This window comes from Piliocolobus tephrosceles, chromosome 7 (assembly GCF_002776525.5).
Source record: "Piliocolobus tephrosceles isolate RC106 chromosome 7, ASM277652v3, whole genome shotgun sequence".
In the NCBI taxonomy this organism is placed as follows: domain Eukaryota; kingdom Metazoa; phylum Chordata; class Mammalia; order Primates; family Cercopithecidae; genus Piliocolobus; species Piliocolobus tephrosceles.
The window spans coordinates 70,012,271-70,084,359 of NC_045440.1; the positions used below are offsets into that span (position 1 = coordinate 70,012,271).

At 35.8% G+C, this 72,089-nt stretch overlaps 1 pseudogene across 1 annotated transcript; it reads right to left on the reverse strand.

The window, feature by feature from the left end:
• Window positions 1-25,561: 25,561 nt before the first annotated feature.
• Window positions 25,562-26,915, reverse strand: LOC113224987 (annotated as a pseudogene). The gene has a single exon (XR_003309601.1). The product of XR_003309601.1 is annotated as a heterogeneous nuclear ribonucleoprotein C pseudogene (transcript).
• Between the last annotated feature and the right edge of the window lie 45,174 nt (window positions 26,916-72,089).

A 72,089-nucleotide genomic window follows, 5' to 3' on the forward strand; every position in this document is an offset into this window, starting at 1 on the left:
AAACCTCTGATTTCTGTGTGTAGTATCTCTAAACATAGGTTTAATACCTTGACGGTAGGGTTTTACTTAATTTCTTCATTGTCCCCATAGTGTTTAATACTTCAGTTCGGTTCCATAGACATTTACCAATCTTAAGTGTCTGCTATGAGCTCAACACAAAGTATTAGCTGAATAGTGTGTGCTGAAAAATGAAAGAATCCGATTCTTCTGATCAAGTAATAACTTTAACTTTTAGAGTCTACATGATGTAGTTGATTTAGCTAGGTTTCGGCTTGTGTGTGCATTCATTTTGTTTGCATAACAAAAATGTTACAAGTTTAAATACTCCCAGGGATAGAATGAATCATATCATAAATAACTTATTAATTGTTATTTTATTAGAATATAGTTGATTTGGTTATTGTAGCAAATAATCTTAGCCAAAAAGCTTTATACAAAGCTATTTCTACACATATTTAACCTATTTTTCAGCAAAATCAGTATCGTTGCTTAAAATAACATAATGTCATACATAATGACCAATGCAAACTCAGTACACCTGTGCTTGGGGCCTATATAATGGGCAAACTTAACTAACACTTAAGCATGTGTTAAACTTTGACTATATTTTTTCAGAATTAATGAAAATGCAAACTTCACACAGAGCCAAATCTCTGGGTGTGCCTTTGCCAAGAAAAATAGGTCTTTGAAGAGTAAAAGCAGGTGGGAAACAAATGTCTTTCTAAAAGTCATTCAATCATAACCTACTCATTGAAAGTAGTAGTGAAATTCACTTGCTCCAACTCAGCAATCACCTTTTTATACTAAGCATATGGCCTATTCTAACAAGTGAAATTTTATCTCTGATATTCCCATAATATTCCACCTAACTTTATTGACTTGCATTTCAGTCATCTAGCAAATGTTTATATGATAAATGCTTTGTTGTAAGTGTTAAGTCAGCGGTAGCTTCAAAGAAGGGTTGATTTTTCACTTGGGTCTTGCAGGTTATGTAAAAGTTTGCTGATCAAGGCATCATAAGAAGGTCATTCTAGCCAGAGAATAGGGTCTATATTGACGGACTCTCTCCATAGAGTCAGATTTTTTGTGATCTGACTTTACTTTCTTATCTATCTTGAGCTGCCTCTTCCTTTTCTCAATTTGTATCATATCATCTGATCATACTCATCCATTAGTTCTTTATCTCCATGATTTGCACATACAACTTACTCTGCTGTTTGCTTGAAAACCACACTCAACTTTTAAAAATGAATTCAAGCAGCATTGCTTCGTTGATTCTTTTCTTGTTTCTTTCTCTCAACTCCAGCGTAAGACCTTTCTCTTCTTTGTGTCTTTAAATACTGTATGGCATCTACATGTGTACATGTGAGTCCTCCCTTCCAGACTCTCTTACACAGGGCTTCTCTCTTCAATTGTCATGGATCCGTGAAGCATAAAATAGTGACTAGCACAGCAGAAAATCAATAAATATGTATCTAATGAATGGAATTATTTATTTATGGAAAAACTATGGAAAGTGCTGCAAGGATCCTAATCCTTCCCTACATTTGAAAAACTTTAAAATAATTAAATATTAAATAACTTCTTTCAAGCTGGACTAGGAGAAAGAGATTTTAGTGGCCAATGATATGGTTCCAGGGCCTCTTCTTTGCATAATCAACTTAAATAAATGTTTAAGTCTATCCTTTCAGATTCAAAAAAGAATGGAACTCTGATTTTAAGTGACACTGGGGAGCCCACTGTCTATTCTTTGTCCCAAACTAAAACTAAAGGCAGTATCTATTAAAGTAAGTGAAGATGATGTGATTTTGTCTTTTACTGTCTTGGGAATGTTTGAAAGACTTTGGACAGTAAGACAGTTATATAATGCCAGATACTTCCATCATATCATATCATCTCACATCATATTATATTTGGTGGTCAGGAATAATTCGACTTTATCTCCAAGTCTGTATCTAAAGTTATGTAATTCCACTTTGAAAGATTCTTAAAGAATTACTGCTTTTTTAAAGAAGATTTTATTAAATTAAGAATTACGTTTTCTGTAAAATCAAACTCGAGTAATATCCAGAAAAGTACAAAGAAGAAAGTGACAATTTTTCAAAATACCTCCTGATACATTTTAGAAATAATCTATCAGTGTGTCAGGGGACATCCTCTCTGATCTCTCTATTCATTCTCTCATTTTCTTTATCTGTGTATATATATATATACACGTGCATATAAAAGTACACACACATGGTTTAACAATATAGTAGAAAATAAGGTAATATTTAAAATGGTAATTATAAAGGCATATCTTTTGGGTTACTATTTTAAACACCATCTTCTTCCTGTCTACATTGTTTACCACTGCCAATGTAATCAGTGTGGGTTTCTACTTTTATCCCTTTCTTTAGCAGGAATGCAGCTAATGTTTGCACATAGTATAAATGCTAGCTTGGGGACTGAGGTGTAAATACTATAATATTAAAAGTGGGGTATCCTAGAATGCTTTCTCAGTACCTGTAGATTTGATGTGTAGTTTTTCCTCATAGAACTATTAATATGATGAATCAAAGCGATAGATTTATTAATATGGAAACTTACTTGCAATTTTATTTATTTATTTATTTTTTACTTATTTATTTACTTTTTTAATACAGAGTGTTATTATGTTACTCAGGCTGGAGTGCAGTGGCAAGGTCATAGCTCACTGCAGCCTTGAACTCCTGGGCTCAATTGATCCCACTGCCTGAGTCTCCCAAGTAGCTGCAACTACAGGCATGTACCATCATGCCTGACTAATTGTTTTGTTTAGGCTTTTTTTTTTTTTTTTTGAAGAGACAGGGTTTCCCTAATTTGCCCAGACTGGTCTCAAACTCCTGGCCTCAAGAGATCTTCCCGCCTCCATCTCCCAAAGTGCTGGAATTATAAGATTGAATCACCACACCCCACCCAGCCCATACTTGCAGTCTTGAAATAAACACAACTTGTCATGATGTGCTCCTTTCCAGTGTGCTATTGGATTCCATTTGCTACTTTTTTTTACCTTAGAATTTTTGCATTGCTATTCAGAAGTAAGGCTATTATGTAGTAATTCGTTGTGTGTACTTCTAAACCAATTTTAGTGCCAATAAATAAAAAATTAGTGGTTTAAATGGAAAATTGCCTGATTTATTGAAATAAATCAGAATGGCCAAGAATAATAATATTCAATACTTGCAGAGATGACTGAATGAAATTGAGAGTACTTCTCTGAGGTTTCTTCAAAAATAAGATATTCAACTGTCAAAAGTAGCATATATAGTCTGTTTCACAAAGATTGAACTCTCATTGAGAATTCTTTTCATGGGTTTCTTTATTTTATGTAAATTTCAACCTTTTGCATATGACATGTTTTATTTCCATCATCTTTTAAGTTGTGTCCTTGATTACTTAACGTAAGAAAATAAAGCTAAATGCAGTAAAGGTATAAGCGCATTCAGAGGCCACAGAATTAGTAACACAACCAAACAATTAAACACCTTATGATTCCGTTTGTTACTCATAAAGCTCAACATAAAAGTTGAGTTCTCATTTTACTTGGCTCTAATATTAACACTACCATTGTATTGAATTCCATTGTGTGTTGCAAAGCTGAACCTCAAGATGTAGGATTATATGGCCATAAATTAGAATTATTTGACGTGTGTCAATAAAATAACATTGCCAAGTCCTAAAACACTTTGGCTGCGTGTCAAGTCTGAGGTCGGGATTTGTAAGAATGACATAGTCCTTTTTCTTGCCTGCTTATTGCTGTGGCCCTGAGGCCCGTAGCAACCAGATGTCTGGCACTCCACATTTAAAGGTCTCACAGTTTCAGCAGATAAAACCCCAATTTTTCCTTCTTTAACTCAAAGTTATACTGTTTCTAGTAAATTATTTACTCCTTTTTATTAATATGATTTTTTTTCTTTTTCCATCATCTACAATCACCAAGTGAAAAAATTTAAAATTGTAGCTTATTGTTCATTTGAATTACTCTTCTTGAAGGGTCAAAAGAATAAATATATTTAATTTTCCTTCAGTTGCCTAGATTGTGTTGTGTAAATCTTGGATACTATTTGACACTTAATTTCCCCATGTAGCATAAGCAGTTTGAGGGTAAGTTCCTTATCTTATTCATCTCAGAATCTCCAGTGTCCTACACATACAAGAAGTATGCAGTAATTATGCTAAAATAATAAATAAATGAAAGACTCTAGAACTAACATCATTTGAAACCAAGGTTTTCTTAAAACTACCTAGATACTGTGATTAAAAACAAACAAACAAAATTGGCCTGTTCTAGTGTGTTGAAAGATTGTTGGCTGACTCCATGTGAGGGAGTTTACAGTTGGACCTATTGTCATAGCTTAAAAAAAGCTGAAATTCCTAGGTTTTCAGCTGTACCTTTAGTGGTGTGTATGGAGAAATGAGGATCTAATCTATTGCCACAGGGAGCATAGCAACTTTATCATTCAGTTCTCTTTATTATATTTTAGAATTAAATTTTACTGTGGTTCTTATGACCAACTATCTGGGTTTTATCTGATCAACTCAAAGATAACAAGTGCTCTGCCTACATCTATAGTAATGTTATTTCAAGAGAAAAAAATACCCTTCATGAAATACGGGAGAGGTTGAAAACACTCTCTAATGGGCAGTTGAGTCCCAGCACAGTCCTGTAAAAATACAGTCAAAAGACAGGCGTCATAAAGGGACAAGGGTTTCTTAGAGATGTGGCCGATTCCAAGCCCAGCACAACAGATACCCAGGATGAACCTGGGGCATTTTGGGGGCCAGAAATCAAGAAATCTATTAAAGATTACTTGTGGGTCTATCAAAAAGATTCAGGAATCAAGTTAAAGAGGCATTTTATGGATGCTCAGATTGTCCCATCTTTGGGGCAAAAAAAAATTGTCCCATCTTTGGGAGAATCTGAGCATCCATAAGATGTTCAGTGTGTTGAAACAACTAATATGATTAAATTTATGAGCTCATCTCAGACATACTCCCTCACTGCCTTCACTGGTCACCTTTTAAGAAATTAGGTTATCTCAGTATATGAAAACTAGTAAAAAAGAGAAATAAATATTATCTTGACTTTCATATACTAACTGTACCTCAAAGTCATACACTAGTTGACGAAAAGAAGTTGCTCATTGTGGAATCGTTCCCAGTTAATGGATAAAGAAGAAATGATAAAATTAGACTTTCATTATTTTCCATCACATATAAATGAATAAATCTAAGAAACAATAACCAAATGGCAGCTAACACCACAAAAAGTGAGATCAACAGACATCCATGCCTACTGGTGGAAGTATACATCACCTAGAAAGTCATCTTGCCAAAAAATTAATTCTGAATCTGATCAAGGCATTGGATGGCCTACCAGTATAGAGGAAATATAGTACAAAAGGACTGTGATAAATAACATTCTGGGGCCACGGTAAGCAACACCCAGACAGTGCTTTTCAAAGTAGGGTCCCTGGAGCAGAAGGTTTGGAAACCACTATTGACCAGTTCATGATGAGCTTGTGTCAGAAGGTAGGTCAACTACATCACTAAGCATACGCTTTAGTTCAGCTGTGTATAAATGTTCTTCTGGGGCAGCCTCCTTCTCTCACACAGACTAGCATATTCACAGCTAGCACAGTAACATCTATATGAGAGAAAATGAAACCTACAGTCAAAAGAGATCTTAGAACTATTAACTAATTATGTTATATTAACTAATTTTTATGAAGATTTCAACCAATGAACTGTGATAAAAATGTATAAGAAAATCAGGGAAATTTGAACACTAGATATTTAATAATATTAATGGATTGTTAGATTTGTAGGTGGAATAAGGGGGTTGTGGCTATATTTAATACTACAGCTCAATAATAGTAAGTATTTAGAGGTACATTTTGAAATATTATGAGTAAAATGATATAATGCCTAGGACTTGCTTCAAAATAACAGGAAGGGGTGGAGGAAATGGGTAAAAGCTATAAAAGTAGCAAGATGAGACGTGTTGTTCTTACTCAAATTGAGTGATAAATACATGCACCTTTGTTATCTTACTTTCTATACTTTTGTGTATATTCAAATCTTTCAAAATAAAAATGTAAAGATAAAAATAAAAGAAGAAAAAACACAATAAATGAATGTCGCCTCTGTAAAAAAAGAAAAAAACATGAAGAAGGCGTTCATCAGAAGTGGAAATTAGAATTAGAACTGAAATACCACTGGATACTTTTCAAACAGGCAGAAATAGTTTGTAGGCACATAACATATATGTTGCATGCATCTGTACTTAGTTTACTTTGCCAGAAAATAAGTTTCTCTAACAATGAAATTTAACTGTTGTGTAAGGACATATACAAAATGTTCCTGTAACCTACTGTTACTAGTTGAATTGTGTCTCCCACAAAACATACGCTACAGCCCTAATCTGGTACCTGTGAATATGACCTAATTTGAAAATAGTCTTCACAAATTTATTCAAATTAAGATGAGGTCAGCCAGGCGCAGTGGCTCACACCTGTAATCCCAGCACTCTGGAAGGTTAAGGCAGGCAGATCACCAGAGGTCAGGAGTTTGAGACCAGCCTGGCCAGCATGGAAAAACCCTGTCTCTATTAATACAAAATTAGCTGGGAGTGGTGGTGGATGCCTGTAATTCTAGCTACTCGGGAGGCTGAGGCAGGAGAATCTCTTGAACCCGGGAGGCAGAGGTTGCAGTGAGCCGAGATTGTGCCATTGCACTCCAGCCTGGGTGAAAAAAAAAAAAAGTCATTAGGGTGGGCTGTAATTTAATCTGGCTGGAGTCCTTATAAGAAGAGGGGAATTTGTATACAGAAACACACGGGGAGCATCCCTGGAGACTGGAGTGCTGCCAAGGAGCACCAAGTATGCTGGCAGTAACCATAAAGTAGGAAAGAGTCATGGAACAGACTCTCAGAGCCTCTGAAGGAACCAACCCTACTGCCACCTTGATTTCAGACTTCTCGCCCCCGACACTGTGAGACACTACATTTCTGTTGTTTTTTGTTTCTTGTTTTTCAGACGGAGTTGTTTCACTCTTGTTGCCCAGGCTGCTGGAGTGCAATGGTGTGATCTTGGCCCACCACAACCTCTGCTTCCTGGGCTCAAGCGATTCTCCTGCCTCAGCCTCCCGAGTAGCTGGGATTATGGGCAGGCACCACCATGCATGGCTAATTTTGTATTTTTAGTAGAGACGGGATTTCTCCACATTGGTCAGGCTGGTCTCAAACTCCCGACCTCAGGTAATCGACCTGCCTCGGCTTCCCATAGTGCTGGGATTACAGGCGTGAGCCATGGCTCCAGGCCATTTCTGTTGTGTTAAGCCATCCAGTTTGTGGTTCTTTGTTACAGCAGCCCCAGGAAGCTAACATACTCACTGAGCTTAGTACAATGGGTGCCTCTGTGTCTGCATGCTGGGGGCAGCCAGGCAGAAAGAGGGTGAGCCATTGTGTTTTTTTACATAGTGCTTTTGAGCAAAAACAGTGTCTTCATTTAAGACTTGCCTGACTGAGTTGTTGATTTTTTTTCCATTTTCAGACTTGCAACTTATGTTTCCTTTTAATCACAAAGCTGAAGAATAGACAACTACACTACCTATCAGGAAGCAGGAAGAAAAAAAGCATCCAACATTTTGATCTTTTTTTTTTTTTCTGCAGAATAAACTAAGGCTATCCAAAAACACAAAAACAACTGATCATTTGTATGAAAATCTAATTATTTGGTGAATTTTTAGAAAGGTGGTCAGCTAATTATGTGGTATCATCTGGACCAATGTTTTCTAGTTCTATCTTCTTCTAGGCACGTCTAGATGGTCAACTTTTGAGAGAGTTTATAATAAAATTTGATTTGTTTATGCATACAAATTCATTCAGTGAACAGGAGGCGTTTTTAAAAAAAGTTATATTCCTTATTACAAATGTGAAAAGAAAAAAGAAGAAGAGGAAAAAGTGAAAAAGGGGAACCCAAAACAGGACAAATTAAAAGACAACGATTTAAAATGGCTAACCCTTTTCTTCTGCTTGGCCACATATACGGTTAATAGTATTTTTTCTTTTTGGTGAATAGATTTGACATATTACATCTTTTGTGCTTCTCTGGAATGAGTTAATTCTATGATCCAGCTAGGACCTATGTAAAACAGATACTGTTTCTTTACAAAATGATAGAATGAAAAGAGGAGAATGAGGTATCATTGGTCCTAAGGAAATTAGACTCAAGTTTTCCAAGAAGAGGATTCCAGGAAATTAAACTCAACTCAAAATAAGTTTATCTTCTGTTCACAGTCACAAGTTTTGTTGGCAGTTCTTAACTCTTGGCACCATTCACAGTTTTGTCAATGGTGAGACAACTCATGGTTAACCTCTCAGTGCCTTCTCCAAGTGCAACGTATGGTAGTGTCCTGTTGCCTTCTAGCAGCTGCTGCCATGCTCCCAGGAAGTCTTCCAAGTTCCTCAGAGTTACACTAGGGAAATAAACCTAGGATTAGAAAAACACTGTGACCCTCCAGATGCCTCTGAGCTCTTTAATGCCGGAGTCCTGATATTTAATCCAATAGTATTCTGAAATATTCTAGGGATATAGGGAGTGAGAATGGGGAGTAAGAGGTGTGTATATTTAAGAAAGCATGTGAAAAAACATCTTAATTTAGAAAATGGAGTGTCTTGAAGAAATGTAAAACATTTCAGCTCTGATTCCCAAAATAAGATCAGATACGATATAATTTGACTCAAAAATATGATAGATGTGTATAATTTCAGTTTCATATTTCCAAGTTAGGGTCAGAAAATAGATTTGTTTTGCTTTTTTTCATAGTAATCAATATAATATTTTAATGCCATTTTTGAAAAAATAAAAATTTACATACCCTCAAAACACGATTAATAAAATATCAAAATTTGAGATAAAGACAGACTATCAGTTAAGCTATGTTAAAGCCAGAGAATAGATTTGATGGCATAGAAAGGAAAAAAAAATGAATTGAGTGACCAAGAAAGACAAAGTGGAATAGAGAGAAAGAAGGAGGGGATATATTAAAAGAGAGAAATGGAGAACAAAGGAGAAAAGTATCAGCTCAGTATGTTTTGAGGTGAATATTTGTTGACTTATTTGGGTTGCATTGAGTTATCTGATCTTGCCTATGTTAATTAGTTGATTAGTCGTTGCCCACAACTTTTACTTCTTAAACTTAAACCTATGGCTCTCAGCCCTGAGTACACATTGCAACCACATGCAAGTATAAAAACTACCAATGTTTGAATCTCACCCCAGAGATTCTCTTTTATTTGATCTGGGTATAGTCTGCAATTGTGGTTTTTAAAAGCTTCTCAGATGAATCTAATGTGTAGCCAAGGCTGAAGTCCCTGCTGTGAGGCTCCCATGATTAACAAAACCAGGACACTTTCTTCCACTATAAGGAAGGGATATCACCCCTGGAACTATGATACCCACATGTATATTAGACCTGTGGTTCTCAAAACAAGGTGTGCATTGGTATCACCTATGGACCTTCTCAAAAATACCAATTTCGGATCCCCGTATCAGTGATTCTGATTCAGTAGATTTTAAGGTTTTGCCTGAGTATTTGTGTTTTGAAAACTCTTCATAAATGACTCTGTTGTAAAACAAAGGTATAAAATGATCGCGTTAGATGTTTAATCTTCAATTCACTCATGAATTGGGAGTCAGGAAACTATCAGAAAAAAAAAAAGACTCAGAAAAGCATCCAAATATATATATATTAGCTTGCTAAGGCAGCCATAACAAAATAAGGATACCACAGCATACATGACCAAGATGTATTGTCAAACAGCTCTGGAGGATAAAAGTTCAAGAGCAAGGTGTTAGCATGATTGGATTTTTTGAGGATGATGAGGGACCATCTGTTCCATTCCTATCCCTAGTTTCCGGTGGTTTTCTAGAAATCTTTCACATTCTTTGGTTTGTAGATCTCTGCCTTCATCTTCTCATGGTGGTCTCCCTATGTGCATGTGTGTGTCCAAATTCCCCTTTTTATAAGAAAAACCTAACTGGGTTAGAACTTCAGCATACATTTTGGGAAGACACAATTCAATAAAGCGTCAGATGTCTTCTTTTTTTTCCAAAAATATATTGGTATTGGTAGTACCTGCACTGTAAATTTCCAAGAAATTAGAATTCAATATAATGTAAGTAATGCATTGACCTGAGTTGTCCTGAATCTAATATAATTCTTATTTGAAGTCTTAAATAGTTTGACAGCAGAAATTGGGTTGTATAGTTCATCTATTGACCATTCTGATCAGATAAAATGACATTTATGACACTTTGCAATTGCTTCTCTATTTGCAAAACATCAATGAGAATTTCATAACACTGGCTTTGAGATACTTTAAAATGAAGATGGATGATGATAGAACAGTGTTATGCTAAAAAAAATCAACTTTTTCCTAATAAAAAGTTTCTACTCTCCTTGAGTTCTTTTCCAGACTTGTGATAAATTTTGCAGAAAAATCCCTAACTCTGAGAGTAACAGGTATTCTTTGTGATTTCTTCATTTATCAAGCTCATTTTGGCTCATATTTTCTTTATTGACCCAATTATTTTTAACAGCTAAGAGTAGGTCTCAGGTCATACACAGTTATCTGAGATAGTGAGATTTGGCCTTAATAGTCTGCAAATCACCTAGCTAATTAAAATAAAATATGGAACTTTCTTTTTTCTACCTTACAATTTCTGACTACAAATGTATTTTTTTTTTTTCTTTTGCAAAAGTTGAGAGCCCATCAACTTGTCTAGCTAGCATAAAGTATGAAAAAAGTCATTCAAAACAATTTCAGGGTATCAACATTTCACGACTTTTCTGATGTAAAATAGGAAAATAATATCACCTATTCAGCACAGAAGAGAATCTAATTCTAGCATGTAAAATGTAAACAAATCAATTAAATTTGAAACAAATGAGGAAGCACTGAAAGTGCTTCTGGTTTCTTTTGGGTCTGGGAGACAGGGAAAGGTAAGGGAGAAATCATAGATGAAACTGAACTATTTTCATGATGGTTTCACTAAAAGCTGTCATCTTTTGCTCACATGAACAAGGATATTATAGTAAGAGGTCTTAGAAATTGAAGAAATAAAGAGGCTTGAGCCAAAACACTAAACAGTGGGATTTGAATTTGTTCTGTTTTTACACAATTTCTCTTTGGGGACCTTGCTTTAATGTGCAATTCTATCTTAAATTCTAAGCATTCTAGCTCCCTGAAGTGATTCCACATTTTGTAAGATAGGGAACAAGGGCTATGTGTGTATGAGAGGATGGGTGTATGTATGTCCAGAATTTTTGGATTGTGCGAACATTGCCTTTCCTCTCTCTGATATACAAAAGCAGCATAGTTTATATTCAATTTTTTTCCATCTAGAGAGAAATAAACCCAAAATTGAGGGGACGTTTTGGCTGAGAGCCTCAGCTGGGATGTGGAAAGCAAACAGAATAAGGTTAGTTGAAGGTTAAGCTGTGTTGTATTGATGTAGTAATGTTGTCTTTAGAACAAATTAGCTCACTGGGACTTGGTGACACAGTGCAGTATTAAACCCTTCGTTACAAAAAGAACATGTGCAGATTTTTTTTTTTTTTTCTAGCTTGAAAAATGCCAGTGAAAAATTACACAAAGATCAAGCTTTAAAAATGTTTACTTTGCAGAAAATCATTTAAAAATGGAATCTCAATTTCGTTGGCAGCTCAGTTTTTCAAAAGGGCTATTTATTCTAGACTCCTGCAGCATATGGTTTATTGCAGTTTATAGGGTGTATTGGAACTGCATGAACTTGGGCACCTTAGGGAATGTTTGTTTTTATTTTTTTTAAAGGTGGTTGGACTGAAATCCAGTATGAATCATATAAGAGAGATTTAGAAACACGTGAAGAAAAATGTTTCCCATGTGACACAGAGCAGCACATCTGGAAGGTGATCCTATATAAATAAATAACCTGAAAAGACCATAGTTTTCAAAGATATCAATAAAGAATAGCATTGTGGGTTTCTTTCTTAATTTGGGAGGGAAATGCAGTTCTTTATTAAAAAGGATAGTATCTTTTCTCTTGCAAATTTCTGCAAGCTCCTTGGTTGTAGAAATGGGCACTGCTATTCTGCTAGGTGCTTTAGGTTTAAAAAATGATTAAGACGCACTTCTTGCCCTAAATATTTCTTAGGTTAATCCTTGATAAGTTTATTTTTTAAGCATATGATTTTCATACATGTCAACTGATGACTTCAACATAATTATATCTATTAAGATAGTACTGATAGAAAGATTTCTTCTGAATCTCTACCCAGTCTTGTAAAGCGTTTATCTTTTTAATCTTTTTGTATAGCTTAAAAAATTTTACATTCCCTTTTCCTCTCTTTTACCAAGAACATTTCTGTATCACTTAGTAATCTTTAAAATATAGTTTTAACTTTTACTAAAAATAGTATTAAATGAATACAATAGTTCAGCTAAGGTTTGAAAAAAATAAAACAACTCTCTGTTCCCTTCTTAATTTTTACAGAATATGCATACATAGCATTGTCCTTTTAGTTCAGACAGACACCCAGTGTTGTTGTTATTGTTGTTGTCATTGCCGTTTTATTTTAAACATCAACTAAATTTGGGGCTTTCAGTCCAGTGAAAAATTACTTCTGTATTTTTAAAAAGATGAAATTTAATGATTCCCAATGCACAGTTTTCCCAATCTGGCAAAGAATTTTTGAAGCACGTAGCACCTTCAGAATATGTGCAAACAGGGAACTGACATTGAAGAAACTGGATAGTAGCCTTCTTTCCCTGGAGCAAAATGATATTGGATATATTTGCTCTATTGCCAGATAATCGAGCTACAGTTATATTTGCAATCTTTGAATACTAATAGTCTATCTCTCTGTACCTCCTTGACCCCTTATTTCACAATACCTAATACATAGCAGTACGTGTTAGATAATACTTTTTGAATAGATGAATGAATAGATAATGGATGAATAAATGATTAACAGATATGCATGGGTTTTGCAATTGTCAATTCTAAAATATTTATTACTGACATACTTTATGAAAATGAAAACTTACTCTTTTTAAAGTGTTTAACAGAATACATTTATTGATCCAGGGCTTACAAAAGATAAATATTTATTGAAAATGTGTAAAAATAATGAATTAGAAGAGTTTCCATGGAAGCTTCATTTTTTTTTTTTTATAGCACATTGGCTAGCAATTTCATTCTCTCATTTATCTGAAACTCTATCAAAGTTATTTAAGAAGCTTCCAGAATTCAAAGCAGTGATCTGTCTCCTCCCCATGGGCTCTTTTCTATTTCCTTACTTTTTCATTAAATAATTGCAGGAAAAGAAAAGGAAAAAAACCTCTTTAACCATCCTTCAAGAATATCAATATAATTAATTAATACAAAATATTTCTTTTAAATAAGCAAAATCTACCTGAAAGCCTATTATAGGTTCTTTGCCAATGGTCCTATGTTTGAGAATATTGTAGTATAAAAACTTTCATGGTAGATTATTGTTTTTTATTGCTTTGTTTTGAAATGTTAAAGTTAGTAGATTTGGGTCGACTATTCTAGACACCTGATAAATGAGCTTGTTAAGGGGAAGTTTCTTCTCTTATAAGCAGTATAATTCCTTAAATCATAGTGCCTCATAGTTCTAAGAAATTTCTTGTGGCAAATAACTCAAATTTTACAACCATATTAGTTAGCAGAATCTAGGATGACCCCTAAAGAGTATATTTTGCTGATTTCAAAATGGACTTTCTACTAAAAAAATCTCTCCCAGGAGTTTGAATATAATCTAATCAATTAACATACAGAATTTAACTTTATACATTTCTATTTTGTTTATTTGCATTTGTTGGCATGATACTTTGTAATTTTACCAAAAGTTTGTTAATGAAATGATCTTTTTTTTTTTTTTAACTATAATTGTATCAGAAAAGCTGATTTGTTTTTAATAACTTTTAGGTCTAAAGACTGAATTTAGTTGAATACTTTCCACAAAGTACTTGTTTAGTTAATTGGGGCAATTTATACTTTTCTAGTAAGCTATAGCCATTCTTGATTTGTCTGTGAAGGTCTTTGATTTAATGACTATTGCACCTATTATTACTTATCTTACATATTCCAGTTTCTTCATCAATAAGGAGACAATATAATTATCTTTTTTTTTTTTTTTTGGACAGAGTCTTGCTCTGTCACCCAAGCTCAAGTCCCATGGCACAATCTCAGCTCACTGCAACCTCTGTCTCCTGGGTTCAAACAATTTTAGTGCCTCAGCCTCCAGAGTAGCTGGGAATATGGGTGTTTGCCACCACACCTGGCTAATTTTTGTATTTTTTCAGTAGAGAGGGAGTTTTGCCATGTTGGCCGGGCTGGTCTCGAACTCCTGGCTTCAAGTGATCTGCCTGCCTCAGCCTCCCAAAGTGCTGGGATTACAGGCGTGAGTCACTGAGTCCAGCCCAATTATCATGTCAGAGTGTGAGTGCAACAAACACAATTCATTCATGCTTGGCGCAGTGTCTGGGTACATTGTTTACATAAAGTAAATAATGCTATTTAATATTTAAAACAAAAGTTGCACAATATGCTTCAACTTGAGAGGCATTTGCATTAAGACACATAAAGGTAAAAGGGAGTTTTAAAAATATAGTATTTAGGCCAGACATGGTGGCTCATGCCTGTAATGCCAATACTTTTGGAAGCCAAAGCAGGAAGATCATCTGAGGTCAGGAGTTCAAGACCAGCCTGGCCAACACCGAGAAACCCCATCTCTACCAAAAATAGAAAAAAATTATCCAGGTATGGTGGTGGTTGCCTGTAATCCCAGCTACTTGGGAGGCTGAGGTGGGAGAATTGCTTGAACCCGGAAGGTGGAGGTTGCAATGAGCCAAGATCCCACCACTGCACTCCAGCCTGGGCAACAAGAGTGAAACTCCATCTCTAAATAAATAAATATAAAACTATAGTACTGATAGTATATGAGCCTCTAGGCTGGTGCATTAAATATTACCTTTATTTAATCTTAACCTCAACCCTTTGAGGTAGTTGTATTAGCCAGGATAGGCTAGAAGAAGTATCTAGCTCATCCTGGTGTCTCAGTGATTCAACATAATGCGTGTTTCCTTCTCATTAACCTCACAGTCCGATGCAGATCAACAGGGAGATCATTTCACTTAGGGGACCAGGCTCTTGCTGTACAGTGACTCTGTCATCTTCTAGGGCTTCATAGTCCTCAAATGCCACGCCATACACAGTGGTGTATTATTTTCTATTTTGTGCTTTTCTAATGATGCAAGCAAGAAAAAGCTAGACTTCACTGAAATTGATGCCTTTAAAACAAATCATTTCTGCTCAAATTTCTCTTTTGCTACCTAGAAAAGATTTAAATGATAAGATTTCCGATGCTTAATGGTAGTTATTAAATCCAAAAATGTTTTTTCTTAAAATGAGTAGACCTACTAGAGTATTGGATAGAAAGTACAGAAGAGAAATTGATTGGACTAGAGTTGTACATTTGGGATTGTAAATTTGCAGATTATTTATAAAACCAAGAAACCAGGTTCTCTCAGCCTACAAGAATGTTTCAAAGAAGAAAAGTGATCAGAACTCCAGAGAAAGTCAAAATTTATGGTGCAGATAAATAGCTTCTGAATTAACCCTACCTTAAGTGAACATCAATGTTTTATGAATATTTAGATTCCCCAGTTATCTTCTCCATAGAGCCTAATGCCTTTAATTTTCTATTGCAAAATGTTTACTTATATCCTAATTCTTTGCCTTTTATTGTTGTTGTTGTTGTTTTATGAGACAGGGTCTTGCTGTGTTGCCTAGGCTGGTCTTGAACTCCCGGGCTCAAGCAATTGTCCTGCTTTGGCCTCCCAGAGTGCTGGGATTACAAGTGTGAGCCACCACTCTTGGCCTGTTTGACATTTGTTAATTATCAAAGTAAAGTTGTGTGATTACCAAAGTTTCACTCTTACCTTTCATTTATGTCATTTGTTAGAAAACAGCAAGTAATTTTGTTATCCCATTAGTAATAATGTTATTTTTGAACTATTGATAGTTTATTAATTTTTAATTGTAGGTCCAACTCTGCATTTGAGAGTGCATCCCCACACAGAATGTGTTTCACTCATTCAAATAACAAAGCAGAAGATTATAAAAGTAATAGATGAGAGAGTTTAATTATTAAATTTAACATAAAAACTCGAAAATCACTGAGATGAAGCAGAGAACACCATATAAGATAGCAAGTTTTGTATAAACAGTCTCTTTTGTATAGACATTTGGTTTTTGGTTACAGTTGGTCATATACATTTCAAGTTATATACTCAAATAGATGCATTTATTGGACATTTATTTTTTATTTTTATTTATTTATTTTTTTTGAGATAGAGTCTCACTCTGTCTCGCCTATACAGGGGTGCCATGGCACGATCTTGGCTCACTGCAGCCTCCACCTCCCAGATTCAAGTGATTCTCCTGTCTCAGTCTCTGAGTAGCTGGGACTAAGGGCATGTGCCACCACATCCAGCTAATTTTGTATTTTTGTAAATTTCGTAGATTGTATTTTCACCATGTTGGCCAGGCTGGTCTCAAACTCCTGGCCTCTGGTAATCCACCTGCCTTGGTCTCCCAAAGTGCTGGGATTACAGGTGTGGGTCACCATGACTGGCCTGGACATTTAATATCTCTATTTTTATATAATTTTTGCAAAACATAAAGGACATTCACAAAGGACTAGGCAGAATATTTGGGATGGAAGAAGAGCAGATAAATAGCCTATGAGCAGATGCTACTGTTGCTGCTATTTTACAGAGGGTGAAATGAAAGATAAGAAAAGCTTCACAGTCTTCTCTTGTTCATACAGCTCTTACTTGTTGTGCTGGGGATTCTTTTCAAGTCTTGTGACTCAAGGTGACCATTCTTTAACCTATCTCTAATGACCATCGTCTTTCAAGTGACTCTGTCTTTTCATACAGAGACATGGTCCATTTGGGAGTAAAATTTATTCTTGGACAAAAAATAGAAGTTAAAGAACAGTTATGACTGTTTATAGGCCATAGTTTGTATGTGTTTCAGATGTGATTTTGTCTTCATAGGAAATTAGAAAATGTCCGAGTAACGTTGAAAATAATTAAAGCATAAAGTTTACCTTGCATCCAATAAACAGAAGGTTTAAACTGCAAATAGGGGTTGCATGGATTCTAATAAACAATTTTTTTTAGGAATAATATGTCCCAGGTTTTAATGACCTTTCAGATTAAATTTAGACCTTCTTATAATCTTATTTCAACTAATGATTTATGAGATCACTTCCTGTTACAGCAGCCATTTCCATAAATGGCAATATTTATGTTTCCAGTATTAAAATCACAACTCTCTTAGTCTAAAGGTACTCAAATTTAACACCAGTTTGCCAGATGAATCCCTGAAATAGCACCTGGCCACCTACCTTCATTTGTAGACCAATAAAATATAGAGCCTTAAAAATGCCATCACCTTGTGTGACTGCACTGAACTGTGGAACCTGGAAGAATATAGAAACCAGAACAGGATGCTAAAATGAAGTCATCTTGCTAAAGGGACAATTTGTAATAGAGCATTGTACTGAAAGGTCTGCAAGCCTATAGTCTAAAGTCAGTGAGTGTATTTGGGCCCAAAGTGGATCCTGTGTGTGACAAAAACAGCATTATTCCCAACAGTTCAGGGAACCTGATGGATGTTGCTTCTCCCAACTCTGGAAAATTAAAATTGAGGCCCTATGGAAAGGTCTATTCATGCAGCATGTTCTGTTTTTTTAAGGAATATTATGTATATAGAAAGAATGACCAACACGTGCTTGCTGAGCATGAAGAGCTATCTCTGACTTTATTTTCCAAATTAAAAAAAAAAAAAAGTAGTTTAACAGTTTATGTTTCCCTGATCATTGAAAAAACTTTATCTAAGTTTAAACTCTGAAACGTATTTGACAATATGTTGCTTTTGGTGCAAAGATTACAATTAGATTAAATAGTATTACCCAGAAAATCTGAGTGGAATTGTTTATCTAGAACTGGATGCTATGTTGACAGATATAATAGTACATCAAGCATTTTCAGGAGGTATAAAGGTTTCTTCTCTTTGAATGTGTACTTTATGTTCTTATATGTAATCTATATGATCAAAGTACAGTGGATTTTCACATTTGATTTTTTTAAATTGTCATGCAGAAAGATGCATGTGCAAAAAAAAATCTCATTATCAAACATTTGTCTATTCTAGATTTCCAGATGCCTAAAAGTCAGACATGTGTTACGTTTATTTTTAGATTAAATAATTCTTCCTTTTTGGTAACAAAGAATTCATTTTCCTGAATGGGAAGTATTTGCTCTGATAGTCTTCAGCCGCCATCTTAGATAAACTAAGAATAGGAAAATGAGAACTGTGGTCCCAGCTCTTCCAAATTGGGTTATTCCTCTGGATCGGCCTCTCCGTCTGCAGGAGGAAGGGCTTGAACTGTGTAGTAGTAGTTAATACTTACTGAGTACTCGCTAGGTGTCAGGCAGCACAGCTCCACAAAGGTACTCCTTAGAGTCTCATTTTGTTTTATTTTTTCCACAAAATGGATATCCCATTCCAAAAATCTCATTTTATTGATAAGGAAACTTGAGATGCAAAAAGATTAAATAACTTGTCTAAAACTCTCACAGATAATGAGGAGTGAAGCCTGAACTGGAACCAAGGCAACTAGTCCCACAGCCTGTGCAAACCCACAACTTATTCTGCCTGCCCCAAATGCTTTCTAGTTATGAAAAAAATATGATTTTACATTTTGCCTTTACCATAGTTTATTGTTTAAATCTTTGTGCTTGAATTAAGATTATGTCTTCCCACATCCTCCTGTAGTAAAGTATCTAATTAAAAATGAACTTGTAAAGTAAGATCACATTAAACCATTAAGCTCTTGTGGTGTTAAGTTAAAGGCATTTTCTTTTTCTTTTCTTTAGCTCTTCTGGAAACAAGAACTGACTTGCTTCCTAAACTTACAATTAAGCAAAGAGAAAGGATCTAATGGTTTTAAGAAAAAAAATACATAGTTTCTGGAAAAAATTTATAGGAATAAAATGGTCTATTTCAGCATCTAAACAGCAGGCTAATCAGTGAATTAATTCCTTTCTTGCAAGTTGCCTAGTCCAGCATGAGGAGCTACAGAAGTCAAACATTCTGATCATTTTCAAAGCTATATCTCATAGTGAAAATTCTAGCCAAATATATGCATGTTTGTTTGTGCAATTAATTTTATAGAATAAATTCATGTGAGGTAGATTAATAGTAATTTAGATGGCTCTAAGAGGTTGAAGTACCCCAAATCACATACTCAATTAAAAACATGAGTTCCGTTGAAATTGAGATACTGGCTGGACCTGGTTTTACTCTAAAAAAAAAAAAAAAGAAATGATTATCCCGAACTCTGGTCCTAAAAGGCAACATCATCAGCTATTATCTGCTGTAAAGAAAAGTTTCAAATTTCACCAAACTAACATATGTATCATATTTTTCTGCCACTTGCCACCTCTTAAGGGAGAACTCAGCCCATTTCATAGGATGTTTAATGTGTGCTCACAAATAGATTACATCAGTTCTCGTACGGCATCCAGGTGTGTCTTCCCATTCTGCTTTACATCCTCTGATCATAGTACTTTGCAAACATGCTTATGACTTCCACTTGTCACTGCTGCCTCTGCCAGGAAACTCCCTATGCTATACAGGGTACAAAGCATACTGCCTTCAGTGCTAGTGTGAGGAGCAATGCCTACCTACCATTGTTTTATGATAGCATGTTGACTCCAGGTATTCTCATTTGAGGGTACAAATCTCTTTTTCTTCATTTTCAGATGCAAGCCATGAAATGTTAAACCAGTATCCTTGAATAGCATAGTCCCTATTCCTTTCCAAAATAGCTTCTCTTCTGATTTTCAGTCTATGCTTCCTTGACTGTCTTTTTTTTTCCAGTCTATTGACCTTTTCCCAAGAATTCTCCTCAGTTCTTTAGCTAAATAGATGACTTCTGGGTACATTAGCACACCAGAAATACACAGGCAAAGACAAATGTTAGCGGTTGACACTTAATGCTTTACATATATTTGCAAAAGTGAAATTAAATCAGCAGAGAAGGTTCTGGTTTAGTTTGTTAAAACTGCCCTTGGCTCATGCCTGTAATTCCAGTACTTTGGGAGGCCAAGGAGTGTGGGTCACGAGGTCAAGAGATCAAGACCATCCTGGCCAACACGCTAAAACTCTGTCTCTACTAAAAATACAAAAATTAGCTGGGTGTGGTGGCACATGTGCCTGTCATCCCAGCTACTCGGGAGGCTGAGGCAGGAGAATCACTTTAACCCAGAAGGCAGAGGTTGCAGTGATCCAAGATCACGCCACTGCACTCCAGCCTGGGGACAGAGCGAGACTCTGTCAAAAAACAAAACAAAACAAAACTGCCCTTAATTCTGCAACATTTCTGATTAGACCAAGTAGCATGGAGTTTAAGAATGAGAGATCTGGAGTTGGTATCTGGCAGACCTTGGATTTGCATGCGAGTCCTCGCATGTACAAGTTATATAACTCTACATTGGAGAGTTCACCTCTCGGTGCCCTAGTTTGCTTTTCTGCGAAATGGTATTTAAAATAGTGCCTAGTTCATGCACAGAGATGCTATAAAAATATTGAAAAAAAATCACAATCTTTCTGGCATATAGTAATTACTCAACAAATGATATGGATTTAAAACATTATTGCATATTCCAAATTTTAATTTTTCAGAAAATACATCAAAAGGCAACTCGATAATTATTAATCATTCAGTATGTGGCAAAGTTACATGATTGATATATTCACCTAAATGGTCATTTTTTAAATTAATTCTTCATAACAAAACTATGAAGTAAGCATTATTATTCCAATATATCCCTTTGGACATGCAACTTCCACATGGCAAATACCAGTTAGCTTCAATATCAGAATTGTTTTATTCCAAAGACAATTAGTTTTCGGTGAAATAATTGAAAGTTTATTGTTACTGTATTTAACATCAAATTTAGTTCAAAGACAAGTAAAATGAAATAAGATTTCAGAATTTATATCTTGATGAATTGGAAAGGACTCTTCTTAACTCCCTTCTATTTCAGAACTCATATTCCTTCTACTATTTTATCTTCTGTATTCTCCACCATGGGTACAATATACATCTCCAGAACAATGGTCAATGCCATTTTTAATGCCATTCTTAAAGGAAAAAAAAATAAATAATTATCTTTCCTTTTTTATCCCCAGGAGGTCAGCTGCCCCATGGAGGAAGCAAGATTTGTGTGCATTAGAAATAAATGAACTGTTGGAGATAGAATCTTCTTTGTTGACAAAACAAGTCTTGAAGATAAGACATCAAGGCTTCTAGTTAAATGGAGCAGTGACCTTATCAGAAATCCCAAAGCAGAAAAGTCTGTCAGCAAAATAGCATCAGATCATGGAAACCAAGTACATGGAGCTAATTTTTGACTCTAAAGAAAGGCAAGATTATTTAATAATAATAATAATGGCACAGTTTGTGAACTATGTGAAGAAAATAAAATATTAAGATATAGCTTTATCTCCATTATACAATCAAATATATTCTACATGGATTAAGGAATTAAATGTAAAAGTTAAGTCAAAGCAATAAGTCAAAAAAGAAAAAAATAGAGAAAATATCCATAAAATTTATTAATTTACAAAATGGTCATAAAATATATTAGTTCAAAACAATGGGAGAATTCATAAAGGATAACTATTATAGAGATTTTCCCATAGAGAGTTCTAAAATTTATGTGACTCAAAAAATACCATAAATAATAGTCAAATAAAAATTTTCAGAAAATATTTGCTCACATAGGGCAAAAGAGCTAACAACCTTAATGTATAAAAGTTCCTTCAAGCTAAGTATCGTCTCAGAAGAAAAAAAAATACCAAAGCGGTAATCAAATAATAAAAATTGTAATACCAGGTCTCAATGACTTCTGCATCAGGGAAGATAAAGAAGAACTTTCCCTCTTCCAACAGCTAAGTTCAACTAAAATTCTGGACACCTCCCCCACCTAAAATAAAAGAAAAAGAAATGGAAGACTTTGAAGTATGGAGAAAAGATGGAAAAGCCAGGGACCTTGGTCTCAAAGAACAACATGGCGGTGGGTTTCCTGGGTTTTCTTTCCCATCATATATCTCAGACTTGGAAATGAAAAACCAGAAACAACATTGGATGGAGAAAAAGCTCCATTGAAAGACTGCCATCTCTAGCAAAGGAGCAGAAAAAGGGCAGACTATCAAGGCAGAAAACTTTCAGACTGTAACTGCTCTACTCCAACCATATCCAGAAAAAAAAACTAAACACACACAAAAAAACTTTGTGGCCACACTTGACCAATAGGAGAAAAGCAATTAAAATGAGAGCAGATTTCTCATCAGAAACTACAGAGAAGAGATGGAAGTGGCACGATATTTTTCAGTTGTCAAAAGAAAAGAGCCCTCAACCTAGGTTGACAATCTTGTACCCAGAATGAAATCCTAGTTTCACAATCACATTAGTCCATTCTCACATTGCTATACAGACCTACCTGAGACTGGGTAATTTATGAAGAGAAGAGCTTTAATTGACTCGTAGTTCTGCAGGCTGTACATGAGGTGTGGCTAGGGAGGCCTCAGTAAACTTAGGATCATGGCGGAAGGCGACGGGGAAGCAGACACATCTTCACATGGCAGAACAGGAGAGAAAGAGAATGAATGGTAAGGTGCCACATGCTTTTAAACAACCAGATCTTGTTAGAACTCTATCACAAGACAGCACTAGGGGGATGGTGCAAAACCATTAGAAACCACTCCCATGATTCAATCACCTCCCATCAGGGGCCTCCTCCAACGCTGGGTATTACAATTCAACGTAAGATTTGGGTGGGGAGACAGAACCAAACCATATCAACAATCCTATACTCAGAATATTCAATCCTATATCCACAGTGAAAGGGAAATCATAATATTCTAAAGCTGAAGAAAAATTAAGATAATTTGTTATCCTATCCAAAAAGTATAGCTAAAGAAAATTCTGTAAACAGAAGGAAAACAAAAGAAAGACACCAGGAAAGGAAGAAAACAGAAAAAAATAAATAAAATGGGATTTCCTTCTCCTTTGGGGTTTTCTAAATTATGTTTGATTGTTAAATCAAAATTATAACACTGATTTTATTCTACATTTATGTAGAGATAATATTTAGCTCTGTTATATAAACACAGGACAGTAAAGGGACATAAAAAAGAGGTAAGGACTGTATATTTCACTTAAACTGAAAAAAAAAAATGACTTCAGCACCTTGTAATAAGTTTAAGTATAAACAATTGTATATTCAGGCATATCCATTTTACCTCACTTCACTTTAGGGTGCTTTGCAGATACAGTGTTTTTTACAAATTGGAGGTTTGTGGCAACTCTGCCTTAAGCACATCTACGGGTGCTGTTTTCTTAACAGTGTGTGCCCACTTAGTGTCTTTGTATCAGCATTTTGTAGCAATAAAGTGTTTTTTAACTGAGGTATGTACATGTTTTTACATATAGACATTTGCTATTGCACACTTCATAGACTACAGTGTGGTATAAATATAACTTTTACATGTGCTAGGAAACCAGAAATTTGTGTAACTCACTTTATTGCCATATTTGCTTTATTGTGGTGGTCTGGAACTCAACCTGCAATATCTCTGAGGTATGTCTGTACAATGTCATACCTACAGTGAAACAAGTTATATGAAAGATACATTCAAAATGTCATAGGTAAATCAAAGTGAAGTTATAGTGACCAGCTTGGGCAGCATAGTGAAACCCTGTCTCTACTAAAAATACAAAAATTAGCTGGGCATGGTGGCACATGCCTGTAAGCCCAGCTACTCGGGAGACAGGCAGAATTGCTTGAATCCGGGAGGCAGAGGTTGCAATGAGCTGCAATTGCACCACTGCACTCTAACTTGGGCAACAGAGCAAGAGTCTATCCCCCTCCCCTCTCCAAAAAAAAAAAAATATATATATATATATATATAAAATGTTCAATTAACCCACAGCAGAATAGGAAAAAAGAAGATATTGAAAGGAAAAGCAGGGAGAAGAAATAAAACCTAAAATAAAATGGCAGACTTAAATACTAGCACATCAATAACTAATTAAATGCAGATATTCTAAAATCACTAATTAAAAGAGTGGCAAATGGATTTTAAAAACATGACAATTATAGAATATTAACAACCGTCTTCAAATATAATGATACAGGCAGGCTGAAATTAGAAGAATAGTAGAAAAATATAAAATTCAGTGATGACAAAATAGAAATGACTAAATTAATTCCAGTAAAGTAGATTTTGTAGCAAAGAAATTACCAGAGAGAGAGAGGAATAGGGTACAATGACAAAAGTGTCAGTCTACCACAAAGACAGCAATGGTAGATGGAGCATGCACCAAGTAATGTAATTGAAAATATGTGAAGCAAAAACCGAGACAAAGAAAAGGAGACACAGACATATCCACAATGATGGATAAAGACTTCATACTTCTCTCAACAACTGATAGAAAAACTAGACATAAAATCAACATGGAGATGAGAACCCAACAATACCATCAACCAACAGAATCGAATTAACATTTATAAAACATTCCACCCAACATCATCAGAATAAACATTATTTTCAAATGACAATGGAACATGTACCAAAATTAGCCATATTCTGGGCCATAAGACAGACCTCAACAAATAGAAAAGATTTGATGTCATACATAGAATGTTTTCCAAACATAATGGTATCAAACTCGAAACCACTAACGAAATAAAACAAAAATACATCTTCACACTTGGCAACCAGACAACCTATTACTAAATAATCCATGAGTCAAAAAGGAATTATCAAGAGAAAGAAAACAATACATCAAATTGAATGAAAGTTAAAACATGTCAAAATGTGTGGAACACAGTGAAAGCAGTGCTGAGAGGAAAAATTATAGCACTAACTGCATACATTAGAAAGGAGTTTGAAAAGGCTGAAAACAATAATGTGAGCTTTTACCTCAAAAACCTAGTCAGTGAATAAAAAATAAACCCAAAACATTATAAGTCATTAGGGAATTGCAAATTAAAACAACAATGAAATACCATTATGCAAGCATTAGAATGAATAAAAATCCAAAAACTGACAATACTAAATGCTGTTAAGGATGTGGAACAATAGGAACTCTCATTCATTGCTAGCAATAATGCAAAAATTGTACAGCTAGTTTAGGAGATCATTTGGTGGTTTCATATGAAACTAAACATAGTCTTACCACACAATCCAGCAATTGCCTACTTAGGTATTTATCCTGATGAGTTGAAAATTTATGTTCACACAAAAACTTGCATATGAATGTTTACATCAGTTTTATTTTTAATCACCAGAACCTGAAAGCTAACCAAAATATTTTTTTTAAAAAAAACCATACATCCTTTTTATTGTTAAGTCATAAAGAGGTATCAAAATTAAAAGCAAAAATTACAGGGTAAGACTTAACAAAACTACTAGGAGCGTCAAAGGAAGTGAAAATGGGACTAGGCGCGGGGCAATATGAATTAATGAACATGGGAAGGACAAGGATGGGGAGAACAGTGAGCATGTGCTGAAGATACTAGGGGAGAGGATCTGGTGAAAAATTTGATCTTAGACAAGCTCCTAGGTAAACAAATAATGGGATAAGATTTCTAAACCCCACTATGTGCTTAAGAGTCATCCTCGCCATTGGCGCTGTCTCTGTCATCCTCTCCTTCCTCAGCCTCTTTTTCATCATCCTTGATCAACTCCAGCTGGTCATCCCCCCGATCTTCATTATCATCATCATCCAGTAGGTCCCCCTCCTCAGCAGAGTCATCTGTACCCCCCTCAGACTCCATCTTCACATTAGTCTCATCTTTCTTCACGGAGCTGCTGCTCTGCTCCTCTTCTGACTTATCGTTCTTCATCTCTACTGCTTGTTTGCTCTGTTCCTTTTCAATTTTTTCCAGGTTTTCCAGGAGAGAATCCACTTTTTGTTTTATCTGGGTCAACTCCTTCTTAATGGCCTGAAGGTCATCTCCTTTCAACTTTCCAGACTTGGAAGATCCCCGCTGTCCACTCTTAGAATTGAAGCCACTTTTGCCCCTTCGTGAGGTGTTTCCTGACACACGCTGACGTTTCGAGGGCACTACAGCCCGAGCAATAGGAGGAGGAGGAGGTACACGTGCTGGGTAACTGTACATCCTATCATAATAGTCCCGTTGAAAGTCATAGTCCAAGTCAAAAGAGGAGCCGTACATCTCCGCTGCAGATCGTTTCACACCTGCTTTTCCTCGGTTCACTTTTGGCTCTGCAGCCAGGTTAATATCTAAAACCTGGCCAGCAATCATTCTGCCATCCTCTCCTGCTACAGCAGCCCGGGCATTTCTCTCATTAACATATTGAACGAAGGCAAAGCCCTTATGAACAGAGCAGCCCACAATTTTGCCGTACTTCGAAAAGATTGCCTCCACATCAGATTTCTTGACCACAAGAGTGTTGAGATTCCCAATGAACACACGGGAGTTCATGGAGCGAGGATCTGTCTTGTTGGTAACGTTGCTGGCCATTGTGTTTGATGATAAGGTTTCTCACAAAGCTGAAAATGTAGCTGAAGATCAAAAAAATCTCACAGGAGCCGGGAGGGAGAAGAGATTCGATTCTGAGTCTCCTACTCCCGGATTCTGCGTGGAGAAACCGACTGCTGGACGAGGTCGGCAACGCGGACACAACCGCTCAGTCTTCGTCTCTTCACAAAATCTAACCAAAATATTTTTTAGTAGATGAATAAACTTTGGTATATCCATACAACAGAATATAACTGTAGATAATATTAATGAACGATATAATAAAAATTATATAAGAACTAATGAATTATAAAGCCATGAAAAGACATGAAGGAACATTACGTACATATTGCTAAGTTTAAAAAGCCAGTATGAAATGAAAAGGCTACATATTATATAATTCCAACTGCATGACAATCTTAAAAAAAGCAAAACTATGGAGACCTTAAAAAGATCTGCAGTTTCCAGAAGTTGAGGTGGGGTGGCAGGGAAGACAGGAGGGATAAATAGATGGAACATACGAGATTTATAGGATGATGAAACTGTGCTGTGTGGTGGGTATAAGGCATGCATTAGTCAAAACCTATGAAAGTGTCCCACACAAAAAGGAAACCTTAATGTAAACTACTGACTTCACTTAACAATAATGTAATAATATTGGCTCATTAATTGTAACCAATGCATCATTCTATACTATGCAAATTGTTAATAGAGGAAATAATGTGGGAGTGGGGGAGTATTATCTGCACAATATTTATGCTCTAAAATTTTGAGGTAGATTTGTACCTAATTTGTTGAGAGGTTTTATCATAAAGGGATGTCACATTTTGCGAAATGCTTTTTCTGGCTTTTTGAGATGGTCATATGATTTTTACTCTTTATTCTATTAATATGTTACATTTATGATTTGCATATATTAAACCATTCTTGCATCCTTGGGATTGATCTTACTTGATCATGGTGAATAATCTTTTTAATGTGCTATTGACTTTTGTTTGTTAGTATTTTGTTGCGTATTTTTGCATCTATGTTCATTAGCAATATTAGCCTGTTTTTTCTTTTTTATTGAAAGCTTCCCCTCTAAGATTTGGAACAAGACAAGGATGCCCATTTTCACGACTCCTTGACATAGTAGTGAAAGTCCTTTCTAGAGCAATTAGGCAAAAGAAAGAGATAAAAGTCATCCAAATAGGAAAGGAGGAAGTCAAATTGTCCCTGTTTGCAGATGACATAATCTTACACATAGAAAACTCTAAAGACTCCACCAAACAATGGTGGAGATTAATATAAAAAAAGCGATGTTTTTATTCACCAATAGTGAACTATCTGAGAAAGAAATGAAGAAAGTAATTCCATTTACAGTTGCTACAAATAAATAAATACCTATGAATAAATCTAACCAGGGAGGTAAAATACCTCCACAATGAAAACTATAAAACAGATTAAATCAGTTGAAGGGGATAAAAATTAATGGAAAGATATTTCATGCTCATTTGGAAGGATTAATATTATTAAATGTTCATACTACTTAAGACAATCTACAGATTCAATACAATCCTTATCAAAAATTCCCATGTCATTCTTCACAGAAATAAAAAAAGAATGATCCTAAAATTTGCATGAAATAACAAAAGACCCCAAATAGCCAAATCAATCTTGAGCAAAAAGAACAAAGCTGTAGATATCACCCAATTTCAAAATCAAATCTGTAGTAACCAAAACAGCATGGTATTGACATAAAAATACATATACAGATCAATGGTACAAAATAGAAAGCTCAGAAAAAATTCAAGTATTTACAACGAATTGATTTTCAATAGAGTTGTCAAGAACACACAATGGGACAATAAACGGTGCTGGGAAAACTGGATATCCACCTGTAAAAGAATGAAACTTAACCCTATCTCTCATCATATACAAAAATCTACTCAAAATAAAGACTTAAATATAAGACTCAAACTATAAAATTAATAGAAAAAAGGGAGGTGAATACTACAGAGTATCAGTCTGGACATGGATTTTTTTAGACAAGACCTCAAAAGCAGGAACAACAAAAACAAAAATAAGCAAACAAGACAATGTCAAACTAAAAATGTTCTGCACAGCAAAGGAAAACATCAACAGCATGAAGAAGCAACCATAGAACGAGAGAAAACATTTCCATGTTATATACCTTACAAAGGGTTAATACCCAGAATTTATACTCAACTCAATGGCAAAAACAACTAATTCAATTTAAAAGTAGACATAAGACCTGTTTAGACATTTCTTCAAAGAAGACATACAAATGGCCAACAAATTTATGAAAAAATGCTCAACATCAGTAACCATGAAGAAAATGCAAATCAAAACCACCATGTGATATCACCTCACCCCAGTTAAAATGGCTATTACGAAAAAAAAAAAAAAATAGCAGTGCTGTTGAGGATGTGGAAAAACGGGGAACGCTTATAGATTGTTAGTGGGAATGTAAATTAATACAGCCCTTATGGAAAACAGTAGGACATTCCTCAAAAAATTAAAAACAGATCTACCGTTATCACCCAGCAATCCCATTACTGGGTAAATATCCAAAATAAATATAATCAGTATGTCAAAAAGAGATCTCATGTTTATTGCAGGACCATTCACAATATCCAAGATGCAGAATCAAGCTAAACACCTACCAGTTAATAAATGGATAAGGAAAATGTGGTATATATACACAATGGAACATTATCCAGCCATACAAAAGAATAAAATTGTGTCATTTTGCAACATGGATAAGCCTGAAGGACATTATGTTAAGTAAATTAAGTCAGGCACAGAAAGACAAATACCCCATGATCCCACTCATATGTAATACCTAAAAAAATTGATCTCAAAAATGTTCAGAGTAGAATAATTGTTACTAGGGAGTTGGGAGAACACAAGGAAAGGGGAGATGGGGAAAGGCTGGTCATTGGGTACAATGTTACAGCTGGATAAGAAGAATAAGTTCCATTACTTTATAGCACAATAGGGTGACTATAGTTAACAATAACCCATTGCATATTTCAACTAGCGAGAAGAGAGGTTTTTGAATGTTCTTATAATGAAATGGGCCAGGTGCAGTATGAGAGACTTGACGGTTGCTTAAGGCAGAGTTCAAGATCAGTCTGCGCAACATAGCAAGCCACCATCTTGGGTCTGTTGGTATGCACCTGTAGTCCCAGCCACTCAGGAAGCTGAGGTGGGAGGATCCCTTAAGCCAGGAAGGTTGAGGCTGCAGTGAGCTATGATCATGCTGCTGGACCCTAGCCTGGGCAACAGAGCTAGACCCTATCTCACAAACAAACAAAGATACAATACATGTTTAAAGTGATGGATATGGTAATTATCATCATCTGATCATTACACTATGTATATATATGGCAACATTACATTATACTACATGTAAATATGTGCAATTATTTTTTGTCAGGAAAGAATAAAGATGTGTTGTCACAACGTGTGAAAATAAATAAAAATATAATCTACTAAGTAAAAAGACTGAAATTAATTAAAATTCAACAGACATTCATAATTAAAAGCTCAAATAATGAAATAGAGGATAATTTTCTCACCTTGACACAAAGCATCAACTGAAAAGCTACAACTAACATTATACTGAGTGGGGAGAACTGATACTTTCTCCCAAAGATCACCTACAGAAAGAGGACGTTAACTCTCACCACTCTTAGTCAACTTAGTGCTGGAAGTTCTGGTAAGTACAATAAGGCAAGATAAAGAAAGTTAAAAGACTATAGATCAGGATGAAATGTATAAAATCATCCCATTTGCAGATGGCACAATGTCTTCTACACAGAAAATTCCAATGAATCTACAAAAGTCTTGTACAAACTGCCAACTAATAACTCATCAGCCAAGTCACAGGACAAAAAATATGCAAAAATAAATTTTAATTCTACATATTTGCAATTAACACATGGACCCCAAAACTTAAAATACAATACAGTTGTAATCCCTCAAAAATAAATAAGAATGTAGGTACAAATCTAACAAAGCATTTACAGAAATTATATATTAAAATTATATAATGCTAATGTATTAATTTTCTTTTGCTGGCTTAAACAATATAGTGGCTTAAACAATACAAGCTTATCAGAGCTCTAGAGGACATATGTCTTCAATATGTTTCATGAGACCAAAATCAATGCATTAGCAGGCATGGATTCCTCCCGGAAGCTGTTTGGAAGACTGCATTTCTTTGCCTTTTCCAGCTTCTAGGGGCTGCTTCCATTCCTTGGCACCTGGTCCCCAGCTAGCAGTTTCATCACTCTGATCTCTGCTTCCATAGTGACATCTAATTTTCTATATCCTCTGCCTCCCTCTTTCACTTAAAGAATGTTTACAAGTACATTGGACCTACAAGAATAATCCAGGATATCTCACCATTTCAACATCCTGACTTAATCAGATCTGCAACGTCCTTTCTGCAATGTAGTTAATTATTATTCACAGGCTGCAGGGATCAGGACATGAACATTTTAGAGTGGCCATCATTCTGTCTACCAGAGCTAATGAAAAGTAAGAGCAGTTTTACGTAAATAAAGAGCTATACCATGTTCATGGTTTGACAGGTTCAGCATGGTAAAAATGTCAGTCTCTTCCAAATTTGATACATAGGTTTAACACAATTTCAATCAAAATCCCAGGAAGAATTTTTGCAGATACAGACAAGATTCTTCTAAAATTTATATGGCAAGACAAAGAAACAAGTATAGTTAAAATAATGTTGGAAAATAAGAATTTATCTACCTAATTTCAAGGTGTATTATATAACTACACTAATCAAGACAACATGGTTTTGGAAGAAGACCACACACATAGATAAATTTAACAGACTAGAGAAACTAAAACTAAATCCATCCAAATTTGCCCACCTGTGAAACTTTCAGAAAGGAGAAAATCTTTAGAATCAAGGGAAAAAAAGAGTTCTTACACTGACATAAAAATATGATCCTCCAAAATTAATAAATTGGACCTCAAGATGATTAAAAACTTTTGCTCTGTGAAAATGGCTATGAGATTATGAGGGTAAAAATACAAGTACAGATGGGGAGAAAATATTTGCAAACCACAAAGAGAGTGAATTTTTATTTTAAGCCACTAAATTTGTGGCAATTTGTTATGGCAGCAATAAAATACTGATACAGTCTCCTTGAGAAACAGTGCCACATCAGAGGCTTAATTTTGTTCTCTCCTGACTCCTTGGACATTCAGAGGCAGCAGTAGCCAGATTGGCCTCGGAGAATGCTAGCTAGAGGGAAACTAGTTCTTACAGGGAAAGAGTAATTCACTTCTTCAGTCTCTGATTATTCAGAGGTCTCTGCAGAGCCATCATCTTCAGGGGCATCCATTCAGATGCCCCTCTTATATTTTAGGATTCCAGGTTTTTCCATTGAGGATCCTGATGATGGCAGAACAGACCTGTCTTGGCTGAGTATTTAAAAAAAAAAAAATATCTCTGTAGATTTATGAATCTATCAGATCTACAATATGGTGCTATAAATAATGGTCCATTTATCAGCTACTAAAGAGGACCTGTGGCTCTAAATACTTAGCCTTTAATGATTGTTAAATTTTTCCATATCTGAGTATTCCCCTGCAGAGCATCAACACTACTTAGCAAGAGTCAGTCAACTCTGCTGTGTTCGTTGTTGTTGCTCCCTCCTCCCTCTATCTCTTTCATATTCCTGGTTCCTTACACCTGCCACAGTATTCTCTTCCATAGAAGCATTTTTCCTGGTCACCATTGGTGCAATATTTAGCACTTTGTGCCAGGGACTCTGTGCGTCACACTCACTACTTAGGGTGGTAGCTTTACTCAGTAGGCTGTGATGGGCCAGTCCCAAATCCCCATTTTACCACTTGTTTTCTCAGACCTCTCCTGGTACCACTTGTGCTACTCGAGGTCTGCTGAGAAGTGCAAGATATTTATTAGGAGCGGGAGAAGAAGAAAAAAGGAAGAGTCTTCAGACCATGAAGTAGATCTGATAACCAAGGAAGAAGAAAGGGAAAGAAAGATTAAAGAGGAGGAGCTTGGACTGAAGCACCAATCTAACCAAGGGTTGGCCTGGCAGGCGTCCTCCATCTCATTGGAATGAATCTGTCTTAGTAGCCATCCCACCGTGTTCAGTCATTAGCAGCCAGCAGGCCCCCAGACGAAACATAGCCTTGGTGCAAATGCAGTGGTTGATCCAGAGGGACTGCAGTTGGGGGCATCAGTCATTTATGGTCCCAGCAGGAGATGTGAGAGGTGCATTTTCAGTGTCCCCATAGACAACTGTCCTGGGAAGTTTTTCTCCAAGTGCTAATTCAGAGATCCAGATTCCTTCTACCAAATCTCCACTACCTCTTCAGAGTCTCCCCTTCAGAGACATGGCTAATTCAACTGATCCATCAGGTGTTCTGTGTTAGGACACCAAACAGCAAAGGGAAAAGTAGATTTTATGGGAGACTTTTTAGGGACCAGGACTGGAAGTGGTAAACATAAATTCTACACACATTTTATGACCCAAACTGGCTAAATATCCCCTTCTAAGCACTTTTGCTGAAGACATAATGGAGTCTCTGCCACATGGGAGAACCTAAATGTTACTCAGATGTATGATAGCTTGGCTATGTTGTTGCTGTTCATGCTGTGTTGTCTAGCCTATATTTGTTCTTATGCGTGGAACTGGGTGAATCCTGTGTTTGAGTCTCAACACTAGCACTACAGAACAGAGTATTTTAGTCTTCTTTATCTCAATCCTAACCCATCCTCTATATCTTTCATGAGGGCCATCTTCCAACATTAAGACAGCAAGTGTGTTCTTTCCCTAGGAGCAATTCTGTTTCCGGTCATTAAACTAGCATTTTTGATTTCTCTCCAGTATATGTACATATTTTTAATGGAAATATTCTGGAGCAGTATACCAAAATATGTTAACATAAGACTTTTGTGGATGTCAAGAGTCTCTTAACTCTTTTTACGTTCATATTTATATTTTATACAATATTATATATCTTTCTATAATAAATTTTAATTATATATTTATAAGAAAAAATAATTATAATAATTGAAGCCTAAATGATGCTGTCTCTTTTAAAAATCTGAAATTAAAAATTTCAGGCATTTATAAATGCTTGAATTTTCAAATACATGTTACATATACCATCCTTGAGGAGTCTACCTGGATAATCATTTTTCTAAAATTTATAATCTCTTCTCTACTTTAAATCACATCAGTAAAAAACTACAAAATTCAGTTCTCCAGCAACTTTTTTTTATTTCAGCGATTAATTCATTTATTTGTTTAACCAGTACTTACAGATCTCTTGACTATGTATTTGAAACTCTTTTAGACCCTGGTCACAAACACAGTAATGACTATTGTACTCATGGTCACATACAATAGTCATGGGCCACCATAGGATGGTGTAGATAAACAATAGTTATCAGATAGTGATAAGAGCTATAAAAATAAGGGATGCAGCTAGGCACAGTGGCTCATGCCTGAAATCCCAGCACTTTGGGAGGCCAAGGTGGGTGGATCACAAAGTCAGGAGTTTGAGACCAGCCTGGCCAACATGGTTAGACCCTGTCTCTACTAAAGATACAAAAAGTTAGCTGGGCATGGTGCACCTGTAATGCCAGCTACTTGGGAGGCTGAGGCAGGAGAATCACTTGAACCCGGGAGGTGGAGGTTGCAGTGAGCCAAGATCGTGCCATTGCACTCCAATCTGGGCAACAGGGCAAGACTCCATATCAAAAATAAATAAATAAATAAATAATGCATCAACATTTTACACTATGTGTATTACTGTTCTTTTTTAAACAATAATTTCAATTTTCATTTTAGATTCAGGGGATACGTGTGCAGGTTTGTTACATGGGTATATCTTGTGATACTGAGGCTTGGGGTACAAATGATCCCATCACCCAAGTAGTGAGCATAATACCCAACAGGTAGTTTTTCAGCTGTTGCCCTTCTCCCTCATTTCTCTCTCTAGTAGTCCCCAGTGTCTATTTTTCCCATCTTTATATCCATGTATACCCAATACTTAGCTCCCACTTATATGTGAGATGTGGTATCTGGTTTCCTGCTTCTGCAAATTTGGTCAGGATAATGCCTCCAGCTACATCCATGTTGCTGCAAAGGGCATGATTTCATTCTTGTTATGGTTGCATAGGATTCCATGGTGTATATGACCACATTTTCTTTAAAATGGTGGTATTTCTTCAACTTCTGGTTAAACTACTTAACATTCAAGAGGACACAAATTTGTAGTAATTTAGGTATGGAAGCAAAGCTATGCTTGACCAAATTCTAAAAGCAGTCAATTTATTTTACCATCAATTACAATAAAGAAATAACATTTGTGAACTGAAATAATAAAAATCACCCAGTTAAGTAAAAATTAGTAAGAAATATTGAAGCATCTGAGTATCTGCTTATAGCGCTCTGATAATCAGGAAGTACATCAAATATAAAAACCATTCAATTCAAGCTTCTCTTTGCCTCCCTGCACATACACTTCAAGAAACTTTTCAAGATGGCAACAAATGTACAGTCTCCATCCACGTTTCCGGATTAGCACCTTTCTGTCTTTCATCCATTTTAAAACTAAAATGGAGAACTAAGACTTGAGGTAGACTGAAACAGGTTGTGTAGATCATGGTATTCTGGAAGACAAGGCTCCCAGTGAGATGTGTTAAAAACAAGAAAGCATTGTCTGCTGAGGAATAGTTTATAATGAACCACATAGTTTTACCGAGTATCTAATATTGCACCCTTAGATTCTCTGGCAAAGGAAAGGTGAATTCTTGCAGTGCTCCCAAGTATAATGAAGGAAGCCAGTGGCCATTCATATCTATGTGTCTTCAAACATTATATCTGGCTAGTTATGTTTACTTTTTTATGTGGCAGTATCAGTCAGGGTTCAACTGGAGAATCAGGATTAGGAGATAATGATAGGTAGAGAGAGATAGATAGATAGTTGATAGGTAAGTGGATACATAACAGACAAATTGTAAGGATTTACATAATTGTGGGAAGTGATCAAACAATCTGTGAGAAAGTTTTCTGCACAACTGTTGCTGGAGCTTGATGTCCACAGGGCAGGTAGAACAGAAGGGAAGATGAACACAAAGTGGAGCAGACCAAGCACAACCTGGACCCACATCAGTATGGACTGAGGCCCGTGTTAGTTCTTGTTGCCACTGACCAGGGTGATGTGAGATAATGCAGAAGCCAAAACCCGTTATCATGGTGCTAACTAAGCACACACACCTGGCCAGACATTGCCTCACACCAATGAAGTGAGTTAGCAAGCAAGTATCATTGGTGAGCTCCTACCTTTTCCTAGTTACTCATTTATTATATTAAATTTTCCCTGTTGAAGTTACCAGCGTGGTCTCTGTCTCCTAACTGGACCCTGACTGATTTATGTAGTTTCTCTATTTCAAGGTTAGATAAAAATAAAAAATTCTTTCTGCAGATAAATGGATAAATAAGAGTGTGCATGAATTTCTACAACATAAGCCAAAATTCTGCAACATAAAAGAACAGAAATTCACTGAATGATAGAGAAGGGGGGGTGCTCATTTGTATTATTGATGCAATCCAGTAAACAGAAAAATAAATTTAAAAATACGAGAATAGAGAAACACATTATTCATATGAAAAAAGATCATGACATAAAAATGAACAAAAAAGAGGGTAGGTCCCAAAATAAGTAGCTAGAGATAAAAAGGCTGTAGGTTTAAAAGAAAATATAGCAAACTGAATATGAGTAGAAACAGGCAGAAAAATAAGAGGAATTTGGGCAATGTTTTTTAAAAATGCCAAGGTTTATAAATGAAAGGAGCAGAATTAAAATGTGTTGTATACAGGCTGAACTGACTCTGAAAAAACTTGTTCATTGATATAATTGAGAAGTTCTTGCTAGATGCAGGTAAAAGAACAATAACGTCTTTAATAATAAAGATCACAGAAGATCAAAGATTAAATACAAATAAACTGCTATTTTTAATGAAAACAAAATAATCAGAGAAGTGATAAAGTTGTTTTGAGCTAAAAACTATAAAGTCTATACTGTTCTAGCAAAGAATAATTATGAGAGAGTAAAAAATAGACTTGTCCTGGAACTAGATGCCAAATGAATACAAAATGTTGTAAGAGATTTGAAGAGAAACATTTTACAATCCAAGAATCTTGAATTCAGAGGAGTTATTACTCATGTGGAAAAATCTTAGCAACACAAGTGCTTAGAAATATAAAACACATTTACCCTTTCTTATAAAAAAGCACTCAAAGATATACTCTAGCTAACTGAAAGATTAATTATAATTAAAACTCAGAAATAGGGGAAGGATAATATGAAATGACTGATTATTACAATTGAGAACAAAAAACATAGTTTTTGGAGTAGTTAAAAGTTTCAATATAAATTTGAAAATAAACTGCCCACAAGAAATTAATTTAGGAAAATGTTATTCTTATCACTTTCTTCCTCATCATCAGTGTTAAATGAGCATATTTAGAAAATGGAAATATGAGGGGATAAAGAAAGTAAAGCGAGCTAAGTTCAATGACTTCTCATACGTAGAGCAGATTTAAAACACAGGTATTTTCACTTTGGTAATTAGATAAATATAAGTCCAAGTGTGTTTTTGAAAATGTAGTAGTAAAAATCTAAAAGTTAAAAATAAGATGTCTTATATTCAAATCATCACCAACGGTTAAAGCAAACTAAACACAGTCATCATAGCAATAGAGAGAAAACAAAATAAATTAGCGAAGAACATGATAAAATAACAGAAATAAAAAAGCAAGTACACCTGCTACAACATTGTCATCTGATGTTATGACATTAAATTGTTAAAATGTCTCCATAAAAGGGAAAGAAAGTTAGATTTGCTTTTTAAAATTCTAGTGTATGCATCTTAGGAAAGACAAAGTAAAATAATAAAAATCGTTAAAAGAAAAATATGGAGTACTACATAACTTACAAGTTTTTAAAAATTGGTAATATCTCACAATAAAATAATTTGAGAAGAATGAAATTAATAAACAGATATCATTCTTAATACTTTTGAAAAAATTAGATGGTGGAGTAAAATTAAGAAAAAAGCAAAATTAAAAATAATAAGTAAATTTAAAATGTTTAATACTTCTAAGTAAAAATGCTTAAAGTTAAAAAGATGCTAATAATTTTAAAGATATAAATCATGTGAAAAGCATCAAAAATATAATTTGTTTAAATAGAATAAAAAGCAACGGGAAAATCTGAATGATTGGAAATATAATTTTTAAAAATTTAAAATAACGTATAGTAAAGATCAAAGATATTTAATCGGTATTTCTTTTTAAATCTCACATTAGAAATATATGTTATTTTTAAAAATTCATAATATAAAAATGTTTTAAAATGTCCCTTAACAGATAATCATAAGCCCTTCTCATGTGTAAATTTGAATTGAAAAAATGTTTGGTAATGTGTTTTCAAATTTATATAAAAGAGTAAATGATGTAAAATAACCAGTTTTTCTTAACAAATACAGTGTCAATGTGATATTAGAAGACCATTATTATACTAAATCATTTCAATAGAAATTTCAATAAGAGCTAAGTTTAAATATTGATCTGCCAAATTTAATTGCTGTATACTTCAGCAATTTCTTTAGCCACTGTGATTTTCTTATTGACATTTGTAAAATGGGAATGTTATTTTATATCTTTCTTTTGACCGTAAAATTAAGAAATATTATAGCACACAAAATATGTATTAAATACTCAGTACAGGGTAAGAGCTCAACAAAGAGTTGCTGTTGTTATATATTAGACGAAAATCATCTCAATGTGTTATAAGAATTAGGCAACAAAATGAAAAAATGCCCTCCAACCAACTTTAAAAACTCAAGATTTATATCAAAAGGATATTTTATTAATAAAAAATGTGTAATTTACTCTAACAGTTATCATCAGCAAATTTAGGGCACTAGACTCCAGTCTTCAAAATTCAGATCAAAATTTAGATGGACACAGAACCATTGCTACTAACTTTATTTTAAAGATAGGCACACATTTCAGAGTTGCATTTACTGGTTTTTATGGACTAGATCTATATATATTTATATTTAATTTTATTCATTTTTCTCACTGTTTGGAATAGACATATATTACAATTACTAAGATTGCAGGCAGTACCAGAAAATCACTGAGGTCAGAGAATAGGGTTGTCTTGCATTTATTTCTACATAAAAAAATAGAATACATATTTATTTAGATATTCAAGTAATATCTAATATGCAAATAATGATAATGTAAATGTTAAATAAATTGAACATGTATATAAATAATGCATAAATACTATTAAAATTCAAACTATGTATGAATATTTAGAGTAAGAAAATGGAAATATCTCTTGACTTACGAACTCTATATAGAAAGAAGAATTTCAGTACAAAATACAAACAATTGAAAACAATCACATGAATATCCTAACTTGAAAAATATAATAACTGAATTTAGAATTCACTGAAATTGATTAGCAGTTGTTTAGACATAGCTAAAAAGAGTATGAATAAACTGAAAAAAATGATTAAATAAATAATCCAGACAAGCTTGTAATGGGAAATTTAAAAAGGATAGTAGACAAAAGTACGTAAGAAACAAAGAGAGTATTATAAAAGGCCTAAAAATATGTGCAGTTGTAGTCCTAGAAGGTGGGCAAGAATGGAATAGAAGAAATATTTAGTGATGAGGAAATCAAATACCAGTTTCAAAAAGCACTACATATTCCAATAAGGATTTTTCTAACATAGTAGGGGAGAAAGCACGCCAAATCATAATGAAGTAAACAAAACTTAAAACAAAAGACAAAGAAAAATCCTAAAAGCTGCCAGAGAAATACAGTGTAATCTCTTCAAAGGAGGAAATAGTGTAGTCTCTTCAAAGGAGGAGCAAAGGGAGCTGATAATAGAAAAAAATAGAAATCAAAAGGTAACAGTATAATCAAAGTCCTAAAAGAAAATAACTTCTGAGAATTTTACAGCCAATGAAACTGTATTTCATAAATGAAGTTAAAACAAAAATATTTTTAGACAAATCAAAACAGAAAATTCATTACCATAAACTTACTCTAAAGGAAATATTGAAGGATGTTCTTTAGTCAACAGAATTGATTCCATCTGTATTTATCATGAATGCAGGAGTCATTAGAGTTATATTATAAACCACTTTATTGGTGGTATTATGAATTTCTTCTTACATTTAACAGTTTTTGCTTTACATACTTTGATGCCATATTATTCAGAGCATAAAGATGGATGGCTCTTTTATACTCTTGCTAAATTTCATCTTCTAACACTGAGTTAGATGCTTAATCCAATTAAATGCTTTTTCACTTAGAATTGTATTTGATCAGTTATTGCCATAACGACTCCTAATATTTATATAGTTTATTTTTGTTCAGTCTTTTAGGGGTGGTTTGTGATGTCTCTCCAGTAAAACACACAAAAAAAGTGTTGCTGACTTTTTAAATTACAACATAAAAATTATATCTTTTAATATATTTAACCCATTCAATTTGTTGTGCTTTCTGATACATTTGACTTGTCTGTCATCTTACTGCATATTTTCTAGTTACTATATACATTTTTCATTTTTCTATTGGTAGTTCATTGGTCAATTTATTTGATTACTTTAAACTATATATACTTCTTTTAAGATTCTACCCAAACTTTTTTACAAATATATTTATCTTTTCATATAAAGGATTAAACTATATCTACATTCTTCTCTATCGAAACAAGACATTCAGCATCCTATTTCCTACCTTCCCTAACATACTTCATTGAAATCATGTTGACATTTAGCACTAGGTTGGTTTCATTTGTTTGTATTTTCATAATGTTTCTACCTTTTGGAGAATCTTTTTTTTTTACACTGTATTAAAATTCAGAGTTACAATGGCAGAAAGTATTTTTCTATCTCTATTTTTTTTTTTTACTCTCCACTTTTTTTTTTTATATTACATATCCCTCTGTCTTTTGTTCAGAGACAGTGAATATGTATTTTTTAAAATGCTAGTACATTTGAAATAGTATTTTATATTTTATGCTGATGTATTGCTTTCCTTTAGCACTTCAGGACATATTTTCTTTCTCTCTCTGTATTGTGAGTTTCCTGTAAGAAGTCTGATGAGACTAGTAAGGGGCTGGCTATTTGGTTATTCCGTTAATTCTCATAGCTTAGAAATTTCTGGAGGTCTGCTTAGCATTCTATGTGAAGGTGTGAGTTTTCATAATATCAATGCAATGTTTTATATCTTACTTTAATTATTTCTTCCCTCTAATCTCTTTCTAACCTTGTTCTGAAGTCCCTACTAGGTGGATAATAGATATGGCTTTCCCGTTACCAGTTATGTAGTAATCTTGCTTTTTTCTGATACTTTGCCTCTGATGTTTTGCTCTACCTTCTAGGATACATCATTTTCCATCAATTTCTAACTCAGTCTTCAACCGTAGCCTATTATTCTTCAGCCTTCTTATTACATTTTTAATTCTGATCATCATATTTTAATTTCTAATACATATTTTGTAGTCACTGATTATTCTTTTTAATAGCAGTCAGGTCATATTTTGTAAATGTAAAATCCTCCAGTTTTTTCTTGAAGTGTAAATCAGATGTTTTCATTCTTTATTTTCTATTTTTGTTTTTTTCTCTTACTATTATCTCTGTTTCTTCTTGGGTCATTGCTCCAATTTCAACTTTATTCTTGTTCATATTTTGGCCAGAAGCATCTCTGGCTGTTTCACTTCTCTGCTTTCCAGGGTAGTCTCTCTTTTCTTGGACCTTCTGACAATTACCCCATACTTAATTCTTCTGCTAGAGACCTCTGTGAAATTGTTGTCTCCAAGGTCAACATTTTTCTGGAGCTTTGATTGAAAGCATTGATCTCACCTCTGTAATGGGCCCTCCTGTCTCTCTCTGTCTCTCTCCTCTCAAAGTTTGTTCATTGCCTTCTATCTCCCAGGAATATCTCAATGTTTCTGACCCATTGATGATATAATTTTCCCACTCTGCCACTATTATGAATAAATTTCTTAATAACTAATTTCTATCTTGACTTTTAAATGGGATTTTGGTAGTGAGTCATGAGAAGTAAAAACACAAGAATTTCATTAGCCAAACTGAACCAAATATTTTGATTGCTTCTTTTTCTAGAAAAGTCTTATTTATATATCACCTTCAGAATAATATATGTAAAACCGAAGTACAGTTGCTGCATTTTCTGGAAGAGAAAGCATTTTTCCTTCTGGTTAGTCTTGAGGGCATAAGAAAGAAATCTAGGAATATAGGATGTACATATTTAAGTTTATCTTCAGGGTAGCGATGACTTTTACAAGAAAACATTGGAAGCTTAGATAACTGGATATCTTTGAGTTTGGGGGAGTCAAAAGTTATTTTTATTTGCTTATTTTTCCTTTGTGCGGCCAGAACTCAGTTGAATATAAATTGATGTAGTTTTTTTGTAAAAACAAACAAACAAACAAACAAAAAAACTGACAATCAATATACTTTACTTTAGAAAATAATCTAGAACATGAATAGAAAAATATTCCTACTAGAAATAAATCAAACTATGTAGTTGTTAAGGTTTTCTCTTTGGTTTTACTCTATTTCCCACTATTTTTGGTGCAATAAGCTCCATTTTAAAAGGTTCAGCTTTCTGGAATACAAAGTGAAATTAATAGTGATATACATCGCTGGTGGAGACCTGAGTATCAGCACCACAAATTTCATTGTCATTCACGTGGTAATCTTATGCACTGAGGATCATCAATACAGGTACAATGATTTGGAAGCCTGGGCAAATTATTTAGCGTGCGAGATTTTGTGCAGTCAATCAATGAGTGACAAGAAACCTAGACCTAATAGAAAGTACCAGCAAGGAATCACTGTTCCCGATATCCATCTCGTGACTACATCATGCATGCCCTTGTTAAGTCACTTAATAGGCATTACCTCTGTGAGAAGAATTAAGTGACAGAATGATGCAGCCACAAGCCCAGGCTGGTCTAGCAGGCAACGTTGTTCACATTTTCAATTTGCAGCCTTAGTTGAAGGAAGCACTGGGACAGAGTTTCAAGCACCGGCACAGCGAAACCAATTACCAACCATACCTCAGTTTTTTCTCATTGGAGTCTGCAGCATTTCAGTTCTTTGCTGTTTGCTCCTTGTTAGAATTTTCACCTAAAAGATATAAAATCATTATTTTTCTTAAGGAAATATGATGCTGTATTCCTTGTTAAAAATACTATAAGATTATTAGTTATGCACTAGTGTTTTAAAATCAGAATTCAGTAGTCTCCATGCCCCTGCTGTGATATCTAACTGTATGTGCCACTTCCACCTGAGTGTTAGCCATTTGTTCTGAGATATCCCACAACAGTCTCTACGAACTTCCATTTATCTTATGCCCTTCTAGTTGTTTAGTTTCTTGTCTTCTCCCCTAGTATTTTGCAAAAGGAAATTTCTCCCAATAGGAAATAAGAACCATAGCTTTGCAAAATATCTGTACCTAGTACATGTGTGCTAAATACCTAAATGGTTATTCGCAGAGTTTTTTTTTTGGTCCCAACAAAGTGAGAACATGCTTTAAGGATTTATATTTGGGAAGTGCAACTAGAAATTTGCATTAAACCAGCAACTATCAAAAATCTAGAAAATTCTTCTTCACTATTTCAGTGTTTCAAAATATTTCAGTGTTTCACTGTATTTCACTGTTTCTGTATTTAAAGAGAACAAATAAAATATCTGCCACTGCATTATTTGCTTTTAGCATCTCTTTGAGCTTTGCCAAGAAGCATAAGGTTTATTATATTCACCACTGGCCTTTTTATGCTGGCAAACATACAAACTACATTAGAAGAACAAATTTAGGTTGAGTGAAAAATAGCCATAGCCATAAAAGGCTCTAATAATTATTCAGTGTCAATGTTGGAAGTGATTCAAAAGAGAGAAAGAGAGATTTATTGATTCATGGCCTTCATCTTTCTTTTTCCCAAGAGTCCACAAAACTTCATCATCTTCATCCAAATATTGTTCTCAGGATTTATATCCCTGTGTTTAATGCTTTTTTTCTCTGTGGCGTCTGAAAAAAGTTTTGTAGGTTACGTTCTTTTACTTTGGAAACTCTTTTTTCTGCAAGTTTCTTGTGCTCTTCACTTCCATTTGCTCAAAAGAACTCTCCAAGGAAATAACAGTGAAAAACAAACACAAAACAGCACTTGTGTGCTACAAAAACCAAAAAGCGCATCAAATTTCATACTGATGTAACGCTAAAGAGCTCATCTTGGTCTATTGTGTCTCCAGTTAAATGAATGAATATTTGGATTCAAAACGGATAAATATATATGATCTGCTTTCAGTTTTCCTGCCCTACAAATGACTTTTAAAACTGTTGACAATGATGCTTTATTCACTGCAACAAGCAAGAGAGTTTGGCTCTGAACAGGGAGACCTTTGTAAAAATCAGTGCTTTACAATAATGAGATGGACTGCCTCCATGATTCATAAATTCTATATCTCCAGGGGAGTTCAACAGCCTCTTACTGGGAAAATTGTAGAGTTAAAAGAAGATGATCATTAAGTGGCCTCTAAATCATTTCCAGTATACATTAACCATGTGTTCAGTGGGAGATGGAGAATATAAGGACATGAAACTTACATTTAACAGTCTTACTTCATGAATTCAGGGAATTTACCTCTAGCCCAGGAAAGACAAGTAGAAGAATAAGTTCAATGCTAATATCACTGGTACTGACCAGTGTTCTAAGGATCTGAGAGGCAGGCAATATTAATAAGAAGTAAAGCAATCGGGTTAGGCTTTAAATAGAAGCTAGAACATTTACAGGTGCAATGAAAAATAGTATGGATTAGTTGGGCAGAATAGATGAAACTATATTCCAGGTAGACCAACACCAAGGACCAGGAAAAGAGAAAGGAGTGAGCATTGTGTTCAAAAAACCTGTTGGGGTGCATGGGAAGACAGATTCCATGACTTATATTTACTCTTATTATATCATTCTGTTATTCTGGCTTTTTGTTTGTTTTTGTTTTTGTTTTGAGACAGGGTCACATTATGTTGCCCAGACTGGTCTCAAACTCCTGGGCTCAAGTAAGTGATCCTCCTGACTTGGTCACCCAAAACAGGTGTGAACAACTACTCCTGACCTCATATGATTCTAATATTAGCAAACATAAAATTGACACCATTTTGAAACATTCAAATTTGGGGGCTTTCCCAAAGCATTGTGTTTAGAGCTAACATCCTTCTGTATTCTCCTCTTTAAGTCCCACCTCCCAGGTCTCATTCTGTAAAGGATGGAACTATTGCTGTTCATGAAAGTTAATTAATGTCTAAGCAGAAGTTGTTAAGAAGATTCCTATGTTGGTTTGCCTGTCATTTTTATTGCATAGTTATGTACAAAAAGGTTGACAACATGATTGAGCACAGGCCAGGCAAAAATAAAAATATTTGTTGAATGGATGAATAAATGATGTGATTTTACAGTGTTTACATAAGGAAGTGTTTGCTCTTAAAGCTTCAAATCCCCCTAAATAAATATGATCAAAACATAATAGCAATTATCTACTATCATTCCTTGTTATTTGAAGGATTAATTAGCTACAAAATGCTACATTGATATTTCAAATACAGGAAAAATATTGCACATCCTATTATGGTTTGCAGTGCTCTTTTCCAGCTTAAAAATAGTATTTTTAACTGGCTTTTGAAATCATATTTTGCAGGCCACAAATTGGTGTTAGTTTACATATAAGCCAGACATCCAATGTTGACTTCAGAGGTTAACTATTGAAGGCTGAGTCAACAGAAACCTGCATGTAAGAACATTATAATAAACAGCAAGTCACAGAGATCATATTCTCATTAGGAAAACTTCCATCTCTTTAAAATTTCTGTGAAACATTATTTGGAGTAACCTGTGAAATCATAACGGGGAAAAACAAACCAGGATTTGGCTGACATTTACAGCAAAATAGAATTCTTCATCACAACTGGAGGGTGTATAATGAGTGAGTGTTTTAGAGTAGACAATGGAGGGAGTTCTTCAAGTCTGTTTCACATGAGTTAATGTTGGCAGATAATGTCCTTGTTGCTGCCACTGTTTTGTTAAGAAGGAAGAATGTGGTGTAAATCCCCTTAAAATTAAAAATAAGGCACCAACCCTCCCACCGCCCAACATGAGTTCATTCCACTAAAATGACTTCTTTTAGAATAGTTAAAGAAGGTCTGAGACCCACACCTTTCTCCACCCAATTACTGGAAGTTTTTCATTTTTTTTCCTCTGCGGGCTTCATGGTGACAGCCCTAGAGTGGAATGTGGATGCCTTTGCTATAACCTAAGTAATGAATCATACCAACTTTGTGAATAATGCCTACACTTAATATGAGGCAGAGGCAAACAAGTCAAGAAAACCAGTGTAAAGATAATTTTGGCTAAATCAGACGAGATTATTTACCATCAATATTTGAAATCAAATGCATCCCAGAATCCATGGTGAAAAATGTATGCTGTCCTCAGAACTGCAGTTAGACTTGGAATCCAAAACAAGTCCTTGTATTTCTAAATCAATGCAGTTGTTATGTCATGTACTTCATTTTAGCAAGTGTCATGTTAGTTCCAATTAGGAGATCATAAGCTGATACTGAAAACATGAGAGACAGTGATCAATGGTTTTTGGAGTGAAAAACAAAATCCTTTATACCACAAGCTGCTATTCGAAAGCCACCCCTGAAGAAGCAGCCAAAGGACACAGTAAAGAAAAGCAACTTGCCTTTCAAAACAAATGCAATAAATCTCATCCAGTGCATTTTAAAGAGCTAAAAAAGCTTAATAATGATCTCTGCAGTAATTCAAAGTTTACCAATTTTAGACAAAAATATTTTGATGCTAAAGTAAATAGTGTAGTACTTTTACAAAACGTATGTAACAAAAGCAGCGATATGTGCATCCTGGCTTTCATTTGAAATGTAGTCTCAAGGGGCAACTCTGGCTTTAAATACTTAGCCCACTCTACTTTCAATAATGATTATAAAAATACAAAGTAAATGTCTGGAGAGGAATAGTAGTTTATTTCTGGTTTCTAGTTTTCATCTTTTTCAGACTTGGATGGCTTGATCGATTCTTGAGCTCTTATAATTCTAGGAACTATAAAGAACATAAAAAAGTGGTCAAGAAGCCAAAGGAGAGAATGCAAGCTATTCCCTCTGTGCCATATTCTCTGTTTCACTCTGTCCTTGTGGACATTTTTATTAACCTGAAGAGGGTATTTGCATGTTAGTTTGTCTTAGGGAGCCTTAGACCATCTCATTTAATGGGTTCAGAAGTCCTCTAAAACAGCAGTCCCCAACCTTTTAGGCACCAGGGACTGTTTTTGTGGAAGATGATTTTTTCATGGATGCTGGGTTGGGGGTGGTTTCAGAATGAAACTGTTCCACCTCCGATCACCAGGAATTAGATTTTCATAAAGAGTGTGCAACCAAGATCTCTCACATGCACAGTTCACAGCAGGGTTTGCCCTCTTGTGAGAATCTAATACCACTGCTGATCTGACCAGTGGCTGAGCTCAGGCGGTAATGCTTGGCTGCTACTCACCTCCTGCTGTGTGGACTGGTTCCTAATAGGCTACCTAATCAGTACCAGTCTGTGGCCTGGGATTTGGGGACCCTTGCTCTAGAACAACCATCACTAATAATGACTATCATTTATATCATTTATTGGGCCCTTAATCTGTTCCAAGAAACATCTAAGCAGTATATATGCATTGTTGCATTTATTTTCATAAGAACCCTAAGAAGTGGATCTTATTATTATCCTCAGTTGATGATAAGAAAATAGTATTAGAATTCTTGGCCACGCACAGTGGCTCACGCCTGTAATCCCAGCACTTTGGGAGGCCAAGGCATGCGGATCACGAGGTCGGGAGATCGAGACCATCCTGGCTAACATGGTGAAACCACGTCTCTACTGAAAATACAAAAAAATTTAGCCAGGCATGGTGGCAGGCACCTGTAGTCCCAGCTTCTGGGGAGGCTGAGGCAGGAGACTGGTGTGACCCCAGGAGGCGGAGCTTGCAGTGAGCCGAGACTCAAACCCAGGTCCATCTGATTTGAGAGTCCACAGCTTTAACTACTGTAAGATATTGTCTATATGCTGCTACAATATTTGATGGCTAAAGGTAAACACAAAAATGATACATGAGAAAGGTTTACTTTAAAACCAAGGCTGTATTTGAGGAGATAAAGATAGTCAAACTTGACTAGGGTGAAAGCGGTATGTAGTAATATCTAGAAGAAAGAGCAAAAGGAAAAAAAAAGTTGTATCTAAGACAGAAAATGATTAATTTAACATGTAGGACTGTAAAAACTGGTCATAATTTGTACTGGAAGTCACCACAAGGGACCTAATGAGGAATCTAACAAAGTAACTCCCTGATCTACTAGCCCCAGGCTCCAGAGGATAATGAGCTAATACCTTTGGAGGCTGATACCCCAATCCCCTCAGGGAGAAACCACTTCTAAATGTGAAGTCGGATGCAGGTAGCCTCCACCAAAAGGATATTAGAAAAAAGAGACTAAAAGCAAAGATAATCAGTACATATAGGACTAGATGAATTCAAGTGTGAATGGAATTGAAAACTAGAGCAAGTTGCTGGAGAGAGAGCAGCTTAAAGTGGAAATCACTGTGAAATAGTCAAATCCCAGGACTCTGAGAAATGCTAGAAAAATGAGTTACAGATTGTCATTTAGCCACTTCTATTAAAACTGAAGAGTAGCTCTAGGGATTAGAACAGAGTCATTTCTATGCTGTTTAAACTAATTTATTCTTTATAACAACCAGAATAAGTAAGAAAGTGGGTTGGAAAGAATTGGTTCAAGAAACTCTTCTTGACTGAGCACATTTCTGAGCACTGTGGGCTATAATAAAATGAATGAGTCATAGTCTATCTTCAAGAGGTTCCCACTCCAGTAAGAAAGGTATGGCCAGATACACAAATCACTCTTCAGGACATAATAGAGAAAGGCACAGAGAGGTAAAAAGTGTAACAGGTGCTCAGATTTCCTTGCCAAGGGGACAGGAAGGTGACATTAAAGGACTGATATTTTAGGTGTGCTTGAAAGAGAGTGACTGATTCAGGTGATGGAGATAACAAGATAACTTCCAGGAAGAAGAAATCAATAAAGGCTGGAACACTAGAAAGTGCAGGTATCTTCAGGGAATTGGAGATTGTGTGTGTGTGTTGGGGGTGGCAGCGGAGGGTGGGGGGAGTTTAGACATGGTCTCACTCTATCACCCAGGCTGCAGTGCGGTAGCACGATCTAACTCACTGCAGCCTCAACCAGCCTGTAGCTGGGACTACAGGCACACACCACCACACCTGGCTAATTTTTGTATTTTTTTGTTGAGACAGGATTTTGCCACATTACCCAGGCTGGTCTGCAACTCTTGGCCTCAAATGATCTGCCTGCCTCAGCCTCCCAAAGTGCTGGGATTACAGGCATGAGCCACTGGGCCCAGTCAGGAATGGAGATTCTAAGAACATAAAATACATATGGGAAAAAGCAATTAAGATTGAAAGAGCAAAATATGAATTATCTGAAAGGGTCTTAAATGCTAACTTAAGGAACTTGGACTTCCTCTGGCAAATAATAGTCTTAAATCTTTCCACAGAAGAAACAAGTTTTGCAGAGAACAGCAGAATACAAATCATACTTGCAGCTAATTAAAGTAACCAAGACTTGTGCTTTTCAAATAAAAAACACAATGTTGGGTATTTTGATCTGCATGAGTGTGAGAAATCTAAACAGATCTCAGTGTATGAAAAGTAGGGAATACTGAGCAGCAACCAGGTTAAGATTTTAAGAAATTTAAGTTGAAAAATACATCAATGAAACCTGAAGTATATTACATAATATATAAAATTCAATGTCATGTAAAGTGTAGGTTTAGAGAATGATGAAAAATATTTGGTATTAAATGGAACTCCCCCTCCCAAAAAGGTGAAGGAAATTGTTTTTCATCTAGTTTACAGGAAACTAGGATATATTATTGAGTAGCAAGAATGTCAAAGTAAACACAAGTAAAGTTGTAGCCCAAATTGGATCTTCACTGTGTATGTGAAGAAAAGACCAGCAGCTCTATTTTAGAAGTGTCTATGAGTGTATGGGGGTGTTCATATGTGTATGTAAATATACACACCCACAAAGCACATTTCTCCGTATGCTGGGATTGCTTTATTATGCAACAATCATCTTTCTGCAGACAAACAGCATGCAGGAAATGGAAACCAGATGTTTAAATTAAGTCCAGCCAAGGAAAGACTTCCATAAGCAATTATTTTGATCATTTATACATAAGACAATATTGTCACCTACAAGATAAGACTTGAAGTTCATTGGTTTAAAAAATTGTATACTCATACAAGTCAAGAAACTAACTTGAGAGTTTTCTTCATCATTGCCCTAAGGAAACTATCATCAGTATTGTCATTTAAAATTTTATGCAGTAACAACTGTAAATAAACATTTTTTATGTATATTCCAGATGTAATGTGAGCTTTGCAATAACCACTTCATAGTTTAAAACCAGGGACCTATAATTAAATTTAAACCTTAACTAACATTCTTCAAATTGAAGTTCAAATCTTGCAAATGCTTAATTCAGAAATAGCTCAATTTCCTTCTTCAGATTTGTTAGGAATGCAAAAGATGAGAGTACATATAAATTCTTATCAGTAGTACCTTATTTTTCTGTAGCAATATTATACTGTCTTCATGTATCCTTAACAACTGTAACTTAAGCTAATGCAACTCTGTCTTTATCCAAGTAACTTGATATGTGAAAGGTATACTGGTTTCATGTATAACTCATTGTCTCCATATGTTAGGGGACACTATTCTGTCCTAGTCCATATAGAGAGAAAGTAGACAGACCAAAGCCTAGGCATGGCAAACCACTAGAAAGTGTCAAGATCAACTAGCAAGAAAAGCTGTGGTTGAGCAGTCAAGGGACCTATCTTATGAGAAAAAATAAAAATAAAAATGGTGGGTTCTTGGTCTTGCTGACTTCAAGAATGAAGTTGCAGACCCTCGCAGTGAGTGTTACAGTTCTTAAAGATGGTGTGTCCAGAGTTTGTTCCTTCAGATGTTCAGATAAGTCTGGAGTTTCTTCCTTCTGGTGGGTTCGTGGTCTCGCTGGTCTCAGGAGTGAAGCTGCAGACCTTCCCAGTGAGTGTTACAGCTCATAAAGGCAGCGTGGACCCAAAGAGTGAGCAGCAGCAAGATTTATTGCACAGAGCAAAAGAACAAAGCTTCCACAGGGTGGAAGGGGATCCGCCCGGTTGCCACCGCTGGCTCGGGCAGCCTGCTTTTCTTCCCTTATCTGACCTCACCCACATCCTGCTGACTGGTCCGTTTTGACAGAGTGCTGATTGGTGCATCTACAATCCCTGAGCTAGACACAGAGTGCGGACTGGTGCATTTACAATCCTTTAGCTAGACATAAAAGTTATCCAAGTCCCCACCCCAATCAGGAGCCCAGCTGGCTTTGCCTAGTGGATCCCCCGCCACCCCCACTGGAGCTGTCTGCCAGTCCCGTGCCAGGCGCCCGCACTCCTCAGCCCTTGGGCAGTGGATGGGGCCGGGCACCACTGAGCAGGAGGCGGCGTTTGGGGAGGCTCAGGCCTCGCGGGAGCCTACAGCGGAGGGGGGTCTCGGGCATGGCGGGCTGCAGGTCTGGAGTGCTGCCCCGCGGGAAGGCAGCTGAGGCCCGGAGAGAATTCGAGCGCGGTGCGGACGGACCCGCACTGCTGTGGGACCCGGCGCACCCTCCAAGCAACTGCTGGCCAGGGTGCTAAGCCCTTTACTGCCCGGGGCCTGCGGCACCGGCCAGCCGCTCTGAGTGCAGGGCCCACGGAGCCCGCGCCCACCTGGAACTCCTGTCAGCGCTTTGCGCAGCCTCGGTTCCCGCCTGTGCCTCTCCCTTTACACCTCCCCGCAAGCAGAGGGAGCCAGCTCCAGCCTCGGTCAGCCCAGAGAGGGGCTCTCACAGTGCAGCAGCGGGCTGAAGGGCTCCTCAAGCGCGGCCAGAGTGGCCGCCCAGACTGCCAGCACGCTGTCACCTCTCAATACAGTGAAAGACAATGTGACTCGGATCTAGGCTTAGGGTGAGTACCTGTTCTGGTTTGCTCAAGACGGTCTCAGTTTTAACCCGAAGTACCCATGCTCCTGAAAAAAACCCTCCCTGGATTTCAGCAACAGGTGTGGAAGTTGAGGAGAAAAACATAATACCTATATACAAAGGTACAAATGATAGGGGCTGCAGCATAACAGTTTATAGTATCAAACGGACAAAAACATACGCAGAAAAGAATCTGGGCATAAGCACAGTGAAAAAGGAATGTGAAAGCACACATGGAAACTGAATTTTGAAAGCTCAAAATGAGATTGGCAAATACTTTTAAATTAACGGTCTTTGTCTCCCCCAAAGATACAATACTAAGTCAAAAATGGCTTGGGCATAACACCCCAATGAACAGAGATTGTCATAGCATTCCCTTGATTGCTCTATGAAACTGAGTAATGTTATGTTTACTGATTCAGAGATTGCAATTAAAATATCTTATGAGCAAGGTTGGGTGTGATGGCTCATGCCTGTAATCCCAGTGCTTTGGGAGGCCAAGGCAGGAGGATCGTTTGTGTCCAGAAGTTCAAAATCAGCCTAGTCGACATAGCAAGACCCCCATCTCTACAAAAATTTAAAAATTAGCGAAGCGTGGTGGCACATACCTGCTGTCTTAGCTACTGGGGGAGCTGCAGCAGGAGGATGACTTGAGCCCAGGGTTTCGAGGCTGCAGTGAGCTATACTCACACCACTGCACTCCAACCTGGATGACAGAGCAAAACCTTGTCGCAAAATAAATACATAAATAAAAATCTTATGAACAAACCGAAGGGAATATTTTAACAATGGATGTGTTGGCCCCTTACAGCACAACTCAGATTGTGTCATATATCTTACCAACAATCAGGTTTTCTGCAGTACACCAAGTGATATGTTAGATCACAGCAACAAGCAACAAAAAAATGTTTCTTTTAGTTATTTCACTTTGATTTGAACAGTGGAGTTTCAAATCATCTTGATTTCTGTAAAGATTTTAGTGAAGTAGCAGAAAAGCTAAAACAACAGATAGTTCATCCAAATACAAACTAAACTTTGCTCATCTATCTGCGTATTTGACAGATACTGCAAACATACATTTTGGCAGTTTCCATGTAGTTTACAAAGTTTTCTTGTCAAAGAAAATTAATCTAATTTTTATCAAAATTTAATCTAATTAAGTGTTGTATGCAAGATACACAGAATGTTGCAGGTAAGATCTGAAGTGTTAATACAACACTTTAAAAGGGTTGTGATTTGCTTACCTGTGATATTAAAGTTTGCATAATGAAAGTTTTCAGTCATTTCTTTAAACTGCATAGAAACAGTTAATACAACTTTGACTCAATAGAAATGGAAGGAGATAGCTTTGCTGTTCATGGCCCTACAGGAAGGCTTGTGGCTAGACATAGAAAAGAGGTTAAAATGTGGATATGTTGTAAAATTATATTTTCAAGATATGAGCAAGAATAATGTCCTTCTCTAATTTAGAAACACATTGAGAGCAAGAATGCAGAAAAAGAGTGTGGTGAAACGTAAATATATATGGTATCTCCAAAACCGTGTGTTGATATCTGAAGACAGCATAAGGAGCTTAAAACAGACTTGACCTGTGTTATTCAGTATTGCCTGTAGGTTGCTAAAGTCATGCAGCAAAGCATTGCTTGTTTTGTGGAAGAATAGACTGCTTCAGAACACACACACAAAATATCTGTCACTAGCAAAGGGCAGCCAAAATAAATAGAACTCTCTTAATTTCTTTACTAAAACTCCAACTTCAATTTTACAAGTTCAAATTACCGATATACTTTTAAACCATTTTCCCTGAGAAAGAAAAGTCTAGATTAGGATGACATTCAGTGTGGCTCTTGGTGTTTAAAAATAACAAACGTTTTAGAAAAGGAGGGCCTCTGTGATAAATTTGTGGATGCAAAGGACCAGCAAAAACTGATCCCAAAACACGATGGAGATACAAAGTAGAAGGACATTTTTGGAGATCTGGAAACTAATTTTAGGCAAGTCTAAATACCTGCTGATGCTATTAGGTCAGCTGCTAAGTATTTCATGCTCAAATACTTTTTTTGAGAGGCTATTTAACTTGATATCATCACATTGGAAGCACATCAGGAATCAGTGTAATCAGGGCCTGATAAGAACAGAGCTGCAAGTCAAAGAGCATTTTATTTTTGACTGGATTCAATTTTACCATTACATGAAAGATAATAAAAATGTCCTGGGCTACAAGCAGTTCAGAGAGGCAATATTAAGAGAGAAAACTGAAATAGAAATATCCTATTGTATCATGAGAATAAAAAGCTATTAAATGTTATTATACCTCTCTCATACATATTATTTATTGGTAAATCCTACTACTAATTACTACTAATTGCCACTGTTAACTACTATAATTGTTGATTTGTTTAAATCATAGCATTAATGTAATAGGAAAGAAAATAATAAGACATATAATTTCAAATAAATACCCATTTTAATAACACACATGGGCATAATTCCCAATTATATTATATTGTTATGTTCTTTTTGTTTGGTATGGCCAGGTCTCAGACCAGTTCTCTAACAAGTTAGTCACCCTATACCTAAGTCTGAATTCTGGTTCTGCCAAGCACTGTAGCTTTGGATACATCACTTAACATTCTTCAGCCTAATACGCCTCATCTTCCAAAATAATTATAAACAGTAATAAGCTCTGAGACATTGTCATGATGGAAAGGATCAGTGCATGTTAGCTCTTTCACTATGCTTGCCCCACCTGAAACTGTCAATCCATGGTCAGGTCTTCGAAGGGATTTTATTTTCCTTTATAAGGTCTTATCTTTTGTTAGTTCTGTGGCCTCAGGATCCTGTTACTTGGACCTATTCAAGCCCTTCTTTCTCAAGGCCTTGTAAGGCCCTGGGTGCAGAATGTAAAGCTGAGTCATTTCTGATCCCTTCTCTGGTCAATTCTTGAGTCCATTTGCACAGTTAAATTGCCTAATTCAAGTGATTCTTTATTTTTTTAAAAAAGCATTTCAGAGTACTTTTCATTCTTATCAGTTGCTTTCCGGAAAAATCCCTATAATCTACTTCTGATTCCACCATTTTGGTTAGAGGAGGTTTGCTCACTGCTGTAAACCAAAGCCAGGTACGAGGGCTACCTACATATCACGAGAGAGAGCACTGAGGCCTGGGAATTGCTGAATGGCTTCTCTTCAGGAAAAGCAGTGATTTGAAGGAAGACTGTTTGAAATATGGCCTTTTGTTTCTTGCCCTAAGTCAGCTAGCAAGAAATATTTCTAAGAGGAGAAACAGGAAAATACCAAATAGAGAGCTTGTCAGTTTGTTTCCTAAAGGGATAATTTTCTAGTGGCATCATGCCAGGAAGCTGGTTGTTCCCATAGTCCTTTCCCACCCCCCTAAACATAGTTACAGACTGTGTGTAGGGTCAGTACAAACTGTGATCAGACACAGAAGCCAAACTGGAGAGAATGTGATGTTCGGTTTGTGGTCAGTGTGACCATGAGGCCAGACTGATTGGTGGTGCCAGGAGGTTCAGTGTGGTGTAATCAGAGGCAGACAAGGATGTGACCAATGTAATCATCTGCTTTATGACTCTCAGGCCAACGTGGGGTCTGTAGAGGATGAGGTGGCCTGAACCCTCTCTGCAGGGAAAGAAAAGCAACCAAACTTTGGACATCAGAGTGCACTGCACAATAACAGAATCCACAGAAAAAATAACTGGAACAAAAAAAATATAATGCAAAAAAATGGCTAGAAAGAAAAGAGTACCTTATAAATTACCAATCCATGCACTCCTCCAAATTTAGACATGAACACGTAAATGGAAAATCCTGGGATGCAGGGATGTAGGGAAATCCTTAGAATGTAAGTCACTGTTCAGTAAGAAAAGGCACTTTCCTCCAGAAGCCTTGGCACAAGGTTTTATGGGACCAATTGTTGCAAGTCTCACTGGCCAGGAAATGAACATATGTTAAATTATGTATTTTTGATGACTTAAACCCTCAGGCCTTAGGATGCGAAGTTTTGAGATGGGAAATAAAGATGTAGAGTCTCAGTCTATGAGAGACCAGATGATTACTCTTGGCTCCTGACACAAGCTGCTGCCTTGGGTATTCTGTTGGTGGTGGGGAGGGTGGGGGACAACGATGGGGAGGTATGTATGAAATTTAAAAGAGTTAAACATCAGGAGTTGGGGGTTAAGTATTCCAAGCATGGAACACCTTTGTTTGAATTTAGTCATGCGAAAGAAGAACTATAGTTGAATAAAATCTTGTAATGGAGTTTCAAACTCTAGAGGACTAATATTATCAGATAGTGTAGGGTCAGAGATATGGTTTGGCTCTGTGTCCCCAACCAAACCTAATCTTGTAGCTCCCATAATTCCCACATGTTGTGGGAGGGACCTGGTGGGAGATGATTGAATCATGGGGTTGAGTGTTTCCTGTGCTGTTCTCATGACAGTGAATGGGTCTCATGAGATCTTACGGTTTTAAACATGGGGGTTTCCCTGCACAAACTCTCTCTTTGCCTGCTGTCATCTATGTAAGATGTGACTTGCTATTCCTTGCCTTCCACCATGATTGTGAGGCCTCCCTAGCCATGTGGGACTGTAAGCCCAACAAACCTTTTTCCTGCATAAATCACCCAGTCTCGGGTATGTCTTTATCAGCAGCATGAAAATGGACTAATACAGTGAGTTTCACTTTGTGGCAGCAGCAAGAGGCAGGTATAGTAATAGAGTAATAAATAACCACAACACTAGCCTGAACTGAGTGTGGAAGGCAGTTGACTACTTCATTTTCCAGTTTGGGACTGTATAAGACTTTAGGCTTCATGAAAACTCCAGGGAGACAGGGAGAGACTGGAATTCTTGCCATCAAGGTTAGGTATTAAATCAATGAATTAAACTGAAAATTTACTTAATGACAAATCAATATTTTAAATGAAAGAACTGTATTGAAGATAGCCCGAATTAATTGATTTATTAACCCCCGTTATTTTGCCCATGAAGTCTATTTTATGTATTTTCTGAATGATTTTTTCTGGACCTTACAATGAGATGTCAGTATGACAAAATATGTGCACACACATATATACACCCACACCCACTCTTCAGTAGACTTACCTGTAGTCAATAAAATGTGCTTTTTAAAACCAAAAAGTAATCTGTTTAAAGACAAAATTCTTAACTTTCTCTAAGGTTAAGTATAGCCTAAATTGATTTTTTATAAAGGTAAATATAAGCCCTGATTATATAAATAGTTTAGATGATAGGAATAAAAGATTCAAAATTAAGAAAACTAGAGCCTTTTAGTCTGAACATAGTATTTCAACTGTATAAGATCCAGGATTTTACTACTAAGAAAAGGTATCCAATATCTAAAATGAATATTTTCTACTAAACTCACAGCCATTTTAACAATTTTTTCTTCAACTTTTTAATATGCCAATCTTCTGAAGTGTATAGTCAGAAACTTCAAGCCATTTTGATGTAGATCTAGAAGGTATTGTATATTCTAGATTAAAATAGAGCCAAAACTCTTTAATATATGGTCAAAGTATTTCAGAATCTTATATCTCTTCTGAACTTTTATTTCAAACTTAAAACTGTGAAAATAGCCCTCTTTTTCTCAGCATAACCTGAAAGTCAACTGCTAACAGACATGTACAGTAAAAGAATTTTGAAAAATAATTTCAGGTTTTGTATTTGAGTTTACATCATTTCTATTTCACTTTCCTAAGTGTAGTTCTCATATTTCTATCAGACATCAGTTTCAGCTAATTGTTTTATAAGAGCCGTGAGAAACTTGAGAAATTAATTTCAACAACTTATCATTCTCGATAATTAACAGGATCTTAGGCATGCCAGTTTCTCAGAAATATCTTAAATTACGGGCTTAATTTACCTATTTCCTATTTTTTTGACAGCCAGAGTCAAAAATATTGGATGGTTTTCTTCAACTGCTTTTTAAATTGTATAAGCAGAAAAAAGGAAAACGAGGGAGGCTGAGTCCCATCAGCAGTTTCCATTCTGACCTGCTCTTTTCCATTGCTTGGTGAATACATACAGAGCGTTCAAACCAGCTGGCCTTCAAGATTGTGTAATTTAGTTTAAAAATGCCGGCTTATTTTTTTGGACATTTTAACTTCTGGTCCTGGCATGACATATCATGCCAATTGTTTACAAAAGGAAGTTTGGATTCTAGTACATTGCCAAACAACATTTTTGGACAATTTAGTTTAATTTTTTTTCTTTGGAGCAAATATTATTACAGTCAGTATGCAAGTGATGTTTGATTATTTATTGGATTGTAATATGACCTAGATCTAACCTTTTCTTAATTTTACTCACCTGCATGGAGCAAAGTAAATAAAACATTATGTTCTTTAAAATGTTCTTATTTAACACAATAATTTCACTTCTAATAATTTATCTGAACAAAATGAAGAATATGAATAAGGACTTTTCAGGCTAGGTTTAGAATAAACATATTAAATACAAAGAATATTCTTAGTAATCTAAACATCTAGCAAGAGAGAAATAGCTAAATAATTTGTAATAATTTCTAAAGATGAAATAGAATGCATCTTTTAAAAATATTGTTTTGAAACATATTTGGTGTTATTAAAATTACATAATTTTAACTGTGGCAATTGAGCTATGAAAGTATTCTATGCACATAGTCCCTGAAAGTTACCTGGAATTTGATCAATAGTGTTTTGAATAATTCAAATGTTTTTATCTCAAATAACCCCTCCCCTGCACAGAGACAGACACAATGAAATATTACAACACAATCAGCAGAAACAGTATGAACTCTATGAGATGGAACAGTGATTGGTAAATGTGGCAAGTTGTAAATGTTGGGGTTGAACATTTTGGGGGTGGGTGGAACCATGTTTTTGTTTTTCTCTGTAAGAACTGTTTCATTTTTCAATTGGGTTGTTATGGTTTCCTTTAACACTTGAAAAACTTTATGAGGAGAATATGCCTTTTAGCATATTTATTGTAGATCATTCCTCAATTTAGAATATATTTACTGACATAATCAACATGTAATTTTTTCATGCTTGAAGTTTAACTTTGATGCAGTCAATTTTATCAATAATTTTCTGGATGGTTTTGGTTTAGAGTGATTCTTAGAGCACGTTCTCCATTTAGTAGTAACAGCTCACATTACCGACCTTGACTATAGGCCAGGAGGAACTGTGCAAAGGGCTTTACCTGTGTGTAGGAGTGCACAGGTGACCTTGTACCTGCCCACCCAGGCCACATGCACTGAGGCTTGCACCACAGCTTATGTGAGGCTCTGCAGGAATCCCTGTATCCTGAACACAAGAGGATAAGAGGCTTGTGAGAAGCTATTCTCTGGCCCTCTCCCCATCACTGCCCTTTCTTCCCTGGGAGGCTGCCGTGAAATGCTTTCTCATCACCTCTGGTGGCCTGAAGGTAGGCACCATTCTTTTTCACCTTCTCAGGGTATAGCTTCACACCACACAACTGCTCAGCTGTAGCCAAGGATTGGCTCCTCCATGAGGAAATATGCCACACCTTTGTGTGGCACTCATCAGCTCTTTTTGTTTTGGTGTTCTCCTTTTAGGTATGTAGGACGAGGACCAGGGAGCTGGCACCTTTGGCTACTCTTCTTTTTGTTGTGTGTGTAAGTAGTAAACACTCTAAATCTGAAAGTGCCTTGTTGTATCTTTACTAGATGAATCCATCAGCTCATATTAACTCATTTAATCCTAAAAATTAAATAGTGCTTTTTATACATGTGAGTAAATTGAGATACAAATGTTGCATAGGTCATCCTGCTAGTGGTAGAACCCCAATTTAAACCAAGATAGTCTTACCATGGAGCCTGCATTCAACCCCTGCTCTAAGCTGCCTTTTATGGTTATGCAAATATTATAAAAAAGAAAGGAAATCCACGAGGCTATAATCAAAGACACAGATAATAACAAGCATCGACAAGGAGGTGGAGAAGCTGGAGTCTTCATACGCTGTTGGGAGGAAGCTAAAACGGTGCAGCCACTTTATAAAATAGCTAGGCGATGCCTTAAAAGAACTTGACAATTCCACTCCTATGTATGTACCCAAAGGAAATGAAAATGTATGTTCACATGAAAATTTGTATGTGAGTATTTGTAGCAGCATTATTCATAACAGCCTAAAAAATGGACAACCTAAATGTCCATCAGCTGATAAATGGATAAATAAAATATGGTATATCCATGTAACAAAATATTATTCAGCCATAAAAAGAATGAAGTACTGACACGTGCTGCAACAAGGATGGACGTTGAAAACACTGTCCTTAAGTGAAAAAAGCCAGTGGAGAAAGACCCCATATTGTGTAATGCCATTAATATAAAATGTTCAAAACAGGCAAATTTACAGAAACAGAAAATAGGTAAGAGTTTGTCTAGGGCTTGGGAGAAGAGTTGTTAGGGGAAATGGAGTTTGACTGCTACAGAGTGTGGGAGTTTTTCTTAGAAAGATGAAAATATAAGTGTGAAGTTGATTGTGGTGATGGTTGTACACTCTGTGAATATACTAAAAATAAATTGTACATTTTCAATGAATGAATTGTATGGTAGGTGAATTATATCTCATAAAGTTGTTACAAAGAAAGAAATCTACATTATATTTAATACCTTAACATTTTTACTTTTTACATTTAAATATTATATCCATTTGGAATTTAATTTGATGTAAAAGGTGATATAAGGAGTTTGCCTTTGTCTAGCCAGTTTTTCTTACATCATTTATTGAATAATGCAGTTTTATCTTGCAGATTTGAAATTCCACTTTTATTATTTTGTAAACTACCAGACCTGTTTATTGACTCCATGTTGTAGCTTGAAGTGTTTGTCTGTTCTTGTGTCAGCACCATATGTTTCAATAACTACCATTTTCTGATATATTTAAACTCCTCTCCTGTTTTCTTCAGATTTATTGACTTTTTAAATATTTTCTTTTTAATATTTTCAAATTTTAAAAAACAATATTTAGTTTGCATCAAAAATACAGTTAGCATTTGTATTAGGTTCACATTGAATTGAATTAATAAACTATATAAAATCTGCATTTATGCTCATTTTATTTATCCCAGTCTTCATTTATGTCCCTTAGTAGAATCTTTTAGTACTAAGTAAACTATCTTGGCCATTTCTGAGGCTTTGATGTATGACGTCTTTTCTTCCATTAGTCAGATTCCATTTTTGTACAAAACAATGCTCCCTAATTTGGGTATTTTAATTTTATAAATAGCCACTCTACTGAGTTATCTTATTTCTTTCTGTTTCTAGTTGTTTGTTTTTAATTGTAGTCAAACCATTGGCAAAAAATGGTATTTTGATCATTCCTTTCCAATATTTGTGCTCTTATTTCTTCTCATTTGTTTCCATTGGCCAGCAGTTTTATTTTTTTAATGTGGTATCTTTGTCTTATCCCTCTCATTAATAGAAGTCTTTGTAGTATCATTGTATTCTCACTTCAGTATGAGATCTACAAGTTTTTAGTTACATCAAGGAAACATTTTTTTTTTTTTTTCCTATTTGTCTCTATCACTATTGTGGGTGTAGAGAGCAGCAAAGGTACTTTTAACATATTGTTGAATTGTATCTATATTTCTTTATTTGTGTTGATACTTACAGTGATATTTGCCTATAATTTCCCACTTTTGTGGAATCTTTTTTAACGTCTTTGTATTTCATATTGTCCAACCCTTAGAAAATGATTTGAGCTTACTTATTCCTTTATTCTTTCAGCAGAAATGATTTTAGCGTTTGGCATAAAGTATGCCAAACTTTATTGTAGGTGCTAAGGATATGGACGGGGTTAACAAAAAGTCATGCCGTCTCTTGTGGTTGAAATAGACAATTAACAATTAAATGTGTGCAGATATATTTACATATATATAGTCATGTGTCTCTTAACGACAGGGATATGTTCAGAGAAATGCATCATTAAGTGATTTTGTCATTATGCAAACATCATAGAGTGTACTTCCACGCAAACCTAGATGGTCTGGGCTACTGTACACACCGAGGCTAGATGGCATGGCCTACTGCTCCTAGGCCACAAACCTGCACAGCATGTCACTGTATTGAATACCGTAGGCAATTGTAACACAATGGTAAGTACTTGTGTGTCTAAATTTACCGAAACATAGAAAAGCAGCAGTAAAAATACAGTATAAAATATTAAAAGGTACACCTGTATAGGGCACTTACCATGAATGGAGCTCGCAGGACTGGAAGTTGCTCTGGGTGAGTGAGTGGTGAGTGAGTGAATGTGAAGACCTAGGACATGACTGTGCACTGTTGTAGTCTTCACAAACACTTAGGCTACGCTAAATTTATAAAATATTTTTCTTTCTTTCATAAGAAATTAACCTTAGCTTATTGTAACTTTTTAACTTTATAAACTTATTATTTTTTTTCAGCTTTTGACTCTCGTAATAACTTAAAACACAAACACGTTGTACAGGTACACAAAAATATCTACTTTCTTTATATCCTTATTCCATAAGCAGTTTATTTTTTAATTATTATTATTATTATTTTTTTACTTTTTAAACATTGTTGTTAAAAACTAAGATGCAAACACACCCATTAGCCTAGGCATACCCAGGGCCAGGATCTTCAATGTCACTGTCTTCCACCTCCACATCCTGTCCCAGTGGAAGGTCTCCAGGAGCAAGAACACCGATGGAGCTGTCAGCTCCCAGGCTAACAATGCCTTCTTCTGGAACACCTTCTGAAGGACCTACCTGAGGCTGTTTTTCAGATAATATTTTTTTAAAGAAAAGTTTTTGAGATTTTGTGATTTTTCCCCACAAAGCTCCCTCTGTGATTTCCCCACACCATCAGGCCTCCTTGAGACCCTTTTACCTGGCCTTCTTCTAAAAAGTGGAGGTTCTGACTTCTCCATGCTTTTGGAGTCTGCCAAACTGGGTCTACCTTGGGAGTGAGAGGCTAGAGAATGGGGAGTGAGAAAAATAATGAGGATTGTTTTCTTCACTCTTTGGAACATAGGGTCCTCTGGTCAGAGGAAAGGGGTTTTTCTCAGAGTTTTAGGTGACTGTATGGTGACAATGGTGTAAGAGTGCTTCTGATCATGACTGGGGTTTGCCTGGAGCCAGACAAGAGAGTTTATATTAAAAATTTTGAAAGCTTCCCTACACACCCCCTGCCATCTCTGTCCCACAGAGGTCCTTCTTTCTGATGTGTGGCCAAAACAAGGAGGGTGGGGTTCTCTTGAATTTTTCTGCTCATTACTACTGTGCAGTTCAGAGATTTGAGCTGCCCTAGAGTCTCAGCCAGAAGACAACAGTGAAAATAAATAACTGAAACAGGAAATTCACCACTGTATAGGCAATTCTTCTGGTGTTTATTTTGGTCCCCAATTTGTCTGTTATTATTTATTTTCAGGGCCCTCAGATAGTTGCTCTGTGTATTCTACCTTGTGTATATTACCTATTTGTAATTAGTGGCATAGGTAGAAGCAGTGTGTTTAGTCCATTTTGGACAGAACTAGAGCTGTACTGAGAGGGAGCCCATACTCATTCCCAGCCAATAACTTTTTATTGAAGAGGGTTTTTTATTATTATTATACTTTAAGTTCTGGGGTACATGTGCACAATGTGTAGGTTTGTTATGTAGGTATACATGTGCCATGTTGGTTTGCTATACCCATCAACTTGTCATTTACATTAGGCATTTCTCTTAATGCTATCCCTCCCCCAGGCCCCCATGCATGACATGCTCCAGTGTGTGATATTCCCTTCCCTGTGTCTATGTGTTCTCATTCTTCAACTCCCACTTATGAGTGAGAACATGCGGTGTTTGGTTTTCTGTTCCTGTGTTACTTTGCTGAGAATGATGGTTTCCAGTGTCATCCATGTCCCTGCAAAGGACATGAACTCATCCTTTTTTATTGCTGCATAGTATTCCATGGTATATATGTGTCACATTTTCTTTATCCAGTCTATCATTGATAGACATTTGGATTGGTTCCAAGATTTTGCTATTGTGAACAGTGCTGCAACAAACGTATGTGTGCATATGTCTTTATAGTAGAATGATTTATTATCCTTTGGGTATATATCCCGTAATGGGATTGCTGAGTCAAATGGTATTTCTAGTTCTAGACCTTTGAGGAATCGCCACACTATCTTCTACAATGGTTGAAATAATTTACACTCCCACCAACAGTATAAAAGCGTTCCTATTTCTCCACATCCCCTCCAGCATCTGTTGTTTCCTGACTTTTTAATGATCACCATTCTAACTGGTGTGCGATGGTATCTCATTGTGGTTTTGATTTGCATTTCTAAAGAGGTAATTTTATAACAAGAGGGCAGAATCAAAGTGTCTTTTCAGGTCTGTTTCTGTTATACCTCCTATAGGGTGTTGCATGCTGGGCTATATCCTCTAGCAAGCGAGTACTCGTAGAGTGCCACACACAAAAATGCCATTTGGTAACTGCATTTTAATAAGAACCCTTAATGGTCCTCTGTCAAAAGAGACATATCACTAGTTTGAGCCTCCTTCCATTTTTGTGTGGCAGTGCATAAACTGCTTTCTAGTCTTCTGTTTTCTCTATAGGCAACAAAGAAATGGTCATGTGGAAGAAGATGAGTAATTTCAAATGAAAAAGAAAAAATACCATTAACCCAATTTTTACACGATTTTTATTCGATATGCTAATATGTTACCTGTAGATAAGTTGGAAATTTTTAATGGTAACCAAACTTTCATAGGCAAAACTAAAATATGTAGCACCATAGAAAATGTAAGAAATTACTTCCATTATAAGTAGTCCATGAAACCTTTGTAAACAGAATATCATTTTTGTATATGTCTATTTGGAATGGATGTGTGCATATACTCATTAATGCTAGGGTTGCAGCTTTTGAACCTGAGGGCAGAAAAAAATCTCAGATAAACAATAGAAATGAGCCATAACTTTGGTGTAGAAAGTAGAGAATAAGAAGCGAATTAGAGAGGAGACAGAGAGTGAGGAAGAGAAATCATTTTTCTTTAGAAGCTGAAAAAATATGAAGGCCTTGGGAAAATTAGGTAAGAATAGCAGCATATGAGAACCAGAGATGGGAAATGAAAAATCAGCCTTAGCAACAACTTTCTTGAGATCAAGAGGAACTCAATCAAAACTTGCCATTATACCTGTGGTGGAACAAGAGTGGTGTCTGGGGACAAAGCTTTCCTAGAGATCTTTGGAGAGAAGGACCAATGGTAGGGAAAACAGAATCATGAAAGTATATTGGCAATCTGAACCAAAGAAGTACTTCAGTGTTCCTCTGAGCTCTGACTATGTAGAGTACAATAGCTTTTTCTGCATGAGGCAAGTGGTCTAAGACGATGTTTCAATTCCAGACATATTACATATGGTATAGGGGTAGTGGGTTGGAAAGGATGGAGGAGGGAGCTGGGCTATAATCTTCAGCAAGTGAGTACTCAAAGGGTGGTGGCTGCAGAGGGGCAGGAAAAACAGGGGCCCTGGATTCCTTGTACCTGCCCATCTTCCTTCGAAATGTTTACGAATAATGAAACAGTAGTGGGAGATTATAAACACGTTCTACTTTCATCTTGCTTTTAAGTGCTACTTCTTGTTTTAAATTTAAAACTCTAGCATTAACTGGGAGAGGATGATCAGAGAACTGTGTAATTTTGGTTATAACACTATGTTTTTCAAATTATACACATTTTACAGGAAAACAAATGACTGCAAATAGGCTATAGGTAGTCTTCCACGTATAACACTTTATTGACCATTACAGGAATGCTTTCCACTTTGATAATGCAATATTAAATAATGTAATTATTAGTAATTATGTAATTATTAGTAATAATGGCTGTTAGTATTTAGAATTTGAGGTCTTATTACAAGATTTTCTAAAAATGGAGGCTTTAAGATATGAATCTGTAGCCATAAGCTAAAGCAAAAAGAATATGATGGGATGGCCATATATTGGGAAATTCACGGTAAATTACTACAACGCAAAATAGTGCGACTAGGAAGATGCATTATTTTTTTCTATCAAAAATAAGCTTTGTTCTGCATTGCAACATGGAATATATCATTGTCAAAAAGACAAAGGCCACTGGGTTTGTTTCAGCTGACTTAACAAAGCCTCACAGCTGCTTTTTTAAAGATCGTTTGTAGTAAACCATTTAAGAGAAGGGAGAGAGAGAGAGAAAGAGAGAGAGAGATTTTTACAAAACATTCTGATTCATGTTCTCCCCAATCTTTCCTCCACCTCAGACAATCTTAGTCCATATCAGAAGGTAAAGAAATCAAAGTTTCGCAACTAGAATTTTAATAAAGATGGCAGACTTTTAAGTCCATCAGTAAGGCAAAGATAAAGCCAGAAGGGAGGGAACAGAAGTGAAGCACCTGAGCAGTTCTTCTCCTGGACTTCCTCCACATCGCTCTTCCCCCAAGTCAGAAACTCGGCTTGGCAGCACTGATAACTGTTAGGGTGGCCACTGTGACCCAGCCTGGTGGGGGGTGAGGTGTGGCCAAAAGAGCCTGCTCATACGTCAGTGGGAATTGACACAGTGACCCTTGCCTCATTCCTATGATCTTGGCTACCACAGATATTCCTGAATTTCTGGGCTATTCAAGATAGTTGACCACACAACATCCAAAGAGTAATAAAACAGAAAAACATAAATACCCTAAGAGTTTCAAAATGTTGATGAGAAGACCCATAGAAATATTAGACAATTACCTTGTCACTAACATTGACATCATCGCTATGTAGCTTTTAATATAAACCAAAAGCAAATAATATTCCAGAATTTTTCAAATGGCTCTGACAGCTTGGTCCCCCAACCCCCACCCCCAAGAGGAACCATTGAAGCAGGTTTTCTGTTGCTGCTCCCTTTCACTCCTCGACTAAACTGTGAAATACGAGTTTAGTGACTTCTGGTCCATGCTGTTTATTTCATGCTTTCACATTGAAAACAAGAATTTCCTGACCCCCTCCTCTTTCATTCTTATGTGAGGGTGAATAAAATAAAGACTTTGGCAATCTTGGATCTCAGTCTACCTCCAGAAGACCTAGAGTACTAGATTTTATAAAATACGCAGGAGCTTTACCTCTGCTTTTTGCAAACAGCTTTGCAATTATTTTCTGTTTGTCAATCTGTCCTATTGAAAAATGTGGCTGACATCATCTTTTGCCTCACGTTTATGCTAGACAGTACTTTCTTTGAAAGACCTAGAAAATCACATAGTCAGAACATGGAGATTTCAAATAAACCTGATTGTTTCCCCCACATACTGGTAGCTCCTTCTGGCCTGTATAGCATGCTACTGCACCTCCAGTAGAAGGTGGTCAAAATCTTGAAGACAGGTGCAACAAATCACGCAGCCTTTTTACTATGTAGGCAACTCTGGCAAATGGCAATGGCAGAGGAGTCAAAGTGGGAGAAAAATGAAAGTAAAGGCTGAAGTACGTCAAAAAGAATTGTTTGTGTCCTTTTCTCCTCACTTTCTTTGACAGTCAAAATTTGGGCTCATGTAACTTCTTTTTATCTCAATCGCAATTGTATAATGTCTCAAAACAGAGTTTAAAACTCCTTTTTACATGAAGCAGCAGAAATTAACAGATATCCTACTCTCAGAGGAATAAAAAATATTAATACCATTCCAAATATTTCATATGTTTATATAAGGACCTTATCCATAAAGTAATATGATAGCAAAATTTACGGAAAAATTACTGAAAAATGTGTGACTGAATTTATTAAAAAATGAGGCTTGTAAAAAATAGAATATTACTTATTCCCCAAGTTAGTTTGATTTCTTTCTAGATACCTGTTTTTATGGGGAAAGCTGGAATGTGTTGCTTCCTTATATTTAAAATTGTAGAAGCTAAATAGACTTTTCTAAATTACTTACCAATGTGAATTATCCATTTTTTATCATCCAAAACATGTGTGTTTTGCACAGTTTTTGTCTTGCATAATATAACTACCTAAGCTTTACATAGACTTTAAATTGGAAAGGTGACAACAATGACTTATAAGATTGATTGAGCCATTATTTTACTCACAATTTATGTAAGATTATGTTGCCAGGATTTCAGGAAACTGTGGACGAATCAGGCATACATCCTTTCTTCAACAAACTACGAGACTAGTAAAGGAGAAGACATTTAGGTAAATAACTTTGGGACAAAATTGAAAGAATAAATGACTAGAAAAATGATACACACACTGTTACGTTTGTGGAGGACTCATCAGCAAATGGTTTTTTAAAAGTGATTTTCACATGTGATTTATTGAGAAAAGGCCACTTTAAAATAGAATTATATAATTGGAAAAGGAGAGTGAGTCATATTCAGTCTGTAGGAGGTAATTTGAAAGACTAAATCTTTTAAACTATATAGAACTTCAGTAACATATGTGCCCATCTAAAGTTTTATATGAAACCCATATCTATATTTTATAAACAACTCTAAAACTTACAAATAAAATTCCTCAAAGAAGAGTTTCAACAAAATATATCTTTTAGATATCCATAAGAAAAAAATCATATTAATTTAAATAGATATATATTATAGGAGAGAAGGTTTTTTTACTGCAAAACACTTAGGATAAAGAAAGACTTCATATGGGAGCAATACTTTCAGTGAGTGGTAAAAATGTGTACAATCTAAGCATAAAAAGATAGAGAAAGGTAGTCCCAAAGAACGTAAACAGCAAAGACCTGGCGCAAGGAACTATGGGCATGTGTGGAAATGCTGTATACGTGTGTTTGTACCTGAAGGGGAATATGACATATTCAGTATGAAGGTTGAGGTCACGTTGTAGAAGGGGTTGACTACTATGTGGTGCAGCTATTCCTGGGATGGCAGTGGTAAACCATTAAAGTGTTTGAACAGATGAGTACATGATATTGAAGTTGTTCCTTAGGGAATAGTAAACTCACTGCAGTATTTTAAATGCAGGGGAGTGTGGGGACTTATGAAAATGTTACTATACTAGTCCAGGTGGAGACTGATGATTAAATATTGAGTGGTTAAATAAAAGTCATAGCAGTAGGAAGAGAAATAAATGGATGATAACATGACTGTATCCTAGTGACAAAAGTACATGAAATCAAGGGGAAAAACTTTACCTCCTCCACTTATTCTCCCTAGAAATATAAAAACCATCCTTGTTTTGGAAGACTTTTGAACAAATACTGAGCCATCTCGAATGATGGACCAAGTGAATCTTGAAAACAGCTCTCGTTATCATACCACATTGATTTGAGTTTCTTCTTGTTCTTGCAGAAAAAGTTCAAAGTCATGTACTCAGAGTACTTTCAACAGTATTGTGCAAGTGTGGAGTTGACTAAATGCACGTATTTCCATCTGATGTCAAACATGCTGCCAAACCTTAATTTTACAATGAAACTACAGTTTGCCAAACAGAAAATCACAGCGCCACAGTTCCTCTGAATTCCAAGGTGCCAGTTGACCTGTGGACACATGCTTGTCCTAGTGCTGGAATTAAGGAGTGCTCCACTAGGGCCATCTGGTTCACAGGATGAATAAGCCTGTGTATGTGACCTGATATTTTTATGTCAGTGATTTACTTCCCTGTCTCTTCAAATTAAGTTCCAGAGAACCTACTTTTCTTTATGTCAGTTGTTCTTGCTGAAGTCTAAATAAAGGAAATTTAACCTAATCAAACTATAGACTGAAAATAAACAAGAAAGGGGAAAAGCAAGCAGCCTATGTTATTGGAATTCCAAGGGCTCTTTTAGTTTGGCCAACACTACTTCTATTAGGGAGCCTCCAGTGGGATCATTGGTAAATGTATAAACAAAAGCCAAGTACTATCAAGTAATTGTCTGGCAATATCAGAATATTTCCATTTTATTTAAGAAGAAAGCACCCATTGGTGTCAGTGAGCATAACAGAACAGTGAGGAAATTCACATTGGCATGGAATGGCTTTTCCCCATTAAACCATAAAGAGCAGGCTGAGTTATGTTCATGTCTTGCCAAACACATTTCAGCTGAAGTCAAGAAAGTGGAAAATGCTTGGGTATTTCATTGTTTAATGAAGAACACCAGATATATAGAGAGACATGCAAAAGGCAGGAATTTATTGACTGACAAACATGCTCAAATGGAAATAGGGAACCAGAGGACTGGCCAGAGAATAGATTTTCCTGTAATAGCTTGCAACTGAAAGTTCCTGGAAAAGACCACCCTCCCAGAGAATGGAGGGCTACTCATGTGTGCATGGCAGAGGTAATCTGAATAGCCCAAATTTTCAAACCAGACAATTAGGAAATTATATGACTGGAATTGTAAAGCCTATGATTCTACTCCATATATCACAAAGCAGTATATTTCTTATCCTGTAATCTTTTATGTATGAAGTTCCACAAAATATGTTTAGTGAAAATTGTTCTTTTTATAACTTTTGAGATCTTATTAATTTGAAGTAACTGGGAGGTTTGTGAATTATCCAACTGTCTGCATCATAGGATGTTTCTAAACCAGTTATCATATAGAAAGAGAGACAGAGATAGAATCCCTCAATTGAGGGAAGAAAAAAAGAGAACTAATTTACCAGTATTTTTCAAATATAATTAATTTACGTCTCAGAGTAGTCCGTTGTGGTTGACATTTTTTCACCCCATTTTGTATATGGGAAAGAGAGACTTGAGAGGTTTAAGTAAGTCATCCAAGGTCACACAGATAGGAGAAGCTCAAAAGTGAACTATTTTTCACTTAGCGATCTCTGACTCTTCTGGACCCCTAGCATTCCCCACCACAAGCTCAGCACGCCAACAGCTGATAAGAAAAGCTCCTTCAAAATAGCCTAATGATTGGATGCGATTTATTTCTCACTGTTATTCCAATGGTTATATGCAAGTGGACAGCATGTTTCACAATTTATGATATTATTCTGTGTTTGAAGATATCTTTTCCAGTCCTGCCACAGCTTAGCTTTGTGACCTTAGTCAAGTTACTTAATCTCTCTGAGATTCACTTTCTTCATGTGTGAAATGGAGGCAATAAAACCGACTTCATGGATGATTATATTCAGTGAGCTAATCTACGTAAACACTAAGCATGGTGTCTGTCATATAGTGACGATCCGTCAAGGCAAGTGATTATAACCAGCTAGGTTATACGACCTTAACAAACAGCCACCAAAATATCAGAGTTAATTTATCATTTACTTTGATATCAATCATTGGTCAGCTAAGCTCTAAATTCAGCTTACTCAAGGTCCCAAGATGAAGGAAACTTCATTTCAGTATGACACATGCTTCCTTGGTCAGTAAGAGAAATAAAAATAATGACTCGCACACTGGTTCTTAAAACTTTCACCTGAAAGGAAACATGATACTTCTGCTCACATTTCACTAGTCAAAGAAGGTTGTATGACTCTGTCAAATTCACAGGGGGTCAATGTGCCCAGAGCCAATCACAATAATGATTTAAAATAGTTTCTACCATTAGCTTGCAAAAAGGAATGCAAACCTAAATCCTCTATAGTAAGCATTATTTAGTCAAATCATTATTAATGAAATCTTATCATCTTAGCAAATGTAAAATCTCTTACTATCCAAATTTATTCATTTCCAAGTTCAATTACCAAAGGACTGGAACTGAAACATCAGTACTGGAAATCAAAAGAGACACTTCGCTAAACTGAAAACCTTCTTTCTCCTACATATACTCTTCATGCAGATATCCCAGGTATAAGAATTTTTCTATATTTCCCCCTCTCTCTGTACCTCTTCCATTTCTATCTCTTCCATCTTCCTCTCTCCCCTTCCATATATTATACATACATATGTGTGTGCATATATATACATTTTTTATTTTTTAATTGTACAAAAATTGGAGATATAATGCCCCATTTCCTCTAAGTATTTTAGTATACATTTTCACACACACAAAAGCATGCTCTTATATAATCAAAGTATAATCATAAACACGAGGAAATAAACACCAATAAAATAATACCATCCAATTCATAGGCCCCATTCAGATTGTGTGGATTGCATCAATAATATTATTTATAAGCCCTTTCCCTT